Source organism: Silurus aristotelis (genome assembly GCF_946808225.1).
Source record: "Silurus aristotelis genome assembly, chromosome: 27".
Taxonomy (NCBI): domain Eukaryota; kingdom Metazoa; phylum Chordata; class Actinopteri; order Siluriformes; family Siluridae; genus Silurus; species Silurus aristotelis.
In genome coordinates this window covers 5,224,681-5,296,769 of record NC_139600.1, presented here as the reverse complement: position 1 = coordinate 5,296,769, position 72,089 = coordinate 5,224,681, and the positions used below count along the sequence as shown (strand labels likewise).

The 72,089-nt window shown below is 40.1% G+C and overlaps 1 protein-coding gene and 3 long non-coding RNA genes across 4 annotated transcripts; 3 read left to right on the top strand and 1 right to left on the bottom strand.

The window, feature by feature from the left end:
* The first annotated feature begins 40,313 nt into the window (after positions 1–40,313).
* Positions 40,314–41,287, top strand: LOC310721125. The gene is made up of 2 exons (XR_014531940.1): positions 40,314–40,368; positions 41,119–41,287. It is a non-coding gene; the product is annotated as an uncharacterized lncRNA (long non-coding RNA).
* A 3,267-nt stretch (positions 41,288–44,554) lies between these two features.
* Positions 44,555–49,784, bottom strand: LOC310721469 (uncharacterized protein). Its single transcript, XM_083533191.1, has 13 exons — positions 49,406–49,784; positions 48,866–48,946; positions 48,389–48,758; positions 48,036–48,132; positions 47,606–47,838; positions 47,310–47,483; positions 47,045–47,138; positions 46,591–46,935; positions 46,382–46,499; positions 46,214–46,305; positions 45,841–45,948; positions 45,462–45,731; positions 44,555–44,864 (listed from the first exon to the last, which is right to left on the bottom strand). Exons 10-13 carry the CDS (start codon positions 46,302–46,304, stop codon positions 44,653–44,655), a joined length of 681 nt encoding a protein of 226 aa, XP_083389317.1. The 5' UTR covers position 46,305; positions 46,382–46,499; positions 46,591–46,935; positions 47,045–47,138; positions 47,310–47,483; positions 47,606–47,838; positions 48,036–48,132; positions 48,389–48,758; positions 48,866–48,946; positions 49,406–49,784; the 3' UTR covers positions 44,555–44,652.
* Positions 49,785–63,340: 13,556 nt separating this feature from the next.
* LOC310721138 lies at positions 63,341–63,652 on the top strand. The gene is made up of 2 exons (XR_014531946.1): positions 63,341–63,394; positions 63,547–63,652. It is a non-coding gene; the product is annotated as an uncharacterized lncRNA (long non-coding RNA).
* A 1,665-nt stretch (positions 63,653–65,317) lies between these two features.
* LOC310721613 lies at positions 65,318–70,997 on the top strand. The gene is made up of 3 exons (XR_014532145.1): positions 65,318–65,418; positions 70,572–70,666; positions 70,964–70,997. It is a non-coding gene; the product is annotated as an uncharacterized lncRNA (long non-coding RNA).
* Positions 70,998–72,089: the final 1,092 nt, after the last annotated feature.

Sequence of the window (72,089 nt, the reverse complement as noted above, 5' to 3'; positions counted from 1 at the left end):
TGCTGCTTGTACAAAAATGCTTGGTTCGAAAAACCGCTTTCTCTTCGTCCTAGAAGCCTGAGACTTGCGGAATCGCGTTTTCAGCGGTTAAGAAACTCATTCTTGACAGCACGTAGGAGGCTTTGCCAAATATGTGCTGTTGTTTCGATTTTAATGAATTTTTTTTTTGTCTTGTCTTTTTCGTTTACTTATCGCAGATTTGATCGGTTTTTAATGAAAATTTGCTTATGACTATGAAAATTCTTATTTTCCCACTAATAATCATATTTTTATTTAAAAAAAGGATATTGTTTTTAAACCACCGTTTGTCATGTATCATTTTCGTTTAGTCTTGCACTTTTTAACGTTTTTTCATTCAATAATGCTTATAAATCAGAAAATTCCTATTTTCACAACTAATTTTTTATGATAAAGGTTAACGTATTTTTTATGAAATGTATTATTTAAAAAAAATAGTTATTAAAAAAAACTTTTTTTCAAACCATTATTTGTCATCACATTTTGCGTTGAATTTTTGCACTTTTTACATTTTTAGTTGATGATGCTTATGAATATAAAAAGTCAAAATTTTCTCAATAACTTGTAAAAACTTGGTCATATCACATTATTTATTAACAGTTTTTCATGATATTTTTAGTATGAATATGTAAATGTATATTTTACCAATTAATCTCATTTTTATTTGAAAAAAAGTTATATTTTTCTTAGACCAATGTTTTTTTTCGCTTACATATTGCACTATATTTTCTATTAAATGATGCTTATAATTATGGAAATGTATATTTTCATAATAACTATAAAAAATGTTTTATGAAAAAGTCATATTTTTGTCAAAACATGAATTGCAGTCACTTTTTTAAAGGTTTTCCAATGTTTTATATTTTTACAATTACTCATATATTTATGGTAAAGGCAATTGTGTTTTTTTAAGAAATTATGTTTATGAATAAGAAATTATATATTTTAATAAAAACATTACATCTTATATAAAAAAGAATATTTTCAAACCATTTGTTGTCATATCACGTTTTACATTGAATTTTAGAATTTTTTTTTACCAATATTTCCTAAATTATTCTAATAATTCTAATAAATTATTCTAATAAATATGAGAATTTATACTTTTGAAATTAATTTCATTTAAAAAAAAAATTTATTTCATATATATTCATATATATATATATATTTATATATATATTTATATATATATATATATATATATATATATATATATATATATATATATATATATATATATATATATAAATAAATATATATATATATATATATATATATATATATATATATATATATATATATATATATATATATATATATATATGAATATATATGAAATAAAATTTTTTTTCTCAATGTTTTTTAATGTAAGTTGTTTGCTTGCATATTGCTCTTCTTAACAGTTTTTCTTTCTATGATGCTTATAATTATAAAAATTCATATTTGCAGAATAACTACAAAAGTTTCAATAAAAATGACATTTTTGTCAAAATATGATTTGTATGGCCACTTTTTTATTTTTTGTTTCTTAATGTCAATTATTTAAAGGTTTTCCGTGAACATATGCTTCTGAACATGAAAATATCATATTACGGGTCGCAGGGGCAGCAGTCTAAGCAGAGACTGCGGAGAAAGCACATTTCGGCCACCTATATCCAGGATCTTGTCCTTTCGGTCATGACCCAGAGCTCATGACCATAGGTGAGAGTAGGAACGTAGATTGACCGGTAAATCGAGAGTTTCGCCTTGCGGCTCATCTCTTTCTTCAATCTCCCGTTCCACCCTTCCCTCACTTGTGAACAAAACCCCAAGATACTTAAACTGCTCCACTTGCGGCAGGAACTCTCCACCAACCTGAAGTGGGCAAGCCACCCATTTCCGACTGAGGAACATGGCCTCGGATTTGGAGGTGCTGATTCTCATCCCAGCTGCTTCACACTCGGCTGCAAACCGTCCCAGTGCATGCTGAAGGTCCTGGTCTGATGAAGCCAACACGACAACATCATCTGCAAAGAGCAGAGACGAAATCGTGTTGTCACCAAACCGGACACCCTCCGGCCCCTGGCTGCGCCTAGAAATTCTGTCCATAAAAATTGTGAACAGAACCGGTGACAAAGGGCAGCCCTGCCGGAGTCCAACATGCACCGGGAACAAGTCTGACTTACTGCCGGCAATGCAAACCAAGCTCCAGCTTCGGTCGTACAGGGACCGATCAGCCATTAGTAAAGGGCCCCGGACCCCGTACTCCCGGAGCACTCCCTACAGGCCGCCGCGAGGGACACAGTCGAATGCCTTTTCCAAATTCACAAAACACATGTGGACTGGTTGGGCAAACTCCCATGAACCCTCCAGCACCCTGTAGAGGGTATAGTATATATATATATATATATATATATATATATATATATATATATATATATATATATATATATATATATATATATATATATATATATATATATATATATATATATATATATATATATATATATATATATATATATATAGTATATATAGGGTCCAGTGTTTCACGGCCTGGATGAAAACCACACTGTTCTTCCTGAATCCGAGGTTCTACTATCGGCCGTATTCTCCTCTCCAGTACCGTGGCATAGACTTTTCAATGTAGGCTGAGAAGTGTGATCCCCCTAAAGTTGAAACACACCCTCCGGTGCCACTTCTTAAAAAGTGGGACCACCACCCCGGTCTGCCATTCCAGAGGCACTGTCCCCGACCGCCACGCGATGCTGCAGGGGCATGTCAGCCAAGACAGCCCCACAACATCCAGAGACTTGAGGTACTCAGGGCGGATCTCAGTCACCCCCGGTGCCTTGCCACCGAGGAGTTTCTTTACTACCTCGGTGACTTCAGCTTGGGTGATGGACGAGTCCACCTCTGAGCCCTCAGCCTTTGCTTCCTCAATGGAAGACGTGACGGCGGGATTGAGGAGATCCTCAAAGTATTCGTTCCACCGTCCAACGACATCCCCAGTTGAGGTCAACAGCTCCCCACCTCCACTGTAAACAGCATTGGTAGGGCACTGCTTCCCTCTCCTGAGGCACCGGACGGTTTGCCAGAATCTCATCGAGGCCAGCCGATAGTCCTTCTCCATGGCCTCACCAAACTCCTCCCAGGCCCAAGTTTTTGCCTCCACAAAAACCCGGGCTGCAGTTCGCTTGGCCTGCCGGTACCCGTCAGCTGCCTCAGGAGTCCCACAAGCCAACCAGGCCCGATTGGACTCCTTCTTCAGCATGACGGCATCCCTTACTTCCGGTTGCCCCCACCGGGTTCGGGGATTGCTGCCTCGACAGGCACTGGAGACCTTACGGCCACAGCTCCGAGCGGCCGCTTCGACAATGGAGGTGGAGAACATGGTCCACTCGGACTCAATATCTCCGGCCTCCCTCGGGATCCGGTCAAAGCTCCGCCGGAGGTGGGAGTTGGTCATATCATGGTATTTCATGAAATCTTTTACATTCACATTACACTTTTAATGATTTATTTGTGAAAATATGAACATTCATATTTTTACATTAACGTGTAAAAACTTGGTCATTTCACGTTTGGTCTAGTCCTGGACATCTTTAGAATGTCATACTGCCTTTTACAGTATTCATTAATCTGATCCATCATTCTCTATAATCTCCACTTTGTGCATATCTATTCCCAACACTTAGCTAAAGAAAAAAAATAAAAAAAACTTTCCCTAAAACTGAGAAAGAATCGATCCTGTCCTCTTTACTACTGCTGACTTCTGTGTCATAGACTCAATCAAACGCCTAACCCTTTTGACCACCCTACCTGCATGAGTCCTAAAACTCTGTGTGTCATCTGGTACATGTGCTGGCATGTCAGTAATATGATTAGTATTAGAGTCATTCACAGCCCTTACTTGCTGGTCTAAGTTACTCCGGTCGGAGTCTCCATCTACATCATACATTCAAACGGAACAATCTCCAGCACCCTCATTTGGATTACGGCATTCTGCGGGATTATCAGATTTCAAATCACTGTCAACAGACTCTTGACCCACAACTTCTCTCGGTTCATCAGACACCCACGCTCCCATCCTATCATCAGAACCATCCCCCTTAGTTGGATCGAACAGTTCCGACATGCAAGGTTTGGTCTCCGCATTCCCAGCACTTGATGGAACATCCTCATCTTGGGTTGGTTCAATAGGTAGAAAGCTGATGTCCAGAATTAGGTTGCAACTTTGGGATACGGCCAAACATTAACTGAAATGGGGCGTAACCAGTGGTTTCATTATACGCATTATACGCAAATGTCAGAGCCTGTATCTGCTCGGGCCATTTTTGTTTCTCCTTGAGAGGTTGCATACTGCCCAAAGTTTGATTGAACTGCTCTGTTACACCATTTCCCATCGTGTGGTATGCTGTAGTGAGTGACTTCTCAACACCAGCCAATTTAGGCAATTCTGCATTGAGTGCACTTTCGAAGTTAGCCCCTTGGTCGGTATGAATACGTGTCGGGAAGCCATAGACGCAAAAAAACATGTTCCCACAACTTTTGGCTATCTGTTTTGCTTTCTGGTTTGCGCACAGAAAAGCATGAGCCAAATTAGTAAAATGATCAGTAGCAACTAATACATCCACGGATTGTTGCTTGCTATCCTCAGCACACCAAAAATCCAAACACACCAACTCCATCAGTACTGAAGTCTTTATGCTCTCAAGAGGGGCTAGAGCAAATGGCTCTGGTGTTCTGGCCAATACACACCTCTGACAACACTTGACCTACTCCTTAATATCATACTCCATCCTAGGCAAGTAAAAATGTTGTTGAGCTAACTGGAGGGTTTTTGTCCCTGATGTCCAGCAAGATCATGTACACCGTTTAAAGCCAAAGAGTCAAAAAAGAAATTTTTTTCGAGATTGATAAATCAGGCTCTTGATCTTGCCTGATTTTCTCTAAAGGGATTGTTGTGACATGGTATTACACCCAGGCGCCACCATATTCTGAATGGATTGGGTTGTCTGCATGGCCCTCAGCTCGGTTACCCTTTCCCACTGATCATGAAGACCTAAAAGGGTTCTGACTGTATCATGATCGTAAGACACTGTATTAGCCAAGGGCGTTACATGGAGACTGTTCACTTGCAAACAAAAAGTGTCCTAAACCCCATCCTCATCAACACAGTCCGCTTCAGCAAGTATGTTGCCGTATCTCTCCGTGATAAGCCTACGACTCACTGTTGGAAAAGGATCACGGCTCAAGGCATCAGCTACAATGTTCTTGCTCCCAGCAACATGCTTACGATAAAAAGTGTAAGCAGCAAGGTTTGATACCCAGCGTTGTTCAAAGCATCGAGTTTAGCTTTAGTTAGTATATAAGTGAGTGGGTTATTGTCTGTCCATACCATGAACATGTGTCCTTTTAACCAATGGAAAAAATTTTTACATTCACTCCACTTCAAGGCTAGAAACTCAAGCTTATGTGCTGGATACCTCTTTTGAGAGTTACTTAGAGTCTTGCTTGCAAATGCAATGGGGCGTGCTTTCTCCTCCCCAGCCGATATCTGTGATAGCACAGCCCCAATGATGCATCAGTTGACAAAATTAACGGAAGAGAGAAATCAGGATGTGCTAGAACCACGCTCTTCAATAAGCTCTCTTTCAGTTTAGAAAGGCCACATCACATTCAGGAGTCCAGTCAGTTGATTTCAACTTCCTATAAGTGCCTGCCCTAATCCCAGTTTTGATCTTTGCCTTTCTTTTCTGTCCAGCTGTCAAAGAAAACAACTGTTTGGCTATTGAGGAACAACTTGGGATGAAATGCTGATAATAGAGAATCATGCCCAAAACAGACTTAATCCTTCGGACAGATGGAGTACACCCATCCTCTTCCATTAGGTCCTCTTTTGACAATTTGGCTATGGCTTCAACCTTCGAAGGATCGACAGATACACCATTTCCGTCAATTAAGTGACCTAAAAATTTTACAGATGTTTGCATGAAATGGCACTTTTTTGGACTTAACTTGAGGTTGTAATCCCTCAACCGTTGAAAGACTATCTCCAGCTTCTCCAACGCTGCCTTCTAATCAGGTGCAAACACCAATAAGTCATCCAAATAACACAACAGGCTACTGATATTCAAGTCCCCACTTGAAATTCAAGTCCAGCAAGACTACCCGAGTTCTCCTTTCTCCCCGTCGGTTATCACGGACAAGTGCGAATTCACGTAGCAAATCTTTCACTTTTTATCCCCCAAATTTACTTAAATTTACATATTATTCTCTAATTTCTCCTCCTTACTACTTTACATACACCAATAATTTTGCAAGTTTTTGCATATCCCACCTTTTGCTTACGTATTTTCTGGTAAGTTTATACCTTTTCTTGATAAAATGTCACCCCTTTCCAGTAGGCCTCATTCACTTTTATACATTTCTAATTTATATGTACCGTAAACATCTGATAGTGAACTTTCCTTCTTGTAAAAAATCCCCTGATCATGCATTTTCCTCCTACTTAAGATTCTACTTTGATTCTATGCATGTTTAAGGATGGTGATAATATAATGTATGCTGCGCTTTTGTGTATATCTTTAACTAATTTTGCCTCTTTAAGCATGATTATTTGATCTTTATGAACTCTCTTCATACACCGAGTTCTCTGCGGAGCTGAGTATTATACTATATTAATGCTGAGTAATGGGTAAATGTATTAAGCTTGGATTTAAACTAATATAAGCAATGTTATATGTTAGGAAGCTTTATTGATATTGTTTTTTATTATTTTTATTTTATTATGCTGTCCTTACCCTAAGCACTGTGAAACCTCATATACAAGATGCAAACCCAGCCATTAGGGAGGCACAAGCCAGTGCACCCTTAGTGCCGGCTCCCAACTTCGGATAAATGGGGAGGGTTGCATTAGAAAGGGCATCCAGCGTAAAACGTGGCAAATCGAATATGCGGATCACAAATAAGAATTTCATACCGGATCGGTCGAGGCCCGGGTTAACAACAACCGCCACAGGTATCGTTAGCCAACAGGGTACCGGTGGAAATTTGACTACTGTTAGCTGAAGAAAGAGAAGAAGAGGAGGAAGACGTCTACAGAGACAGCAGGAAAAGGAGAAGTGTAGAAGAGTAGAGGTTTGGGTTGGTACTATGACTGGTAAAGGGAGAGAGATAGCTGATATGATGGAGAGGAGAAAGGTAGATATGTTGTGTGTTCAGGAGACCAAGTGGAAAGGGAGTAAGGCCAGGAACATTGGAGGTGGGTTTAAACTGTTCTAACATGGTGTGGATGAAAAGAGAAATGGTGTAGGGGTGATTCTGAAGGAAGAGTACAGTAAGAGTGTAGTGGAGGTGAAGAGAGTTTCTGATAGGGTGATGAACGTGAAGCTGGAAGTTAAAGGGATGATGATAACTGTCATCAGTGCCTATGCTCCACAAGTTGGCTGTGAGATAGAGGAGAAGGAAAGATTCTGGAGTGAATTAGATGAAGTGGTAGATGGTGTACCTAGATAAGAAAGACTGGTGATTGGGGCAGAGGGGCAGACTTTAATGGGCATATGTAGGTGAAGGGAACAGAGGTGATGAGGAGGTGATGGGTAGGTATGGTTTTAAGGAGAGGAATGTAGAAGGGCAGACGGTGGTAGATTTTACTAAAAGGATGGAAATGGCAGTGGTGAATACGTATTTTAAGAAGAAGGATGATCATAGGGTGACCTATAAGAGTGGAGGAAGGTGCACACAGGTGGACTATGTTTTATGCCGGAGATGCAACCTGAAGGAGATTGGAGACTGTAAGGTGTTGTGGGGGACAGTGTAGTTAGAGAGCATCGGATGGTGGTCTGTAGGATGGTTTTGGAGGTGAAGAAGAAGAGGAGGCGAGTGAGGACTGAAAGAAGAATAAGATGGTGGAAACTGAAGGAGGAAGAGTGGTGAGGTTTAGGGAAGAGGTCAGACAGGGGCTCGGTGGTGGTGAAGAGGTGTTGGATAATTGGGTAACAACTGCAGGAGCTAGAATGGTACTTGGTGTGACATCTGGAAATGGAAAGGAAGACAAAGAGACGTGGTGGTGGAATGAGGAAGTGCAGGAGAGCATAAGGAGAAAGAGGTTGGCAAAACAGAAGTGGGATCGACAGAGTGACGAGAAAAGTAAGCAGGAGTACAAGAAGATGCGGCAGCAGGTAAAGAGGAATGTGGCGAAAGCCAAGGAAAAGGCGAGCTGTATCAGGAGCTGTATGAGAGGTTGGACACTAGGGGAGAAGAAAAGGATTTGAACCGATTGGCCAGGCAGAGGGACCGAGCTGGGAAGGATGTACTGCAAGTTAGAGCAATAAAGGATGAAGATGGAAATGTGTTGACAAATGAGGAGAGTGTGTTGAGAAGATGGAGGGAGTATTTTGAGCTGCTGATGAATGAGGAAAATCAGATAGAGAGAAGGTTGGATGATGTGGAGTTGGTGAAGCAGGATGTGGATAGGATTAGTAAGGAGGAAGTGAGAGCAGCGATTAAGAGGATGAAGAGTGAAAAGTCGTTTGGACCAGATGACATACCTGTAGAAGCATGGAGATGTTTAGGAGAGATGGAAGTGGAGTTTTTAACCAGATTGTTTAACAGGATTCTGGAAGGTAGGAGGATGCCTGAGGAATGGAGAAGGAGTGTGCTGGTACCGATCTTGAAGAATAAGGGAGATGTGCAGACCTGCAGTAACTACATGGGAATTAAGTTGATCAGTCACACCATGAAGTTATGGGAAAGAGTAGTGGAAGCCAGGCTGAGAAAAGAGGTGACCATCTGTGAGCAACAGTATGGTTTCATGCCTAAGAAGAGCACCACAGATGCCTTATTTGCTTTGAGGATGTTGATGAAGAAGTATAGAGAAGGACAGAAGGAATTGCAATGTGTATTTGTGGATTTAGAGAAAGCGTACGACAGAGTGCCAGGAGAGGAGTTGTGGTATTGTATGACGAACTCAGGTGTGTCAGAGAAGTATGTGAGGGTGGTGCAGGACATGTATGAGGACAGTGTGACAGCAGTGAAGTGTGCAGTAGAAACGACATACTGGTTCAGGGTGAAGGTTGGACTGCATCAAGGATCGGCCCTGAGCCCTTTCCTGTTTGCAGTGGTGATGGACTGGTTGACGGATGAGGTCAGACAGGAGTCTCCCTGGACTAGGATGTTTGCGGAAGTTATTGTGATTTGTAATGAGAGTAGTGAGCAGGTTGAGAAGAGCCTGGAGAGGTGGAGATATGCGCTGGAGAGAAGGGGAATGAAAGTCAGTAGGAGTAAGACAGAGTACATGTGCGTAAATGAGAGGGAGGGCAGTGGAGTGGTGTGGATACAGGGAGAAGAGGTGGAGAAGGTGGAGGAATTCAGGTACCTTCAGACAACTGCAATGCTCTTGTAAGTGCGACCAACTCTGCAGCTTGTGCAGATGTGTATGGTAATGGTTTAGCTTCAACTATTTCATCAGGTAAACTTACAACCGCGTATCCACATAAATACACATCAGAGGGTTTTGAACACAATCTATCTATTTCAGGGGTCACCAACGTAGTGTCACTTGGTAACATCCAAAGGATTCGACCATTTCTGTCCACACAGGCTGCCCAGGTGCTTGTTCAGTCTCTTGTCATTTCAAGACTTGACTACTGCAACTTTCTGCTGGCAGGTCTTCCCCAGAACGCTATTCGTCCACTGCAAATGATCCAAAACGCAGCTGCACGACTTGTGTTCAATCAGCCCAAGTTCTCCCACACCACCCCACTGCTGCGCTCCCTTCACTGGCTTCCAGTAGCTGCACGTATCAGATTCAAAACACTGATGCTTGCCTACAAGGCCAAAATTGGACCGACCTCAGTGACCTCATCACATCTTGCACTGCACCACGCTGTCTGAGATCCTCCAGTACTGCTCGACTGCTACCTTCTTCTCTCAGAATGAGAGGTAGGTACATTTCCCCTAGATGTCCGTACAGCAAAGTCCCTGACTATCTTCAAGCAACGACTGAAGACCTACCTCTTCCTGAAATACTTAAATTAGCACTTCCAAGCTTGTATATTTATATTAAGTTTGTAATCTTGCGTACCAGTGTAGATTTATTCATTACTAGAGACTCAAAGCACTTTTGTACGTCCATCCATCCATCCATCTTCTCCCGCTTATCCGAGGCCGGGTCGCGGGGGCAGCAGTCTAAGCAAAGATCCCCAGACTTCCCTCTCCCTAGCCACTTCTTCCAGCTCTTCCGGGGGGACACCAAGGCGTTCACAGGCCAGCCGGGAGACATAGTCCCAGGAAGGCGTCCAGGAGGCATCCGGAACAGATGCCCGAGCCACCTCAGCTGACCCCTCTCGTTGTGAGCTTCTCACCCTATCGCTAAGGGATCGCCCAGCCACCCTGCGGAGAAAGCTCATTTCGGCTGCCTATATCCGGGATCTTGTCCTTTCGGTCATGACCCAAAGCTCATGACAATAGGTGAGAGTAGAAACGTAGATTGACCGGTAAATCGAGAGTTTCGCCTTGCGGCTCAGCTCTTTCTTCACCACGACAGACCGGTACATCGACCGCATTACTGCAGAAGCTGCACCGATCCGTCTGTCAATCTCCCGTTCCACCCTTCCCTCACTCGTGAACAAAACCCCAAGATACTTAAACTCCTCCACTTGCTGCAGGAACTCCCCACCAACCTGAAGTGGGCAAGCCACCCTTTTCAGACTGAGGACCATGGCCTCGGATTTGGAGGTGCTGATTCTCATCCAAGCCGCTTCACACTCGGCTGCAAACCGTCCCAGTGCATGCTGAAGGTCCTGGTCTGATGAAGCCAACACGACAACATCATCTGCAAAGAGCAAAGACAAAATCGTGTCGTCACCAAACCGGACACCCTCCGACCCCTGGCTGCGCCTAGAAATTCTGTCCATAAAAATTATGAACAGAACCGGTGACAAAGGGCAGCCCTGCCGGAGTCCAACATGCACCGGGAACAAGTCTGACTTACGGCCGGCAATGCGAACCAAGCTCCTGCTTCGGTTGTACAGGGACCGGACAGCTCTTAGTAAAGGGCCCCCCGACCCCATACTCCCGGAGCACCCTCCACAGGCCGCCGCGAGGGACACAGTCGAATGCCTTTTCCAAATCCACAAAACACATGTGGACTGGTTGGGCAAACTCCCATGAACCCTCCAGCACCCTGTAGAGGGTATAGAGCTGGTCCAGTGTTCCACGGCCTGGACGAAAACCACACTGTTCCTCCTGAATGCGAGGTTCTACTATTGGCCGTATTCTCCTCTCCAGTACCGTGGCATAGACTTTCCCAGGTAGGCTGAGAAGTGTGATGCCCCTATAGTTGGAACACACCCTCCGTTCCCCCCTTCTTAAAAAGAGGGACCACCACCCCGGTCTGCCATTCCAGAGGCACTGTCCCCGACCGCCACGCGATGCTGCAGGGGCGTGTCAGCCAAGACAGCCCCACAACATCCAGAGACTTGAGGTACTCAGGGCGGATCTCATCCTCTTGCCACCGAGGAGTTTCTTTACTACCTCGGTGACTTCAGCTTGGGTGATGGACGAGTCCGCCTCTGAGCCCTCAGCCTCTGCTTCCTCAATGGAAGACGTGACGGCGGGATTGAGGAGATCCTCGAAGTATTCCTTCCACCGTCCAATGACACAGTTCGCTTGGCCTGCCGGTATCAGCTTGACGTCATCCCTTACTTCCGGTTTCCACCACCGGGTTCGGGGATTGCCGCCTCGACAGGCACCGGAGACCTTACTGCCACAGCTCCGAGCGGCCGCTTTGACAATGGAGGTGGAGAACATGGTCCACTCGAACTCAATATCTCCGGCCTCCCTCGGGATCTGGTCAAAGCTCCGCCGGAGTTGGGAGTTAAAGATCTCTCTGACAGTAGACTCGGCCAAACGTTCCCAGCAGACCCTCACAGTACGCTTGGGTCTGCCGAGTCTGTCCAGCTTCCTCCCCCGCCATCGGATCCAACTCACCACCAGGTGGTCATGAGTTGACAGCTCCGCCCCTCTCTTTACCCGAGTGTCCAAGACATACGGCCGCAGGTCAGATGAAACGACCACAAAGTCGATCATCGAACTACGGCCCAGGGTGACCTGGTGCCACGTGCACTGATGGACACCCTTATGCTTGAACATGGTGTTCGTTATGGACAAACTGTAACTAGCACAGAAGTCCAATAACTGAACACCGCTCAGGTTCAGATCAGGGGGGCCGTTCCTCCCAATCACGCCCCTCCAGGTGTCACTGTCGCTGCCTACGTGTGCATTGAAGTCTCCTAGTAGAACGACGGAGTCCCCAGTCGGAGCACTGTCCAGCACCCCTCCCAGAGACCCCAAGAAGGCCGGGTACTCTATACTGCCATTTGGCCCGTAGACACACACGACAGTGAGAGACCTATCCCCGACCCGTAGGCGCATGGAAACGACCCCCTTATTCACCGGGGTAAACTCCAACACATGGCGGCTGAGCTGGGGGGCTATAAGCAAACCCACACCAGCCCGACGCCTTTCACCATGGGCAACTCCAGAGTGGTGAAGAGTCCATCCTCTCTCGAGGAGTGTGGTTCCAGAGCCCAGGCCGTGCGTAGAGGTGATCCCGACTATCTCTAGTCGGAACTTCTCAACCTCACGCACAATCTCAGGCTCCTTCCCCGCCAGCGAGGTGACATACCACGTCCCTAGAGCTAGCTTCCGTGTCCAGGGTTCGGGTTGTCGAGGCCCCCGCCTTCGACTGCTGCCCGATCCTCTCAGCACCGGCCCCTTACGGTCCCTCCTGCAGGTGGTGAGCCCACTGGAAGGCGGCCCCACATCGCTACTTCGGGCTGAGCCCGGCCGGACCCTGTGGGGGAAGGCCCGGCCACCAGGCGCTCGCATACAAGCCCGAACCCCGGGCCTGGCTCCAGGGTGGGGGCCCCGGCTGCGCCATAACGGGCGACGTCACGGTCCTTGATACCTTTGTACGTTGCTCTGGATAAGAGCGTCTGCTAAATGCCGCAAATGTAAATGTAAATGTAAATGTAGCCCGGAAGGACCACATGAGTAGCCTGCGGGTCTTTTCTAAAAATAGCTGTTTCCTACTTTTTTAAATCATTGTTGATACTTATGAGAAATCATTACCATGATCAGTGTCTTCACATAGATAAATATCATTAATTATTAATAATAACATATAATTAAAGGTAAATTGAGCAAATTTGTTATTTCAGATCAAAATGAAAACTGTGTCTATCAAACTGGTAGCCCTTCACATTAATATTACCCAAGAAGTACCTTCCAGTTTCAGAAAGGCTGGTGACCCCTGCTCTATATATAGGCAATCCACCTCTTCCAGGGCCATATCTAAAAGATCGGGCTTACAAGAGGTCTCTTGTTCAATGTGTTTAAGGCAATCCTGTGCGTTGTCAAAACCATAAGTCTAGCAGAGTCTAGCAGAGTCTAGCAGATCACGCAGCGTTACTACAGCTGAATGCGGCTGAGAAGAAGGCTTAATAATTATGTTTTCTGTTGCCAAGAGCGTGATTTCATAACCAGATCTACGTCGTGCTGTCATATCTTTTGTGTTGAGGTTATGTAAAATAGCTGTTACCCGATGTGAGGTGTACAGAATCAAAGGATGTGACAGCACTGTTTTCTCAGCATCAGACCATCAGCAGCCACTGCACGCATGCATGAGGGCAACCATTGTGCTATGTTGTCTAAAGATTTGGAAAGAAATCTGGGCAAAATCTGTCACCATGTTCCTGGGCTAGAATCCCTGCAGCCGTACCACCAGGTTCATGCAAATAAAGGTGAAAATTATGAGTATAAAATGTAATATTTTAATAAAGATATTTAAAAAACTTTTTTATAAAAGAAAGTCAGATTTTTTTTCAAACCATTGTTTGTCATCACATTTTGCAGTGAATATTTGCACTTTCAATGGTTTTTAGTTAATAATTCTTATGAATATGAAAAGTCAAAATTTCACAATAACTTGTAAAAACGATTTGTCATATTATGTTTTTCATTTAATGTTTGCACTTTTTTTTTTTTTTACAGTTTTCATGAAATTATTCTAATGAATATAAAAAGTCACATTTTACCTATTAATTTCATATATATAATAGAAAAGTCATTTTTATGTCAAAACATGATATATCATGAAACCTTTTTCATTCATTGATTGCACTTTTTTTGGTTATGAGTGTAAAATTTAATATTTTAATAAAAACAATACAAAAGAAAGTTTTTTCAAACCATTGTTTGTCATTACGTTTTGTGTAAATTTTTTGCACTTTTTTTAGTTAAATTATGCTTATCAATATGAAAATGTATATTTTTACAATAATTCATATTTGTATGAAAAAGTTACTTTTTTAAATGAAATAATGGTTATAAAAATGAAATTTAATATTTTAATAAAAACAATTTGGTATTAAAATTTTTTTTTTTTAACTATTGTCATCACGTTTTGCGTAGATTTTTTGCACTTCTAATGATTTTTAGTTAATTGATGCTAATGAATATGAAAAGTCATATTTTTCACTATAAATTAAAAAAAATTGATTTGTCATTTGACGTTTCGCGTTTTTGCACTTTCAACGGTTCGTAATTAAATGATGCTTATGAATATGAACTCATATTTTTCACAAAACAATTTAAAAACTCGATATATATGTTCATGTAAAATTATCATGGGTAAAATTATCATGGGCATGCTGCTTGTACAAAAACGAAAAACCTCTTTCTCTTCGTCCTAGAAGCCTGAGACTTGCGGAATCGCGTTTTCAGCGGTTAAGAAACTCATTCTTGACAGCACGTAGGAGGCGTTACCAAAATATGTGCTGTTGTTTCGATTTTAATCAATTATGACTTTCTAACCCATTTTCATTCACTTTTTGCAGTTAAAATTTTTTTTTATAAATTATGAATATTAAAATTCATTTTTTTAAAATAACTAATATTTTTGTGAGAGTAATTATATTTTGGTCATGAAATGTTTTGTTATATTATATCTTATCATAAACATGTAAAATTATCATAGGCGAGTGCATGCTGCTTGTACAAAAACGCTTGGTTCGAAAAACAGCTTTCTCTTCGTCCTAGAAGCCTGAGACTTGCGGAATCGCGTTTTCAGCGGTTAAGGAACTCATTCTTGACAGCACGTAGGAGGCTTTGCCAAATATGTGCTGTTGTTTCGATTTTAATGAATTATGACTTTATAACCCATTTTCATTCACTTTTTGCAGTTTAATACAATTTTTATAAATTATGAATATTAAAATTCATTTTTTTAAATAACTATAATATTTTTGTGAGAAATATATTTTGGTCATGAAATGTTTTGTTATATTATATCTTATCATAAACATGTAAAATTATCATAGGCGAGTGCATGCTGCTTGTACAAAAACGCTTGGTTCGAAAAACCGCTTTCTCTTCGTCCTAGAAGCCAGAGACTTGCTGAATCACGTTGTCAGCGGTTAAGAAACTCATTTTTGACAGCACGTAGGAGGCTTTGCCAAATATGTGCTGTTGTTTCGATTTTAATGAATTCTTTTTTTTTTTTGTCTTGTCTTTTTCGTTTACTTATCGCAGATTTGATCGGTTTTTAATGAAAATTTGCTTATGACTATGAAAATTCTTATTTTCCCAATAATAATCATATTTTTATTTTAAAAAAAGGATATTGTTTTTAAACCACCGTTTGTCATGTATCATTTTCGTTTAATCTTGCACTTTTTAACGTTTTTACATTCAATAATGCTTATAAATCAGAAAATTCCTTTTTTCACAACTAATTTTTTATGATAAAGGTTACATATTTTTTATGAAATGTATTATTTAAAAAAATAGTTATTATAAAAACCTTTTTTTCAAACCATTATTTGTCATCACATTTTCCGTTGAATTTTTGCACTTTTTTTACATTTTTAGTTGATGATGCTTATGAATATAAAAAGTCAAAATTTTGTTAAATTTCAGTCATATCACATTATTTATTAACAGTTTTTCATGATATTTTTAGAATGAATATGTAAATGTATATTTTACCAATGAATCTCATTTTTATTTGAAAAAAGTTATATTTTTCTTAGACCAATGTTTTTTTTCCGCTTACATATTGCACTATATTTTCTAATAAATGATGCTTATAATTCTGGAAATGTATATTTTCATAATAACTATAAAAAATGTTTTATGAAAAAGTCATATTTTTGTCAAAACATGAATTGCAGTCACTTTTTTAAAGGTTTTCCAATGTTTTATATTTTCACAATTACTCATATATTTATGGTAAAGGTTATTGTGTTTTTTTAAGAAATTATGTTTATGAATAAGAAATTATATATTTTAATATCACGTTTTACATTGAATTTTAGAATTTTTTTTACCAATATTTCCTAAAATTATTCTAATAAATATGAGAATTTATACTTTAAAAATTAATTTAATTAATATATATATATATATATATATATATATATATATATATATATATATATATATATATATATATATATATATATATATATATATATATATATGAATATATATGAAATACAATTTTTTTTTTCTTTCCCAATGTTTTTTAATGTAAATTGTTTGCTTGCATATTTGCATCATATTTGCAGAATAACTACAAAATTTTCAATAAAAATGACATTTTTGTCAAAATATGATTTGTATGGCCACTTTTTTATTTTTTGTTTCTTAATGGCAATTATTTAAAGGTTTTTAGTGAACATATGCTTCTGAACATGAAAATATCATATTACGGGTCGCAGGGGCAGCAGTCTAAGCAGAGACTGCGGAGAAAGCACATTTCGGCCACCTGTATCCGGGATCTTGTCCTTTCGGTCATGACCCAGAGCTCATGACCATAGGTGAGAGTAGGAACGTAGATTGACCGGTAAATCGAGAGTTTCGCCTTGTGGCTCATCTCTTTCTTCAATCTCCCGTTCCACCCTTCCCTCACTCGTGAACAAAACCCCAAGATACTCCTCCACTTGCGACAGGAACTCTCCACCAACCTGAAGTGGGCAAGCCACCCTTTTCCGACTGAGGAACATGGCCTCGGATTTGGAGGTGCTGATTCTTATCCCATCCGCTTCACACTCGGCTGCAAACCGTCCCAGTGCGTGCTGAAGGTCCTGGTCTGATGAAGCCAATATGACAACATCATCTGCAAAAAGCAGAGATGAAATCGTGTTGTCACCAAACCGGACACCCTCCGGCCCCTGGCTGCGCCTAGAAATTCTGTCCATAAAAATTGTAAACAGAACCGGTGACAAAGGGCAGCCCTGCCGGAGTCCAACATGCACCGGGAACAAGTCTGACTTACTGCCGGCAATGCGAATCACGCTCCTGCTTCGGTCGTACAGGGACCGAACAGCCCTTAGTAAAGGGCCCCGGACCCCGTACTCCCGGAGCACCCCCTACAGGCCGCCGCAAGGGACACAGTCGAATGCCTTTTCCAAATTCACAAAACACATGTGGACTGGTTGGGCAAACTCCCATGAACCCTCCAGCACCCTGTAGAGGGTATAGAGCTGGTACAGTGTTCCACGGCCTGGACGAAAACCACACTGTTCCTCCTGAATCCGAGGTTCTACTATCGGCCGTATTCTCCTCTCCAGTACCGTGGTATAGACTTTCCAATGTAGGCTGAGAAGTGTGATCCCCCTAAAGTTGGAACACACCCTCCGGTCCCCCTTCTTAAAAAGAGGGACCACCACCCCGGTCTGCCATTCCAAAGGCACTGTCCCCGACCGCCACGCAATGCTGCAGGGGCATGTCAGCCAAGACAGCCCCACAACATCCAGAGACTTGAGGTACTCAGGGCGGATCTCATCCACCCCCGGTGCCTTGCCACCGAGGAGTTTCTTTACTACCTCGGTGACTTCAGCTTGGGTGATGGACGAGTCCACCTCTGAGCCCTCAGCCTCTGCTTCCTCAATGGAAGACGTGACGGCGGGATTGAGGAGATCCTCGAAGTATTCCTTCCACCGTCCAACGACATCCCCAGTTGAGGTCAACAGCTTCCCACCTCCACTGTAAACAGCCAATGCTGTTTACAGTGGAGGTGGGAAGCTGTTGACCTCAACTGGGGCACTGGGGGCACTGCTTCCCTCTCCTGAGGCGCCGGACGGTTTGCCAGAATCTCTTTGAGGCCAGCCGATAGTCCTTCTCCATGGCCTCACCGAACTCCTCCCAGGCCCGAGTTTTTGCCTCCACAACCACCCTGGCTGCAGTTCGCTTGGCCTGCCAGTACCCATCAGCTGCCTCAGGAGTCCCACAAGCCAACCAGGCCCGATAGGACTCCTTTTTCAGCATGACGGCATCCCTTACTTCCGGTTGCCACCACCGGGTTCGGGGATTGCTGCCTCGACAGGCACCGGAGACCTTACGGCCACAGCTCCGAGCGGCCTCTTCGACAATGGAGGTGGAGAACATGGTCCACTCGGACTCAATATCTCCGGCCTCCCTCGGGATCCGGTCAAAGCTCCGCCGGAGGTGGGAGTTGGTCATATCATGGTATTTCATGAAATCTTTCACATTCACATTACACTTTTAATGATTTATTTGGGAAAATATGAACATTCATATTTTTACATTAACGTGTGAAAACTTGGTCATTTCACGTTTGGTCTAGTCCTGGACATCTTTAGAATGTCATACTGCCTTTTACAGTATTCATTAATCTGATCCATCATTCTCTATAATCTCCACATTGTGCATATCTATTCCCAACACTTAGCTAAAAAAAAAACAAAAAAAAACTTTCCTTAAAACTGAGAAAGAATCAATCCTGTCCTCAACACTACTGGTGACTTCTGTGTCATAGACTCAATCAAACGCCTAACCCTTTTAACCACCCTACCTGCATGAGTCCTAAAACTCTGTGTGTCATCTGGTACATGTGCTGGCATGTCAGTAATATGATTAGTATTAGAGTCATTCACAGCCCTTACTTGCTGGTCTAAGTTACTAGGGTCGGAGTCTCCATCTACATCATACATTCAAACGGAACAATCTCCAGCAACCTCATTTGGATTACGGCATTCTGCGGAATTATCAGATTTCAAATCACTGTCAACAGACTCTTGACCCACAACTTCTCTCGGTTCATCAGACACCCACGCTCCCATCCTATCATCAGAACCATCCCCCTTAGTTGGATCGAACAGTTCCGACATGCAAGGTTTGGTCTCCGCATTCCCAGCACTTGACGGAACATCCTCATCTTGGGTTGGTTCAATAGGTAGAAAGCTGATGTCCAGAATTAGGTTGCAACTTTGGAATACGGCCAAACATTAACTGAAATGGGGCGTAACCAGTGGTTTCATTATACGCATTATACGCAAATGTCAGAGCCTGTATCTGCTCGGGCCATTTTAGTTTCTCCTTGAGAGGTTGCATACTGCCCAAAGTTTGATTGAACTGCTCTGTTACACCATTTCCTATCGGGTGGTATGCTGTAGTGAGTGACTTCTCAACACCAGCCAATTTAGGCAATTCTGCATTGAGTGCACTTTCGAAGTTAGCCCCTTGGTCGGTATGAATACGTGTCAGGAAGCCATAGACGCAAAAAAACATGTTCCCACAACTTTTGGCTATCTGTTTTGCTTTCTGGTTTGCGCACAGAAAAGCATGAGCCAACTTAGTAAAATGATCAGTGGCAACTAATACATCCACAGATCGTTGCTTGCTATCCTCAGCACACCAAAAATCCAAACACACCAACTCCATCAGTACTGAAGTCTTTATGCTCTCAAGAGGGGCTAGAGCAGATGGCTCTGGTGTTCTGGCCAATACACACCTCTGACAACACTTGACATACTCCCTAATATCATACTCCATCCTAGGCAAGTAAAAATGTTGTTGAGCTAACTGGAGGGTTTTTGAGTGTCCCTGATGTCCAGCAAGATCATGTACACTGTTTAAAGCCTTAGCCCTATGGCTTGATGGAATTACAAGTTGGAACCTTTTGTGATTGCTTAACGGATCTTTCGAGATGCGCTAAACTACTCAGTTTTGCAATTTCAACCTGTCCCATTGCTTAAGAAGAGATAAAGTTCCAGCGTCCATTCCAATCAGCTCTCTCCTTAATGGTCGTTTTTTCTGAGTCAAAAAAGAAAATTTTTTCGAGATTGATAAATCTGGCTCTTGATCTTGCCTGATTTTCTCTAAAGGGATTGTTGTGACATGGTATTACACCCAGGCGCCACCATATTCTGAATGGATTGGATTGTCTGCATGGCCCTCAGCTCGGTTACCCTTTCCCACTGATCATGAAGACCTAAAAGGGTTCTGACTGTATCATGATTGTAAGACACTGTATTAGCCAAGGGCGTTACATGGAGACTGTTCACTTGCAAACGAAAAGTGTCCTAAACCCCATCCTCATCAACACAGTCCGCTTCAGCAAGTATGTTGCCGTATCTCTCCGTGATAAGCCTACGACTCACTGTTGGAAAAGGATCACGGCTCAAGGCATCAGCTACAATGTTCTTGCTCCCAGCAACATGCTTAAGATAAAAAGTGTAAGCAGCAAGGTTTGATACCCAGCGTTGTTCACAAGCATCGAGTTTAGCTTAAGTTAGTATATAAGTAAGTGGGTTATTGTCTGTCCATACCATGAACATGTGTCCTTTTAACCAATGGCAAATTTTTTTACATTCACTCCACTTTAAGGCTAGAAACTCAAGCTTATGTGCTGGATACCTCTTTTGAGAGTTACTTAGAGTCTTGCTTGCAAATGCAATGGGGCGTGCTTTCTCCTCCCCAGCCGATATCTGTGATAGCACAGCCCCAAGTCTATCCAATGATGCATCAGTTGACAAAATTAACGGAAGAGAGAAATCAGGATGTGCTAGAACCACGCTCTCCAATAAGCTCTCTTTCAGTTAAGAAAGGCCACATCACACTCAGGAGTCCAGTCAGTTGATTTCAACTTCCTATAAGTGCCTGCCCTAATCCCAGTTTTTATCTTTGCCTTTCTTTTCTGTCCATCTGTCAAAGAAAACAACTGTTTGTCTATTGAGGAACAACTTGGGATGAAATGCTGATAATAGAGAATCATGCCCAAAACAGACCTAATCCTTCGGACGGATGGAGTACACCCATCCTCTTCCATGAGGTCCTTTTTTGACAATTTGGCTATGGCTTCAACCTTCGAAGGATCGACAGATACACCATTTCCGTCAATTACGTGACCTAAACATTTTACAGATGTTTGCATGAAATGGCACTTTTTTGGACTTAACTTGAGGTTGTAATCCCTCAACCGTTGAAAGACTATCTCCAGCTTCTCCAACGCTGCCCTCTCATCAGGTGCAAACACCAATAAGTCATCCAAATAACACAACAGGCTACTGAAATTCAAGTCCCCAAAGATACTCAGCATCATGCGCATAAAAGATGCTGGACTGTTACACAGTCCCTGTGGCATCCTTTTATACTCATGAAGGCCCACTGGAGCTGCAAATGCAGAGTATTTTTTATCTTTTACAGACATGGGGATGTTATAGAAATCTGATGTCAGATCCATAGTGCTGAAGAGAGTGTTTCCTCCTAAGGCAGCAAGGCAGTCTGATTGATGAGGAAGTGGGTGTGCATCCTTGATGGTTCTAGCATTCAGCCATCTAAAATCCGTACAAATTCTTAGATTACCGTCTTTCTTCACACTAAAACAAGAGGCAAAGCATATTCACTCACTGACTTACGGATTATTCCCTGCTCTTCCATTTCTGAGAGAACTTGCCGTAATTTTTGATAGTGAGCGGGTGGTATCCGACAGTACGGAAGTCGGAATGGACGCTCATCAGTTAGGCGAATGCGGTGAACAAAACCTTTGACCTCTCCACAATTTAGAGCATGTTTAGAGAATACATCATTCAATCACCAATGGCACCAGGCTGATATATACTCTCCGGTGCAGCCACCTGAGCCTGACTATAACCTTGTAACAGTTAAAAATCTTCCACAGCATGACATGGGAATACATCTGCCAACTTACAGTTCTTTTTTAAAGTGATCGGTTTGTCTGAAAGGTTGATAACTTTCAAAGGAACCCAACGATCTCCCCATAAAGGTGTTCCGACGCGGCCAATGATAATGTTCCGAGGCATAGTTCGGGAAGAAGTGGCCTCTACAATTACAGTGCTTCCTGGTGACATGGCAGTATTACTTGGCAACTTGCCCCAAAGAAGGTGTTCTTTATTTTGCCACTAATGTGACTGCTTGAAAAAGCTTTACAGTCCCAATCTTATCGAGTGGGTCACTACCCCTCCAACAGCAAGTATTTGCCATAACCTCTAAAAAACGTTTGCATGATGAAGATGGCTCTGAAGCACTGTTAGAGAGAGTTCTCCAATGATCACTACTGGCTTTCATTTGACTCATTAGAAACTTCACCACATTGGTTCCAATGAATAAATCATCCTTTTGCCCTGGCACGACCAAGATTGGTACCAAGCATCTCACGCCATATACTTTAAGCTCGACTTCGTATATGCATATCCGATTTGTTGCTTTACCTCCACATCCCACTAACATTATTTCTTGTGTCAATGGTGTGGGCTTCGGGAACAAATTATCTCTGAGCATTCTGCTCTCTACTGCTTCATTAAAAGTACAAGCCATGGATCCAGAGTCCAACATTTGGAATTTATCGTTCGCATAGACAGGTGCATAAATTAACTCATCAAATACTGCTAAATATTTTTAGTGAAATGCATATATTTACATTGTAAATATACATACATGAAAATTAACATCAGTCACATGGACACATTAATTAAGTGGCTCTACGTTCGAATCAGTTTCAAGCAATTACTAATTAGTTACCAATAAATCTAAAAATACCAAAGTTTTAACAGACAGACCAAATGAAGAATCTTCCAGAACCCGGAAGGTTGTCTTGCCTACTCTTAACAGCAAGACTACCTGAGTTCTCCTTACTCCCCGTCGGTTATCACGGACAAGTGCGAATTCACGTAGCAAATCTTTCACTTTTTATCCCCCAAATTTACTTAAATTTACATATTATTCTCTAATTTCTCCTCCTTACTACTTTACATACACCAATAATTTTGCAAGTTTTTGCATATCCCACCTTTTGCTTACGTATTTTCTGGTAAGTTTATACCGTTTCTTGATAAAATGTCACCCCTTTCCAGTAGGCCTCATTCACTTCCATACATTTCTAATTTATATGTACCGTAAACATCTGATGGTGAACTTTCCTTCTTGTGAAAAATCCCCTGATCATGCATTTTACCACAAAACAACTAATCCTTCCCTGCAATTTTCACACTTTTTTTTTTTTTTTTTTTCTTCATTGCAAAAATTCCTTTGTCTTTTCATATACTGCCTAATCCCTTAATTTTCCCTTAGTACAATAGATTTAATTTTCTGTATCCTTAGCTTTGTATTAATTTAATTGATTTTTCCAGTATTCATCTTAGTTTGTGCTATTTCTACAATATTTTATTTGTGCAAAATATTCCTATTTTCTCTGATTGCATCTTTACGAACGAGTTTTCTTTCCTGAACTTTTTCTAAATCAAATCGTGCCTATATCTTAACCACAAGCTTCCTTAGTGCTTCCTGTATTTTCGTGTGTCTTGGTTATTGAACATCTTATGCCACTTGTTTTACATCAACTGACTAATTCTTCCTTGCGCTTCTCTTTTTTAAACATTTTGTACATATAGATTTATAGATAGATAGATAGATAGATAGATAGATAGATAGATAGATAGATAGATAGATAGATAGATAGATAGATAGATAGATAGATAGATAGATAGATAGATAGATAGATAGATTTATTTTCCTCCTACTTAAGATTCTACTTTGATTCTATGCACATTTAAGGATGGTGATAATATAATGTATGCTGCGGTTTTGTGTATATCTTTAACAAATTTTGCCTCTTTAAGCATGATTATTTGATCTTTATGAACTCTCTTCATACAACGAGTTCTCTGCGGAGCTGAGTATTATACTATATTAATGCTGAGTAATGTTTAAATGTATTAAGCTTGGATTTAAACTAATATAAGCAATGTTATATGTTAAGAAGCTTTATTGATATTGTTTTTAATTATTTTTATTTTATTATGCTGTCCTTACAGATATATGAGATATGATGGAGAGGAGAAAGGTAGATATGTTGTGTGTTCAGGAGACCAAGTGGAAAGGTACATTGGAGGTGGGTTTAAACTGTTCTATCATGGTGAAATGGTGTAGGGGTGATTCTGAAGGAAGAGTACAGTAAGAGTGTAGTGGAGGTGAAGAGAGTTTCTGATAGGGTGATGAACGTGAAGCTGGAAGTTGAAGGGATGATGATAAATGTCATCAGTGCCTATGCTCCACAAATTGGCTGTGAGATAGAGGAGAAGGAAAGATTTTGGAGTGAATTAGATGAAGTGGTAGATGGTGTACCTAGGAAAGAAAGACTGGTGATTGGGGCAGACTTAAATGGGCATATGTAGGTGAAGGGAACAGAGGTGATGAGGAGGTGATGGGTAGGTATGGTTTTAAGGAGAGGAATGTAGAAGGGCAGATGGTGGTAGATTTTACTAATAGGATGGAAATGGCAGTGGTGAATACGTATTTTAAGAAGAAGGATGATCATAGGGTGACCTATAAGAGTGGAGGAAGGTGCACACAGGTGGACTATGTTCTATGCAGGAGATGCAACCTGAAGGAGATTGGAGACTGTAAGGTGTTGGTGGGGGACATTGTAGTTAGACAGCATCGGATGGTGGTCTGTAGGATGGTTTTGGAGGCGAAGAAGAAGAGGAGGAGAGTGAGGACTGAAAGAAGAATAAGATGGTGGAAACTGAAGGAGGAAGAGTGGTGAGGTTTAGGGAAGAGGTCAGACAGGGGCTCGTTGGTGGTGAAGAGGTGTTGGATGATTGGGTAACAACTGCAGGAGTGATGAGGATGGCAGCTAGAATGGTACTTGGTGTGACATCTGGAAATGGAAAGGAACACAAAGAGGCGTGGTGGTGGAATGAGGAAGTGCAGGAGAGCATAAGGAGAAAGAGTTTGACAAAACAGAAGTGGGATCGATAGAGTGATGAGAAAAGTAGGCAGGAGTACAAGGAGATGCGGCAGCAGGTAAAGAGGAATGTGGCGAAAGCCAAGGAAAAGGGATATGAGGAGCTGTATGAGCGGTTGGACACTAGGGGAGGAGAAAAGGATTTGAACCGATTGGCCAGGCAGAGGGACCGAGCTGGGAAGGATGTACTGTAAGTTAGAGCACTAAAGGATGAAGATGGAAATGTGTTGACTAGTGAGGAGAGTGTGTTGAGAAGGTGGCAGGAGTATTTTGAGCAGCTGATGAATGAGGAAAATCAGAGAGAGAGAAGGTTGGATGATGTGGAGTTGGTGAAGCAGGATGTGGATTGGATTAGTAAGGAGAAAGTGAGAGCAGCGATTAAGAAGATGAAGAGTGAAAAGTCGTTTGGACCAGATGACATACCTGTAGAAGCATGGAGATGTTTAGGAGAGATGGAAGTGGAGTTTTTAACCAGATTGTTTAACAAGATTCTGGAAGGTGGGAGGATGCCTGAGGAATGGAGATGGAGTGTGCTGGTACCGACCTTGAAGAATAAGGGAGATGTGCAGACCTGCAGTAACTACAGGGGAATTAAGTTGATCGACTGAAGTTATGGGAAAGAGTAGTGAAAGCCAGGCTGAGAAAAGAGGTGACCATCTGTGAGCAACAGTATGGTTTCATGCCGAGGAAGAGCACCACAGATGCCTTATTTGCTTTGAGGATGTTGATGAAGAAGTATAGAGAAGGACAGAAGGAATTGCAATGTGTATTTGTGGACTTAGAGAAAGCGTACGAATGTGTGCCAGGAGAGGAGTTGTGGTATTGTATGACGAACTCAGGTGTGTCAGAGAAGTATGTGAGGGTGGTGCAGGACATGTATGAGGACAGTGTGACAGCAGTGAAGTGTGCAGTAGGAACGACATACTGGTTCAGGGTGAAGGTTGGACTGCATCAAGAATCGGCCCTGAGCCCTTTCCTGTTTGCAGTGGTGATGGACAGGTTGACGGATGAGGTCAGACAGGAGTCTCCCGGGACTATGATGTTTGCGGATGTTATTGTGATTTGTGGTGAGAGTAGTGAGCAGGTTGAGAAGAGCCTGGAGAGGTGGAGATATGCGCTGGAGAGAAGGATAATGAAAGTCAGTAGGAGTAAGACTGAGTACATGTGCGTAAATGAGAGGGAGGGCATTGGAGTGGTGCGGTTACAGGGAGAAGAGGTGGAGAAGGTGGAGGAATTCAGGTACCTGGGGTCAACAGTGTAAAGAAAAGAGCGCAGGCAGGGTGGAGTGGGTGAAGAAGAGTGACAAGAGTGATTTGTGATAGTAGAGTATTTGCAAAAATGAAAGGGAAATTTTATAGGACTATGGTGAGATGTTGTATGGATTAGAGACAGTGGCATTGAGTAAAAGACAGGAGGCGGAGCTGGAGGTAGCGGAACTAAAGTTGTTAAGGTTTTCGTTGGGAGTGACGAGGGTGGACAAGATTAGAAATGAGTTCATTAGAGGGACAACCCATGTAGGATGTTTTGGTGACAAGATGAGGGAGGCGAGATTGAGATGGTTTGGACATGTGCAGAGGGGGGACATGAATTATATTGGTAGAAGAATGCTGAGGATGGAGCCACCAGGTAGGAGGAAAAGTGGACAGCCAAGGAGGAGGTTTATGGATGTGGTGAGGGAAGACATGCAGGTAGTTGTTGTGAAAGAGGCAGATGTAGAGGACAGGGTGGTACGGAGACGGATGAGCCGCTGTGGCAAACCCTTATGGGAGCAGCCGAAAGAAGAAGAAGAAGAAGAAGATATACAAGATGCACATGCTATGCTGTTCTTCGCTTAGGTAACGTTTATACACCAGACAAAAATACCCTGCTGTTTCTAGCCTAGCTAATCCGCTCGTTGTTGTTAAAATTTTGCACACTCTGCAAAACTGCACCGGTTTATTCTGCAATACTATTCTCCAATAAACCTATCATACTCTTATCACAACTACCATTATTTTGTTTTTATTATTTTGGTATTCTACTCTATTTTTATAACTAAAACTAGCTAGAAATGCCAGTGACCCATGGGGTCGGGAAAGGCCGGCCCATTAGAATTTTAAAAGGTGACAGTTTAGTAGTTGAAGACAGAGTCATTCTCGTTTCATTGAGTACTGCCGGGAGAACAACAGTCCAATTTCGGCCTGTTTCAATGCAGGCTTTAGTAACACGTTCCTTAATGGTTCTGTTTGTTCTCTCTACCACTCCAGCTGACTGTGGGTGATAGGGAATATTAAAATGGCAATCAATTGGTAAACTTTTAGCCAAAAGTTGTGTTACTTTAGAATCAAAAGCCGTTATCACTTTTAATCACACTAGGAATACCAAACTTATAGATGATCTCTTTCTTCAATATTTTTACAACTGTTTTAGCGTTCTCTGTCATGCATGCAAATGCTTCTGGCCACTTACTGAATCTGTCAACTATACCCAACAGGTTTCTCAAATTTCCTACTGGTGGCATATGTGTGAAATCGATCTGTAGGTGTTGGAAAGGTTGCTCAGGAAAAGTAAGCGCATCATGTCATACAGGTCAATGTATGTTTTGGCACAAGTCAAACATGAATCTAACACTAGCTTGGTTGTTTTAGCTACATCAGCAATACAGTATGATGAGTTTATAGCCTGTGTGACTTTAGCTGTGCTAATGTGTGACATCCCATGGTAATGCTACACCAACACTATTAAAGCTAGTTTGGGCAGAGCAACTTTTCCATCTACATCTCTAATGATACCAGCAGAATATGATTTAAATTGTTTAGAAGCCCAATACTTTATGTCCTCCTCCACTTCTGACTCTGAATTCTGTATTTTTCAGGTCAATATCTGGTATATTGGAGATATGTGTCATCATCTGGATCTCAGGATTTGTCTGTACTGTGTCCAAATCTACTGGTTGTTTTGCTGCTTCCTTAGCTACTTTATCCGCTAACGTGTTTCCCCTGAATTTCCTCTAAATCACCTGCGGCATGTCCTTTAACCTTACCTATGGCCACTTTGGCAGGAAGATGAACAGCATTTAAGAGGTCCCCTATGATATTAAAACGTGCTATGGGCTTTCCAACAGCTGTTTAAAAGTGTCTTTGCTTCCATGTTTCGGCAAAATCATTCACAACTGCACTTTTGTGCAGATGTGTATGGTAATGGTTTAGCTTCAACTATTTCATCAGGTAATCTTACAACCACATATCCACATAAATACACATCAGAGGGTTTTGAACACAATCTATCTAGATCAGGGGTCACCAACGTGGTGTCACTTGGTAACATCCGAAGGATTCAACCATTTGTGTCCACACAGGCTGCCCAGGTGCTTGTTCAGTCTCTTGTCATTTCAAGACTTGACTACTGCAACTCTCTGCTGGCAGGTCTTCCCCAGAACGCTATTCGTCCACTGCAAATGATCCAAAATGCAGCTGCACGACTTGTGTTCAATCAGCCCAAGTTCTCCCACACCACCCCACTGCTGCGCTCCCTTCACTGGCTTCCAGTAGCTGCACGTATCAGATTCAAAACACTGATGCTTGCCTACAAGGCCAAAATTGGACCAGTCTCAGTGACCTCATCACATCTCGCACTGCACCACGCTGTCTGAGATCCTCCAGTACTGCTCGACTGCTACCTCCTTTCTTTCAGAATGGGAGGTAGGTACACTTCAAGGCTCTTCTCTGTTCTGGCACCAAGGTGGTGGAATGAACTTTCCCTAGATGTCCGTACAGCAGAGTCCCTGACTATCTTCAAGCAATGACTGAAGACCTACCTCTTCCTGAAATACTTAAATTAGCACTTCCAAGCTTGTATATTTATATTAAGTTTGTTATCTTGCGTACCAGTGTAGATTTATTCATTACTAGAGACTCAAAGCACTTTTGTACGTCGCTCTGGATAAGAGCGTCTGCTAAATGCCGCAAATGTAAATGTAAATGTAGCCCGCAAGGACCACATGAGTAGCCTGCGGGTCTTTTCTAAAAATAGCCGTTTCCTACTTTGTTAAATCATTGTTGATACTTATGAGAAATCATTACCATGATCAGTGTCTTCACATAGATAAATATCATTAATTATTAATAATAACATATAATTAAAGGTAAATTGAGCAAATTTGTTATTTCAGATCAAAATGAAAACTGTGTCTATCAAACTGGTAGCCCTTCACATTAATGGTACCCAAGAAGTAGCTTTTAGTTTCAGAAAGGCTGGTGACCCCTGCTCTATATATAGGCAATCCGCCTCTTCCAGGGCTATATCTAAAAGATCGGGCTTACAAGAGGTCTCTTGTTCAATGTGTTTAAGGCAATCCTGTGCATCGTCAAAACCATAAGTCTAGCAGAGTCTAGCAAGTCTAGCAGATCACGCAGCGTTACTACAGCTGAATGCGGCTGAGAAGAAAGCTTAATAATTACGTTTTCTGTTGCCAAGAGCGTGATTTCATAACCAGATCTACGTCGTGCTGTCATATCTTTTGTGTTGAGGTTATGTAAAATAGCTGTTACCCGATGTGAGGTGTACAGTATCAAAGGATGTGACAGCACTGTTTTCTCAGCATCAGACCATCAGCAGCCACTGCACGCATGCATGAGGGCAACCATTGTGCTATGTTGTCTAAAGATTTGGAAAGAAATCTGGGCAAAATCTGTCACCATGTTCCTGGGCTAGAATCCCTGCAGCCGTACCACCAGGTTCATGCAAATAAAGGTGAAAATTATGAGTATAAAATGTAATATTTTAATAAAGACATTTAAAAAACTTTTTTATAAAAGAAAGTCAGATTTTTTTTCAAACCATTGTTTGTCATCACATTTTGCAGTGAATATTTGCACTTTCAATGGTTTTTAGTTAATAATTCTTATGAATATGAAAAGTCAAAATTTCACAATAACTTGTAAAAACGATTTGTCATATCATGGTTTTCATTTAATTTTTGCACTTCTTTTTTTTTTACAGTTTTCATGAAATTATTATTATTATAATATAAAAAGTCACATTTTACCTATTAATTTCATATATATATATATATATATATATATATATATATATATATATATATATATATATATATATATATATATATATAAGAGAAAAGTCATTTTTATGTCAAAACATGATATATCATGAAACCTTTTTCGTTCATTAATTGCACTTTTTTTGGTTATGAGTGTAAAATTTAATATTTTGATAAAAACAATACAAAAGAAAGTTTTTTCAAACCATTGTTTGTCATTACGTTTTGCGTACATTTTTTGCACTTTTAAAGTTTTTTAGTTAAATTATGCTTATCAATATGAAAATGTAAATGTTTAAGTTAATTTTTTAAATGAAATAATGGTTATGAAAATGAAATGTAATATTTTAATAAAAACAATTTGGTATTAAAAAAAACTTTTTAAACCATTGTCATCACGTTTTGCGTAGAGTTTGTGCACGTCTATTGATTTTTAGTTAATTGATGCTAATGAATATGAAAAGTCATATTTTTCACTATAAATTTTAACGCTTGGTTCGAAAAACCGCTTTCTCTTCAACTCGTCACATATGGACGCTTGGGCAGGATCCCCTGGAGTCACATTTTGACGCACTGGGTATCTCTTTAGCGTCGTTTTTCAACGTGCAGGGATTTCCATAGACTTCTGTAGATCTCTGAACCGAAACCTGCGGTGTTGAAATTTGACGTGTTGGGGAATCAGACTGCAGTCCGTTTTGTGTTATGAACTGGATCGGGACTACGATAAATAAAAATAAAAAACAATAGCTTGCTATAAATTAATTATAGCAGGGCTATTCAATCCAGGTCATGGTTTCTTTTTTCCACATTTTCTATCTTTAAAACTGCCTCTTTCTCACCAACTACCTGCGTGTCCTCCTCACCACGTTTATTTATTTATTTATTTATTTATTTATTTATTTATTTATTTATTTATTTATTTATAAATTCATCAGTGGCGCTAACGTCATTGTATGGAGATCCCATGCTCCATTGCGATTTTCCACTCGGTAAGTAGAACAGTTCATTAATATAATTGGGAATAATCCCTACAATTTACTGAACAAAAACTGTTCAATCAGGTGAAGAAGTTGCGTTTAGAAGTTGTAGAAGTGAATGGAAGCAGTTTTGTGATGCAGTAAATCACAGCAGACATTATAAAAATATAACTTGCTGCACCAAATGTGTAGTAGCAGGCTAAGATAGCTAATTACATTAAAGTTTGTTTATTTGTTTTTCCACATTTAATCATGCAAATAGAAATAGAGGAGATTGTATGATATTTGGAAATTGTGTGTTTTAAGTTACCAAAATGACAGTAGCACTTTAATACTTTAGCCATTTATAAATGTATAGATGAGGAACAGGGTTGCCAGATAGGTGTGTTTTCCAGTAAATGTTCACAAATCCACACAAAAAACTCTAGTAAATACACCATTCTTAGCAATAACAATACCAATTATTGTCGACAATTAATTAATTATAAAAAACCAAAAACACTGTGGAGCATCACATATTTACAATATAATAAAGCAAATTAAGTGTTCTTGTCTAAAGAAGGTTAGGTTAGTCATCTAGGGTTAGGGTTAGGGTGTTCAGGGGTCACCAACATGGTGCCACATGAGTCGCCCGCTTTTCTAAAAAGATTTTCTAAAATGTTTCCTACTTTGTTAAATCATTGTTGATAATTATTGTGAGAAATCATTAACATGATCAGTGTCTTCACATAGATGAATATCATTAATTATTAATAATAACATAATATATGGTAAATTGAGCAAATTTGTTATTTCAGATCAAACTGAAAACTGTGTGTATCAAACTGGTAGCCCTTCACATTAATCGGTACCCAAGAAGCAGCTCTCAGTTTCAAAAAGGTTGGTGGCCCCTGGTGTAGGTCATCTAGCGTTAGGGTGTAGGTCATCTGCCAACACTGGTGAAGAAAAAATTGGTAAAAATGTAAAGTGTTCAATTCTGAATTCTAAATCTTTTTTTTTTTTTTTTTTTTATCAGGTCCTTCAGATTTGCCAGCTTCGAACATTCCTCTTTTATTTTAATCCCCTTACCACACACACACTAGCAAAAGGCACTTTTAAGAGCCACGTCTGTCTTGTTAACCTGCTCTCTCTCTCTCTCTCTCTCTCTCTCTCTCTCTCTCTCTCTCTCTCTCTCTCTCTCTCTCTCACTTTTTACATCTGTAGATGTTATATCTGTCTATCTTTTTGTATATTTCTGTGTATATTTCTGTATATTTCTTGTCAAATTATGACTAGGCCAAAATTCAGGCCCTGTCCATCTTGCCAGACTCCCAATCAGGCAAGCAGGAAAACGTGTCATGTCTGCTTTGAAAGTCTGTCCACTAAACAAAAAATAAAAGACAAAGTGGTGTCACTGGATAGGCAGTGGGGACAGTCTGTCATGAAAAGCAGAAATGCTGGGCGTATAATTGATTCTGCCCGTATTGCGGTAAGTAAAAATGCTAGTTTTTCACTTGTTATTTAAAGTGCCTATGTTTGTCATATAGTGATTATTATAGTCTAGTACCAGTATGATGTGGCCTTCATAAACCTATTTAACTTAGTCTTCTTTGTATGAAATAAAACTTATCTTTATGTTTAAGTTGTGTTAAAGAGAAACAATAAGTTGTGTTCTCTGTCAAATAATGAATCAGTCATGTTGGCAATTAAAATTTAGACTTTTAAAAAAAGTTAAATGTTCTCTTTTCTCAAATAATAAACTTTTTGAAACTGATTAAGGCCCTTTTTTTTTGCATTGCACTCCATTGAATGACCTTAAAATAAAATTGCTTTATACAGAATGAATGCACTTGATAATGCAGTGGGTTTAACTAATGTGTATGTGTAATGCTTAACTGCTTTTGTTCATTTCAGGTGCGGAAACTTGAGGCAGTGGGTTACAAGCCTATTTTATTTATTGGCAAACAAGATAAAAATAATTCAAACACATTGAGGAAAATAAGTATTTGAACACCCTGCTATTTTGCAAGTTCTCCCACTTAGAAATCATAGAGGGGTCTGAAATTGTCATCGTAGGTGCATGTCCACTGTGAGAGACATAATAATAAAAAAAAAAATCCAGAAATCACAATGTATGATTTTTTAACTATTTATTTGTATGATACAGCTGCAAATAAGTATTTGAACACCTGAGAAAGTCAATGTTAATATTTGGAACAGGAGCCTTTGTTTGCAATTACAGAGGTCAAACGTTTCCTGTAGTTTTTTACCAGGATTGCACACAGTGCAGGAGGGATTTCGGCCCACTCCTCCACACAGATCTTCTCTAGATCAGTCAGGTTTCTGGCCTGTCGCTGAGAAACACGGAGTTTGAGCTCCCTCCAAAGATTCTCTATTGGGTTTAGGTCTGGAGACTGGCTAGGCCATGCCAGAACCTTGATATGCTTCTTACAGAGCCACTCCTTGGTTATCCTGGCTGTGTGCTTCGGGTCATTGTCATGTTCTAAATGAGGGAAGGAGGTTGCTCCCCAAAATCTCGCAATACATGGCCCCGGTCATTCTCTCCTTAATACAGTGCAGTCGCCCTGTCCCATGTGCAGGAAAACACCCCCAAAGCATGATGCTACCACCCCCATGCTTCACAGTAGGGATGGTGTTCTTGGGATGGTGCTCATCATTCTTCTTCCTCCAAACACGTTTAGTGGAATTATGACCCAAAAGTTCTATTTTGGTCTCATCTGACCACATGACTTTCTCCCATGACTCCTCTGGATCATCCAAATGGTCATTGGCAAACTTATGACGTGCCTGGACATGTGCTGGTTTAAGCAGGGGAACCTTCCGTGCCATGCATGATTTCAAACCATGACGTCTTAGTGTATTACCAACAGTAACCTTGGAAACGGTGGTCCCAGCTCTTTTCAGGTCATTGACCAGCTCCTCCCGTGTAGTTCTGGGCTGATTTCTCACCTTCCTTAGGATCATTGAGACCCCACGAGGTGAGATCTTGCATGGAGCCCCAGTCCGAGGGAGATTGACAGTCATGTTTAGCTTCTTCCATTTTCTAATGATTGCTCCAACAGTGGTCCTTTTTTCACCAAGCTGCTTGGCAATTTCCCAGTAGCCCTTTCCAGCCTTGTGGAGGTGTACAATTTTGTCTCTAGTGTCTTTGGACAGCTCTTTGGTCTTGGCCATGTTAGTAGTTGGATTCTTACTGATTGCATGGGGTGGACAGGTGTCTTTATGCACCTAACGACCTCAAACAGGTGCATCTAATTTAGGATAATAAATGTAGTGGAGGTGGACATTTTAAAGGCAGACTAACAGGCCTTTGAGGGTCAGAATTCTAGTTGATAGACAGGTGTTCAAATACTTATTTGCAGCTGTATCATACAAATAAATAGTTTAAAAATCATATATTGTGATTTTATGAATTTTTTTTTTTAGATTATGTCTCTCACAGTGGACATGCACCTACGATGACAATTTCAGACCCCTCCATGATTTCTAAGTGGGAGAACTTGCAAAATAGCACGGTGTTCAAATACTTATTTTCCTCATGGTAGGTGAGTTGCAGACATAATCACCCATCTGCTCCCCACTCCTGTCACAAGAAATTTTTTAAATAAGATGAGGACAGCATATGAATTTATCTTGACTAAGGGTAGAAGCAAGTTTTTTGTCCAGAAAAAATAATTAGTATTTAAAATGCATGTTTTTTTGTTTGTTAATATGTACAGATATAAAAATTAATGTAAACTTGTATTAAAGCAACCTCTACAGCACAGCAGCTGGACAATGACATCCGATAACAAAGCAGCACAGAAGCTTCAGTCAGGAGCAGTGCAACAGTTCCATTTTGGAGTCAGAGAGCCTCACGGTGGAGCAGTCGGACAGCCTCATGGTGGAGCAGTCGGAGAGTCTCACGGTGGAGCAGTCGGAGAGCCTCACGGTGGAGCAGTCGGAGAGCCTCACGGTGGAGCAATCGGAGAGCCTCACGGTGAAGCAGTCGGAGAGCCTCATGGTGGAGCAGTCGGAGAGCATCACGGTGGAGCAGTCGGAGAGCCTCACGGTGGAGTAGCCGGTGAGCCTCACCGCGGAGCAGTCGGAGAGCCTCACCGTGGAGCCGCCGGAGAGCCTCACCGTGGCGCAGCCTTACAAAGAAGACCGAGACTCTATATACACCCAACCTTGTTTCTCTCTCTTCCCCATGTTCTCCAAATTCACTTTCTCCTTGCTCCTCTACTACTTCCTCAGCTGTTCTAACTTCACACTCTTTTTCTCCTTCACCTTCACTTCCATGTTCTAGGTCTTTGCAACAGAGGAGGAAAAGGACAAAAACCTTAATCGGTTCACTGCCACCTTCTGCCACCACTGTCTCTCCTCCATCGTTTATCACCACAGATCTCTCCCTTCCACAGTCTTGTGCTCCAACTGCTCCATCTTCCACCTCCCAGTCATTGAGTCAGGAGGGGCCATATGTGAAGAAGGGAAGAAAAGGTATGTTTTTTGGCAGTGGTGTACTTTAATCCACACTATTAATAAATTTGCTCTCAGACAAAGCTGACTTCATGCAAATTAGATTTATTCGGGTCATCAGGTTATTGGTAGCCAATAAAAAGTATTTTGTTCTTTTTAGTTATTCAGCTGTGTTTACGTGTCCAATGTCCAAGGCCTGTGGTTATTGTCAATCACTGACTTAAGCTAAGAGGGCTTTGGAAAACCCGGCCCAGTACGTTTTGCTCCATTAAAAAAGCAAGGGCATAGTCATATGGGGTGGGGGCAGGAGGGGACCAAAAAGGGTCGCCTCCCTGTTTCTTTTGCACAGAAAATGTCATTTTGCAAACAAACATGGCAGTCATCCAACCTAAAATTATTTTTTAAAGTATTTGCGATGTGTAAAGATGTGTTTTTGTGCTTAAACACTTTTTTTGCACTGAGGCTGCTATTTATTTTTTATGAATGCTGGCTATTTTTGGAAGCTCTCGTGGTCCAAACATTTTAACATATTCATGACTGACCTTCTCCTTAATCAATATTTTATAAATTATGATTTTTGAATGCATTTATGAGCGGTGCGGTCAGGTGGCCGTACCAGGCCGTACCAGGTTAAATACCAGGTGGCCAGGTATTTAAAATACATTTTAAATACCTGGATTAATAAATGAAAAATCCCCGACCCCCACCCCACCCCGCTTCCGTGGAGTTGACCGCACGCACGCACGCACACGGAGAGATCATCATTATGAAGACGCTGAAGGTAAGACTGATAAAAAAATTCAATTAATTGTTTTAGCCAAGTTTTATTTTATGTCACATTCGTAATAAAAGTAGGCTAGCATTGGTCACATGTTTGCTTTTAGTTAGAGTTTCTGCACAAATCATAAGGATTGAAAAATGTATAATTGAATATATTTTTTTTGTCTTTATTTAATAGCAACAATTCATGGTTTACCTAATAATCAGTCAATTAAATATAAGCTATAACTAAGCAGATTGTATTATGTATGTATGGGTGGAAAAGTTGATCAAATAACTCATGTTAATCTTTCAAATGTACAGTTGTAGGTCACCTAGAGAAACAAACTTTGTAATTTTTATGGAGTAGTGGTAAAGTTTAAGTTGTTTAATTATTCAGTAAAACTTTCCTCTTGTGTGTTGGTCAATGTTATGCCTTAGAGTTAGCATTGTTGCTGTTATAGGGTTGATGCTGCCAGAGAAGATGGCTCTTTAGGGAGACTGGTCAATGATGATGATGTGAACCCCAACAGCAAAATGAAATCAATCAGAGTGGATGGAAAGCCCCATCTCTGCTTATTTGCACTAAAGGATATAAGTCCTGGGGAAGAGATTACTTATAACTACAGAGACTCTGACTGGCCATGGAGAAGCAAGGTATTTAAAGATTGAACTCAACTGCTGAGCTGGAACAACCATCAAAAGCTGTAGTCAGCTGTGCAGCAGGAGATGAAACCGAGAAGGTAAGTGTCTGTGAACTTTGTGTTTGTAATACTCAAGGGGATGTTTAATTTCTATAACTTTTTAAACTAGATAGTCATATTGGAAGCTCAAATCATAATTATACTGCCTGTCCATAATTAATGGTAGTCATTAATTGTTCAGTAAGAGGGTAAAATTAAAAACGAGTATTTTGTGTTTTTCATCATTAAACCCAGATCTCCTCATGACAGGCTGGAAAACCAAATCAAAATTTGCACAACATGACACTAGTAGTAAGTATGAGGACGTACTACACAAACTATAGTCCAGGTTGATGAGACACAGTGAACATCTGCCCATCCCAAACAATACACAACATGACACTAGTAGTAAGTATGAGGATGTACTACACAAACTATAGTCCAATTTGATGAGACACAGTGAACATCTGCCCATCCCCCACAATACACAACATGACACTAGTAGTAAGTATGAGGACATTTAACACAAACTATAGTCCAGTTTGATGAGACACATTGAACATCTGCCCATCCCCCACAATACACAACATGACACTAGTAGTAAGTATGAGGACGTCTAACACAAACTATAGTCCAGTTTGATGAGACACAGTGAACATCTGCCCATTCCCCACAATACACAACATGACACTAGTAGTAAGTATGAGGACATCTAACACAAACTATAGTCCAGTTTGATGAGACACAGTGAACATCTGCCCATCCCCCACAATACACAACATGACACTAGTAGTAAGTATGAGGACGTCTAACACAAACAATAGTCCAGTTAAGTTGAGCCAGTTACTGAATGACATGTGACCTTATACATTGCAGTATAGATGACCATCATCAATGTGTGTTTGCAAATATCTTTTGTATTTCACAGGTGTGTTCTTCAGAACAACCATCAAAAGCTGTAGTCAGCTGTGCAGCAGGAGATGAAACTGAGAAGGTAAGTGTCTGTGAACTTTGTGTTTGTAATACTCAAGGGGATGTTTAATTTCTATTAACTTTTTAAACTAGATAGTCATATTGGAAGCTCAAATCATCATTATACTGCCTGTCCATAATTAATGGTAGTCATTAATTATTCAGTAAGAGGGTAAAATTAAAAACGAGTATTTTGTGTTTTTCATCATCAAACCCAGATCTCCTCATGACAAGTTGGAAAACCACATTAAAATTTGCACAACATGACACTAGTAGTAAGTATGAGGACGTACTACACAAACTATAGTCCAGGTTGATGAGACACAGTGAACATCTGCCCATCCCAAACAATACACAACATGACACTAGTAGTAAGTATGAGGATGTACTACACAAACTATAGTCCAATTTGATGAGACACAGTGAACATCTGCCCATCCCCCACAATACACAACATGACACTAGTAGTAAGTATGAGGATGTACTACACAAACTATAGTCCAGTTTGATGAGACACAGTGAACATCTACTCACCCCCCACAATACACAACATGACACTAGTAGTAAGTATGAGGACGTCTTACACAAACTATAGTCCAGTTTGATGAGACACATTGAACATCTGCCCATCCCCCACAATACACAACATGACACTAGTAGTAAGTATGAGGACGTCTAACACAAACTATAGTCCAGTTTGATGAGACACAGTAAACATCTACTCATCCCCCACAATACACAACATGGCACTAGTAGTAAGTATGAGGACGTCTAACACAAACTATAGTCCAGTTTGATGAGACACAGTGAACATCTGCCCATCCCCCACAATACACAACATGACACTAGTGGTAAGTATGAGGACGTCTAACACAAACCATAGTCCAGTTTTATGAGACACAGTGAACATCTGCCCATCCCCCACAATACACAACATGACACTAGTAGTAAGTATGAGGACGTCTAACACAAACCATAGTCCAGTGTGATGAGACACAGTAAACTACAATTTGTAAAATGGTTTCTGTCATGTTGGTTATTCAGGCTGTCAGGAGTATGACTGGGTTTTGATACTGAAAAACATAAACACCGGACTCCAAGATTTGACCTTAAGTTGAGCCAGTTACTGAATGACATGTGACCATCATCAGAGTATTCTATCTAACGTTTATCCCATTGAGTAATCGGATAACACAAATCTTTTCTTTATTAAAAAACAATACTAATTAAAAAAGATAAAATAAGAACTGTCTTTTACAATCAACAGTTATTCTGTTTTCCTTTTTGGAAAAAAATTATATTTTCATTGCTGATATTAAATCCAAGAATATATATATATTTTTTTTTAAGTTTTTTTGTAGTGATTCTCGAAAACTCTGCGGAGAGGGTGGATGCAAGAAGGCAACAGAAACAAGTTCTAAGCATCCTGCATTGTTTAGTCACTTTGTCCAAAACATATGAGATTTTGTGAGGAATCAAGGCTTAATACTTAAAAAGAAACAGTCACAAAATAATGCATGTTTTGTTATTTTTTATAGTTTTACTTTTGGTAAAACTACATGTCTGAGATACGTTCCTATGCTATTTAGTATTTTTTTATAGGATTTATTATGCATCTGCTTTCCAAAAATAGTATGTTGTCACATAAGAGCATTTTCTGTAATGTTGCTTTAAATGTTGCTTCTTGTTAAGAGACAAACAGTTACAAAACTATAATGGATATTTCTTAATATACAGTGCTGTGTACAATTTGCTGAGTCTGGTCTCTTGTCTTCACATGGGTGTGTCCCTTTAATACACTATCTTCCCTATTGTGTTTGTGTAAATCTTTTGTCCTCATATATCAGGTATGTCCCTTTAATACACAATATATTCACTATTGTGTTTGTGTTTAGCCATGTTCCATTAATTCACATTTGTCCCTTTAATACACCCACATGACACTTTTGTGTAGTGTATAGCCAATGTCCTTATAAATCACGGTAGTCCTCATAATTCTGTGTTTTGTCATAGGCGGGGCTTTTGTGTCTAATTATTCAATGTCCTCATAACGTTGCATATTTTCTGATTGTTGCATTGTAGGTTGTGTTGTGTGTAAAAACAAACTTTGAAGTGAGATCTGTGTTGTATGATTCAAAATAGATTTTTTGACATCCTCCACATCTCTGTACAACAAGTGGAAAGGGGTGTCCATCTAATACACCAAAAAACTGGTTTGGGCTGAAGTGTCCTTGTAATACACATAAACCCGCATGTGTGTGTGTGTGTGTGTGTGTGTGTGTGTGTGTGTGTGTGTGTGTGTGTGTGTGTGTGTTTGTGTGTGTGTGTGTGTGTGTGTGTGTGTGTGTGTGTGTGTGTGTGGGGAAAAGCAGAATTGAAAGTCCACTGGTTGCCTTGCACTGTGTGGTAAGTCGTGTTTCATTAAAAATGTAACTCCATTGCAATGCTAAGTCTATTTCATGACCAATAAGATGTTGGCAAAGTTAAAATGGTGTCTTACAAGCAGCATGGAGGTTCCTATTATTTATGTCTGTGGCAAGAGAAAGCTCCCTGGTCGTGTAGTTGATCATGGCAGGAATAAAAGCTTCAATAAAAGCATCTTGACTTGACTTCTAATTATCCTCTGACGTAGATAAAAAACTGATGCAAGTTTTTGCTAGGACATGGGCGATGGTCAGTAGTCTGTACTAAAACTCGAAGACTGAGACTGAAAATTCTTAAAATATTATTCAATTATTTTGGATACAAATGGGAGAATGATCTACCTCCTGGTGTGGATTAATATATGTAGTTATTAGCAAGAGCCCAAAATGTTTTGATTGAAGTGGACACAATGGATTATAAACAATTATTAAATATGACGAACAGGAGACCAATGATGAGACCAATGATGATTAGAAATGGGAGCAAGATGCAGTCACTATCCTTATCCCTGTGTCTGTACAACTTATAGATCTGCATGGAATGCAACATGAAAACATGCTGAAATCTACATTTCTACATTTATTCAGTATTCTGCAAGTCATAGCCCCTTTTCAGCTAATCCAAGAGTGTTACTTTAACAAATATAAAAAAAATATATAATTGAACTCGAGCTTGATGATCATGATTTTTGTTCTGTGGTACAATAACATGTGCACTTATGATACTTTGCAGTGGCAAAACTTGGGATGACACCTGGGAGCCTGCCAGCGAATTCCAGCATTTTTTGCCCGAGTCTCCAAATACCAACCAGCTTTCAGAATGTCAATTTTGAGGGTTTTGTCGTTGTTGTTCTTGTTGTTTTTTGTTATTGCTGTAATCATTAAAGTTTTTGTACAGTGCATACACTCTTTCAGTATTTTTTTTGTTGTCATTTTATACACCTTTTGCATGTTTTCTGAACTGCATAACAGCCAGGTGGTGTAACATGGAGAGGACATGCTACAAACATGCAGTTATAATGGTTTTCCCAACATGTTTTTAATGATTTTTGCAGAGCAGTTTTATTATGGGTAAGTTTACATGAACTGTCTCTTATGCCATGCATGAATAAATACCAAAATATAAATATAAAAATATATTTAGTGTTACATATTTCCCATTTACATATTTTTTTTCATTTAGCCTAAAATAGAATATGTTTATTAATAAGAATGGTTATTAAAATTTACATATTTTACCAAAACTGATTGCCTTATTTGCATACAATTTTATTATGAATGTATTTAAGTATCTACTTGAGAGAGGATACTTTAAGACATTTGTTGTAATAAAAAAAATAATAATAAAAAAAAAATATATATACACACTATATATATATATATATATATATATATATATATATATATATATATATATATATATATATATATATATATATATATATATATATATATATATATTCCTCATACTGTATACAGCTGTCACCGTATACAGCTGTTCATACCATGGAAATCAATAGGCCATTGTTTTAAAAAAAAAGATTTACTAATCAAAAATCTAATCTACATAAGGTTAGCTCCAGATAGAAATATATAACTGTTAAATTGTATTTTTAATGAGAAGAAATACATATATAACTGACCTGTTATAACCCACCTGAAGCTGGTAGATCCTGTAATTACTATATTTGGACAATAAAGTGGGACGTTTATTTTGACGGGGTGTGGCTGGATTAACATTTAAGCAAAAATAAAAGGTGCTTCATGTTGCAAACTGTTTTACTGTCATTATGACTTCACTAATACTGTCACTGAACAATGAGGTATCGCTACGGTACAAAAAATTCACGATTTACCGAGATCCTAACCGTAACACTACAGCACAAGTATACACTTCAATAAACTACAAAATACAGCACCATGTTTTCCCGTCCCATTGATAGAGTGACAAAGGCTTTTGGGTAATGTAGTTGTAAAAATCTAGTAATTAAATGAAGTAAACACTAAGTTTAATGAACAAATGAATATCTAAATATGTTTATTGTGCAAACCTTTGATATATTTGAGATCCAGGTTAAAATGCGGCATTTTACTTAAAACACTTTTTAAAACACTGTTTATTTTTACAAACTGTTTATATACGCTATATTCAAAAGCATTCACTCGTCTGCCTTCACATGCAAATGAACTTGCCGATTCTTAATCTATAGGATTTAATTTGATGTTGGCCCAAACTTTGCAGCTACAACAGCTTCAACTCTTCTGGGAAGGCTTTTCACAAGGTTTAAGAGTGTGTTCTTAAGAATTTTTTACCATTTCTCCAGAAGCGCATTGGTGAGGTCAGACACTGATGTTGGACAAGAAGGCCTGGATTACAGTCTCTGATCTAATTAATCTCAAATGTGTTCTATCAGGTTGAAGTCAGGACTCTTGTGCAGGACAGTCGAGTTCTTCCACACTAACTCACTCATCCATGTCTTTATGGATCTTGCTTTCTGCACTTGTGCTCAGTCATGTTGGAACAGGAACGGGCCATCCCCAATCTGTTCCAAGAAAGTAGGTAGCATTAAACTGTCCAAAATGTCCTGAAGCATTAAGTGTTTCTTTCACTGGAGCTAAGGGGCCGAGCCCAAATACTTAAAAACAACCCCACATAATAATCCCCCTCCACAAAATGGTACACTTGGCACAATGCAGTCAGACAAGTACCGTTCCCCTGGCAACCCCCAAACAGTGAAGTGTAATTAGTAACTCCAGAGAACAAGTCTTCACTGCTCTAGAGTCCAGTGGTGGCATGCTTTACACCACTGCATCCCTTCACTGCTCTAGAGTCCAGTGGTGGCATGCTTTACACCACTGCATCCCATGCTTTGCATTGCACTTGCTGATGTAAGGCTTGGATGCAGCTGCTCTACCATGAAGCTCTCTGTGCACTGTTCTTGAGCTAATCTGAAGGGCACATGATGTTTGGAGGACTGTAGCTACTGACCCTGCAGAAAGTTGATGACTTCTGTGCACTATGTGTCTCAGCATCCTTTGACCCGCTCTGTGGTTTTACATGTTCTATCACTTCGTGGCTGAGTTGCTATCATTCCCAATTGCTTCCACTTTGTTATAACACCTTTAACAGTTTACTGTGGAATATTTAGTAGTGAGGAAATTTCACGACTGAACTTATTGCACAGGTGGCATCCTGTCACGGTACCATGCTGGAATTCACTGAGCTCCTGAGAGCAACCCATTCTTTCACAAATGTTTGTAAAAGCAGTTTGCATAATTGGACCACCTGAATAGCAAAACAGCAATAAATGAACTTGCATTTAGTGTTGGGAAATAAGGATTCCTCCTTATCATAATAGATTTCTTTGTCTTGCTTGTCTATGTCCTTATTATAATCTGCCTATTCCATGTCTATAAACAGGTTTCAACTGTTATACAGTGCCCTAATCTAGAACACAGGCATGTGGCCAGTTGTTTTTCCTCAGCCCAGGGATGAAGACCTAAAATTTCATTTGAAGTTTTTAGATGCAAAAGCCTGTAAGTGGTGTTAAAATTTTTCTTCTGAAATGGCCATTTTCTCAGGCTCCTAGGTTATTTTTACTGCCATTCAAGTGAATAAACTGAAAATAAACATTGGCACCTAAGAAAAATGCTCATTTTATTAAAAACAATTCTAAATGGATTAGAGGCTTTTGCACCTGAACTCTTCATATTTCCAATATGAATAAAATTTCTCATTAAACTTATGATTATTTAGTGTTGTAGTTGGTGGAGGTCATTTTCAACTATTTTGTATAGACAACTGTATCTAAATTTTTTTTTTTTTAAAGTTACAAATCTAACGAGTTATAAATCTTTGTTGGCAAATATTTTTTTCTTTGCATATTAACTAATTCTTTTGGCTGGCTGTATTTATTCTATATGTGTAAACTACTGAGTAGTTTTATTCATACCAAAATGTCGTATTTTATAAGCTCAGTAAAAAGTATTTTGCAGCCTAATACTTTACAACTACAAAGAGCCATGAGAAGTAACAAATCATCTAGAGTACAAGTACCTGAAATCTATACTTTAGTACAGTACAGTACTTAGCCTTACAATAAAACACTTCATTTCCATCACTGACTGGTTATATTTCTATGTATGTGAAAAAAGAGACTACACTTTGGTTGTATTTATAAAATTACAAAAAAGAAGATTTTATTACACACTTTAGATTCAGGGTTAAGGTCACTGGTTCAGTGTCAAGAAAAAAAAGGTTTTTACATTACAGTTCATCATCAGAATTTTTAAAGTCACTTCCATTGTCATAGTCATCAGCTGACGATTTGTTTAAAAAGTTGATGTTCTCTGCTCCAGACAAAACATGCAGGTAACAGTCTCTTGCTTGTACCCTCATTTCTCTGATTTTACATTGCTTTCTGTGGATGATGCTCTGCAGAACTTTCAAACCTTCTTCACTTAGGCCACATTGCGAATCTTAAAAAGAAGAACAAAATAACATTAAGCCTCCATTAGAAACCTTATAAACAATCATCATTGTTGTGTATGTGTGTTAGGGCTTTTTACTTTAATGATTAGACAGGACATGTCCTATGTAGTTATAGGAATATGCACTAGTCAAAAAGACTCTTACTAATAGTAAAATAAACATACTCTGACAGTTGTGATGGCTGAAATAACTTAACTTATAACATTCTTTCTCAGCTATGGAACTGGAACTGTGTTTTGAGTTCATTTTCCAGAAAAAAAATGGGGCAGCCCTTTGTTTATGCTTATGTTTGTGCCATATGTTACAAATTCTTACTTTTCAGACTCTCGCTGGCAAACAAGCAGGACAGTTCTCGGAGGGTCTCAGCACGAGTTGAAAGATATTTCCAATGTTGATTCATCTTTGCAACAAGATCGCCTTAGTGACATAATGATGTCGAATGCCTTTCTTTTTGTCCTTAAATCAACAGTGTCTGGAATGCATGAGGAAAAACTTACGTGATATGGGGTTGCAGATTGACATTTGTGGCATTGTGGCTGATGTGTCATTATATAAAAGAATTGTCAAAAGACTAGTGTACATACCACTGTGTGGTAGCTGCCATGGCCAAGCTGTCTCACCAGACAAAATGGTTTCCAAGCACAGAGTTTCTGTTTTTGGAACCATTATGTTGTATTTCTCCACAACTGATGTCAGGATCCCCTTCTCTTCCCTGATCTTGCGGCGGATCCTGGCACGACCTTTGTTGCCATCTGTATCTTTATAGAGACGCTGGGAACGCCTCTTGATACTCGCCACCAGCACCTCAATTCTGCTGGCCAAAGCATCAACATCATTTGTGGTGGTTGTTGTTGCTGAGAAGAAATTACAACAAGAGTAACAATTAAAATTAATTACAACTAAATGTATTACCAGTAACATATATATATACACACAGTACACACACACTAGTCATTTTCTCACCGTCTGCCCACTCCTTTATACCCAGTCTTCCAATTGGCTCTCTGTCACTGTCAGTTCGACTTTCATGGACTCTAGGTTTTGCAACTGGCTTTGCAGAGCTTTCATAGTCTGAAATGACAAGAAATCACAGATAGTATAAAAACAAACAAATCTTCAATATACAGAGTTATTTAAAAATAATTAACCAATTTCATTACACAATATTTTATTAAAGAAAACTCACGGTCACGGACTCATTCCATGACGATGCTTGAGAACTGAAGCAATGAGTGATGATATCGGTTCATTCGTTTTGAATAACCCTGTACAGCTTCAAAAATGAATGAAATTTATTACTGAGCATCTAGAACTAATTCTACTGATTCTATCTTACCTTCTGATATCGGCGGCTCAGTGCGGTGGCCAAATTGTTGAACTTTTGTTGATTCCAGCGCATGGCCATGAGAGTCAGCATGTCTGTGCATCCTGCAAACACAGAAAATATCATGTTACCATATTCCCACTGTAATGATGTAACAAGTGCAGTAGAAGGTCATTTTACCTGCTTTAGACATGTGTTTTGTGGTCACTGCAATCCTGGAGAGGAAAGCATTGCACTGTTCCACCTCCTCTCCTAGTGTCAAACCAGCCCCATCCTGATATGCTCCACTCAATTTTACCTGATTAGGAATGAAAAATAATAATATAATGCTGATAAAGTTTTGATATTCATTTGAAGATTTTAATAATCTCATAGCAAAGTTCACCTACTTTGCACTTAAAATTATGGGCTTTGGCATGGAATACTGAAAGAAAGGGCTTCATGTTAAGAAGGTGCTGGAGCTCTGGGCAGCTTTTTGCAATTCTTTGGAGGTAAGGCCAATATTTGCAGGTCACATCCATACAAAAAAAAGTGATTTGCCTACTAGCCAGCCGTTTTTGCAAGTACAGGGGATAAGCAAAAATTTCCCCCCTGTACATATTTAACGCACAGAGTAGCACTCCATGCCGACACACCGCACGCTCCAGTCCCTCCTCATCTACCTTGCTTGCAGATCTTTGGGAGGTCTCTCTGGCTGCTGACCACTCCCCTCCACAAACACCTCTTCCACTGACCTATAATATAGAAAATAGTTGATGAAAATAAGACTCTCGTAAACAAAATTTGTAGTTGGAGGCAATTGTACTCCTGTATAAAGTCTAATCATCTGCGATTTTACAGTACATGTTTGGATGCCTTGTGAATGTAGTCCACAAATCTTGTCACATCTTCATCCTTAGCTATAAAGATGTCTTCAAAGATGACCTGTTCTTCAGATCTATAAAAAAGAAAAAAAACAAAAAAAAAAAAAAAAAAAAAAAACATACAGAATACACAAAATTGAATGATACATTCTAATTTAATTTAACTTTACTATACACATTAAATGGATATTTCTTCTTATTAATATTGTTTCAACAGTGTGACATTATACACAATTCTGGTATACCTAGCTGCATTCTTGAAACTGTAAAGCTTGCGGTTTCCATCTACTGAAACTGCCAGAATATCTGGGGTGCATGCAGAACAGATGAAAGGCTCTTCCTTGCAGATTTTGTCCACCTCAAAACGGCCTCCCACTCAAAAAGCTTTTCTGAAAACTGTCTGTGGAGATCTTGCCAGTCTATTAAAAGGAGGGAAACCAACAGCAAATAATGTAAAACAAATGCATTAGCATCAAACACCTTTCAACCCAGAATACAGAAAGATTACCAATACTGTAGGATAAATAAATGTAATACTCACACGACCAAAGCGGACAGTTCGCTGATCAAGCATTCTTGAAAAAGCTTGGCAGGACAGTCCTGGTGCTGCTATCTTCATTTCTTCAAATGAAAAAAAGACATCTGTGGCATAAATTGTGGCAAAGTTAAGGGTCGCAGGCCAGTAGTCTCTTCGATTTAGCTCGACCACTCCAGCAGCCCAACTGGCTTGGCGTGCCTCACAACTCAACTCAGGCATGCTTAGATCATATCGTCCTGAAAAAATCAAAAACATTTCCACTTTAATGTAAACCTTAAGTGAATAATCAGGTTTTGGATTATTTCAACCTTTTTTACATGACTTTGTATACGTGTTAAACATTACTCAAAAGTCATGTGTAGATCTTACATACAGACCTGTGCCAAACTTATGGAGGTAGAGCATGTATAGATTTTTATCTTCACACACTTACCATTCATTGTGATCACAGCAACAGTCTTCCCTGGGCTGACCCTCAATGTCGCAACAACCGCAAATTTTGTCAGGAACCTCCACAGGCACATGGCGCACTGAACAAGATCACACATAAATTAAGATCATTTGGATTGACTGAGTAATATAACATTGGAACGATTCTATGGTATTGAAGTACATTGCTGAAAAAGTATACAGAGATGCTCAAAAAGCTAACTGACACGAAGTATCCACATAAATTTAATAATCAAACAACAAAAGACAAAAAGGCATATTTAAATAGTAAAGCTTATGAGGACTAACAATTCCTAGAATAATATTTATGTTGTCCAGACACAAACAAGTACTTACCACAATGGGAAAGAGCCTTATCTACAACACAAGTTGTTGGAGGCAATGGCTGGTAGAATCCAGGAGTCATGGCATCTCGGTTATGGAGAAAATGTCTGGTGTGCATGATGACATCACATTCAGCACAAAAAAAGGGGCGTGGTCGACAGTCACAACACCGGACAGCAGCTGGATTGCTTCCACACAGTTGGCAGATGTGTGTTACCACATTTTCTCGTGCCACCGCCCTGTTCACCAGGTGGGGTCTCTCTGCCCTCCACTTCTCTGAAATAAGACTTTGTCTTGTACTCCAGTTTGAGGAAACTATGAGAGGATCTCTTGAGGTTCCAAGAGCTGATGCATCATCATCTAAAGTATCGCTCATTGAGTGCTGGAGACCTTGCATGAAACACTCTGTTAAAATAGTATGGAATATTAAACACACACATACACACATTATATATATATATTATGTAATTTACAGAATGAAGTACACACCAACAGTCTCTGGAGAAAAGGTCACCTCACAGTTAGTGTCAGGAGCATTGATGTGAGGATCAGTTTTCTGAATGTGATCAGCTATACCACATAAAAACAATAAAGAACAACATTCAGAACATTTACAACTTGTCCCACAATTTGATCTCCCTTATTACCAGTGTAAAATGGTCCAAGCTAACTGTTTAACATTTAGTCAAGAGGACTAGCAGACTTTTTATTTCCTAAAGCCAAATGTAGACAGTTCAATTGCTTGCAGTTATCTGTCTATAAGGTGTCAAATAGACGAGGAAAGCAAATAAACATGCTTGCTGTAGAAGCAGATCATAAAAAAACAAGCTGGTTGGCCACTGACAAAACCAATCATTTAGTGAATCTTATACTTCTTTACACAAATACTGTATTTTATTCAATTTATTTTCATGTTAAAAATCAGTGCTTCTGGTTTGATTGTTTACATCATATTCCTTGTTTGATACATTCATTAGTGCCTAAACAATCCAGATATTCAATATATCTTGAATGAAAAATTATACTGACCCTCGTTTGACTGATTCCTGCTTGATCTTGGTCTTGCATAGACAATGTTTCCATCACTGTCTCTTTTTCTCCAATGTACCCTTGGTTCAGGTGTTTTTACTGGTGCTGCTTCCTCCTCTCCCTGCAGCTCTTGAAGTAAGTCATCAAGACTTTGGAGCTCATCATTGATTTCTTGATGCTCAACCAGGTTATCCAGCAGCATAAACTGTTCTTGTAGTTCTGAATCACTCATGGTGAGGGGCGGAAACAGAAACAAACGGACAGATACAACAACAACAACAACAACAACAACAGATGTAAACAGTGAGAGAGAGAGAGGGAGAGGGAGAGTGAGCAAGAGAGAGAGAGGGAGAGGGAGAGTGAGTGAGAGAGAGAGAGAGAGAGAGAGAGAGGGGGGGGGGAGGGAGAGAGAGAGAGAGAGAGCAGGTTAACAAGACAGACATGGCTCTTAAAAGTGCCTTTTGTTATTTTGTGTGTGTGTGTGTGTGTGTTTGTGTGTGTGTGTGTGTGTGTGGTAAGGGGATTAAAATAAAAGAATAATGTTGGAAGCTGGCAAATCTGAAAGACCTGACGAGAGAAAAAAGAAAGATTTAGAATTCAGAATTGAACACCTTACATTTTTACCAATTTTTTCTTCATCAGTGTTGGCAGATTGGGCAGTTTGTGATGGTTTTAAATTGTACTATGTGGGATGAAATGGGATTAGACAGGTGGGATTTTGATATTTCTAATGTGCCAAATGACAGACAGAAAATGGTTTACAACGTAGTTACAACCTAACCTTCTTTAGACAAGAACACTTAATTTGCTTTATTATATTGTAAATATGTGATGCTCCACAGTATTGTTTTTTTTTTATTATTAATTAATTGTCGACATTAATTTGTATTGTTATTGCTAAGAATGGTGTATTTACTAGAGTTTTTTGTGTGGATTTGTGAACAATTACTGGAAAACACACCTATCTGACAACCCTGTTCCTCATCTATACATTTATTAATGGCTTAAGTATTAAAGTGCTACTGTCATTTTGGTAACTTAAAACACACAATTTCCAAATATCATACAATCTCCTCTATTTCTATTTGCATGATTAAATGTGGAAAAACAAATAAACAAACTTTAATGTAATTAGCTATCTTAGCCTGCCTACTACACATTTGGTGCAGCAAGTTATATTTTTATAATGTCTGCTGTGATTTACTGCATCACAAAACTGCTTCCATTCACTTCTACAACTTCTAAACACAACTTCTTCACCTGATTGAACAGTTTTTGTTCAGTTAATTGTAGGGATTGTTTCCAATTATATTAATGAACTGTTCTACTTACCAAGTGGAACATCGCAATGGAGCATGGGATCTCCTTACAATGACGTCAGCACCACTGATGAATTTATAAATAAATAAATAAATAAATAAATAAATAAATAAATAAATAAATAAATAAATAAATAAACGTGGTGAGGGAAGACACGCAGGTAGTTGGTGAGAAAGAGGCAGTTTTAGAGATAGAAAATGTGGTAAAAAGAAACCATGACCTGGATTGAGTAGCCCTGCTATAATTAATTTATAGCAAGCTATTGTTTTTTATTCTTATTTATCGTAGTCCCGATCCCGTTCATAACACAAAACGGACTGCAGTCTGATTCCCCAACACGTCAAATTTCAACGACGCAGGTTTCGGTTCAGAGATCTACAGAAGTCTATGGAAATCCCTGCACGTTGAAAAACGACGCTAAAGGGATACCCAGTGCGTCAAAATGTGACTCCAGGGGATCCTGCCCAAGCGTCCATATGTGACGAGTTGGGAGTGAAAACGTGTTGGACTACAGTGGAACCCCGTTGTAAGAGCATAATTCGTTCTTGAAAATTGCTCGTGTGTCCATTTGCTCGTATGTTCGAACTAATTTTCCCTATAGGAATTAATGTAAAAGTGATTTAATCCGTTTCGAGATCTCATACGATCGCTTATTTCTGCACTTAAAAAGTATTTGTAGCCTATTTTTAAAAACAAATACACAGCAAATGACCGTAATATAAATATAATTTAACACTTACTCATGTGGTAGTGGTTGATTGCGAGTGTGAGATGCACAAAACGCTCATTCCATGGTAATTCTATTTACTTTCGTTTTCACAGCACCATCACTGATTTTCTTGGGAGACATTTTTCAAGATTTCTAGTGAAATAAAAATATAAAACTAAAAAAAGTTACTGTGGGAGAGCGTATAAATACGAGAATAAGGAACGCCACAACAGGTCAGGTGCAAAGGCTTCACATCTACTTTTATTAGTTTTTTTTTGTGTCGGTCTGCATAGTGCCCCACGCAGCACATCTCTGGGGCACACACACACACCCGCGCACACGGTCTCCTCCTTAAATGCACCCTCCGATCACTTTAAAAGAGAGAACAATCATTAGGTCCCATTAACTTCAGGTGAGGCAATCCCCTGCCTATCTGCTCCCGGACCCGCTCTCCAATCACAAACCGCCGCTCGGCCACGCCCCCGCTGCCACAGTTACGTTTTTGCTGCACTGAACAACGAGAGCGACCGAGTGATACGTCATCAACTAAGCGACTGATGCGACCCTCCGCCGAAAACGGGGAACCGGCAGCGTGAGTTTGCTCGTGCCTTCGAAATTTGCTCGTGAAACAGGGTAACATTTTTCGAGCGAGGTTGCTCGTATCTCCGTTTGCTCGTACAATAGGTTGCTCGTACAACAAGGTTCCACTGTATAAGTAATGTTCTTTCTACAGTCTTTATAGTTATAAAACTAGGAGCTACTGAGCTCAACATTTGTGATCATAACAGATCCAGCACCAGATATAATATAAGATATATATTTAAAAAATATAAAAAAATATAAGACAGACAGACTAATATTTGAAAGGCATCAGACTTAAGGTTCAATACCTTCCAGGTTCTGGTCTCCACATGGAGACGTGGGTTGAAATCCCACTTCTGACAGTAACTTTATTTTAATTAGAATTCAAAACAAAAATATAAAATTATAATTTTTTTGTCTTTTAAACACAGAAATACAGAATAAACAAGTAGATGGTTACCTAATTGTGGGAAAGACAGACAGACAGAAAAAAACTGTTATTACAGACAAGCAGGCAGATGGTTATATAAATTAGATAAAAGAATAGATCGATAGGAAAAATGAGCAGGCATATATATATATATATATATATATATATATATATATATATATATATATATATATATATATATATATATATATATATATATTGTAGATTAAAATTTGCTTTCTAGTCCTATCTATTCAGAAAAGAGACAGAGAGTCGACATGAGAATAAAAATAGACAATTTTATTTGCCTTCTGCAGAAGCAAATAGGCGTTTATCATAGGTCTTCGGTTTAAGATTTTCCCTATTTCTTTCATTCCATAAGTTCCGTTTTACGCATAATCATCCTCCTCGCTATCATCTTCTATGATAACCTGAGTGTCGTCACTTGGTTCAAGTTAGAGTAAGGGCTAATAAGCGGGTACTTACAGATGATTATATGCACGCCCGTACCGCCGTAGTAATGCAAGGCATTATACATGGAAAAATGAAAACCAACAACAATAAAATAATAACAACTGGAGCCACAGTTGTTATGGCCCAATAAGCTCACCCCGATAATCCTTGTAACCTGGCGTCCCAAGAGGAGGACGTCATGTGGTGTTGCTATTGCGGATTTCATATGTTGTAATAAATCTGATACATTTGCTGAAACATCCGGCAAGCTGAAACAACAGGATGTTCCCAACATTTTGCATACTCCACCTTTCTCCGCAGTTAACATATCTAAAACCAACCTAATTTGAATAACTGCTTCTCTGATTGTATGTAGTTCTGCTGATATCTCAAATAGCGCTTCCTCTGTTTCGTTGGCCAACCTTAACACTTGCCAGGCAAGTCCAATCATCTTTAATAGGGCTGCCGCAGTGCCCCCTCCCAAGACTAATGACCACCCTGTCATCGCCCCACGGCTAGTCCAGGGGTCCCATAGTTTAGTACCTTGGTAAAATTTAGGCATAGTTGACAAGTCACGCTTTGCCCGTTTTTCTTCAGTTGACAGGTCTTGTGCTGCATATACAGTTGTGCCTACACTTAACAACTCCTGGTAACAGCTCCCTGCAAAATTTTCAGGGAGGGAATGATAGGCGTTTTGACCGCACACCCACACTGAGGCTGCAGTGGAGTCCATCATATCGTTCTTGTCGAATGGGCAGGTGTAGTTCTGACCGTTGGGACCTATACAAGAAATGTTATTCATTTGAATGGTTGTATGACAGGTAGACCAACCTACTTCGATAGTATCTTCGCTTATCTGCCTATAGTTCTGCCTATCAGGGGAGTGTTTTCGACAAATACATGTTTCAGCCACTTCTGGTCTCACGTGCCATTTTCGCTCTACCTTATGGGTACTATAATTGGCCATTGGGTGTGAGCTATGGGTAGTAGATGGGCACGTGTTGTTCTTCTCTAAGGTGACATTCTTTGCTATAGCATTTGCTAGTCGTAACAATTCGTGCATGGCACATATCCTGCTAATTCGTTTTCCTGAGATCGTTTCAAAGGGGCAGCCTTCATTAATCGACTAAGTTCTTAACACCACCAACATTCTTGATCTGCACAAATCCCTCATTCTCACTCTCCGATTCAGTGTCTGTGTCAGGGTTATGTTCTTTGTCGGAGTGTGGGAGTCCCAGTCCCAATCTCTATCTGGGTCTCTCCTTGGTTTCCGTCGTCTGATATTTGTTCGGTCTTTTACCAAACGGTGTTCAGATGTTGATTCTTGGCGTCTTCTGGTCAAAGATCTGGTTTCCGGCAGCGACCCTAACCCTAACCCTAACCCCTTGAGTGAAATCCACTCCTGAGTCTCTGTCTCTGTCTGTTTACTGTTGACCGTTCCCCATTTCTCCCCTTCCTGTAAATCTATTAATTCTCCACGTGGTCACCACGTATCATCGACTGATCGTCATCAGCCTATTTTTCCCTTTACTTAATCCCCTGTTGGATTAAGTCCTGACCCTTTTGAGAATATGTCCCTGATCTACTTTTACCTTTAAGGAGAGAAAAAGGAACACTCACATAGAATTTTAGTAGTATGTGCACCGTGTGCAAGTTCGTTGGATCGGGTCGCCAGGGATCCCGGATGAGCGCAACCCTCCACCCGATTTTGGGGTTCAGGAGCCAGAAGACGATTTTGTCTTGGGATGATCAGTCTGTTGCTTCCACCAGGAATCCCCAGCTAGCCGATCCCATCCTCGTCACCAGATTGTAGTTTCAAATTTGCTTTCTAGTCCTATCTATTCAGAAAAGAGACAGAGAGTCGACATGAGAATAAAAATAGACAATTTTATTTGCCTTCTGCAGAAGCAAATAGGCGTTCAGTCAGACAATGCTGCACCGAGAAGCGCGCCGATAAACGCTTCTCACCATGCTTTTAAACTTTCCCTCGACCTTCAAGACAATATTATTAATTATCTTATTACGACATTGCATACTTATAATCAATTGTTTTCTCGCGCTGTTTTAGTTCACTTCGCCCTAGTGACGCACTTTGCACACAGATGTTTTCCCATTCTGTACAAAGATAATCTTTTATCTTTCTCTGTTTTGCTTAGCTGGGAGCACAGTGCCCGGTCCAGAGCATTGTGTTCAGACATGCTGCCTTGATCACGCTCTACATTGCAAGCTTTATGGATTATTTATGGCAAGCTTTATGGCAAGCTTTATGGATTATTGCAGTTCAGCTTTGAAAAAACTTCATACATACACTGATTATAACAAAATACATATTCTTAAACAGAATTATAATATTAATGTCAAAATTTCATCTTACAATATATATATATATATATATATATATATATATATATATATATATATATATATATATATATATATATATATATATATATATATATATATATATATATATATATATATATATATATATATATATATATATATATATATATATATATATATATATATGCATTCAGACAGAAAAACAGATACGACTGATATGGATAGATAAGGAACACACAAATAAAAGGATAATTAAAATAAACAAGTAGACAGAAATTTGTAAAAATAGTTTTATCAGCCACTAAGGGGATAAAAAGACAGGCTTGTATGTCAGGATGGCCGAGCGGTCTAAGGCGCCAGACTCAAGGTTCTATACCTTCCAGAAAACTGAGTGTTCTGGTCTCCACATGGAGGCATGGGTTCAAATCCCACTTCTGACAGTGACTTTATTTTTATTAGAAATCAAAACAATAATAAAATAATTATTTCCCTTTGTATTTCAAACACAGACATAAAGAAACAAGTACATGGTTACCTATTAGTGGGAACGACAGGCAGAAAAACATGGCAGCATCAGTCGAGGATCTGTGTGTAAGTGTAACTGAGTTTCGGGAGACAAAAAGGTATCACTAAAGGATCAAATAAACAAGTCAATCTTTATCAATCTTTATCTTTATCAGATAACAGACAAGTATATATACACACTGGATAAAACCCGAGCTTAAACTGTTCCTGGTTGGGTAAGAAAACATAGTAACCAGGGATGTGTGAACCCAGACAAACTCTTTCTGTGTACCTTACATACTCACATCATAAAGATTCTATAGACACTGAACAGACAACATAGGAATGTGTTTAGAGAACCAGTGTGAGGCCCATCTTAACACTAAGAGATATGAAAAAATATACAAAAAATTTAGGAGGTTGGCCTAACACTCGAGCGCCTTGCAACCCTTGTCAGACTGTCCAAAGAACTTCAGCTCAACTAGCTCAAGAATGGGACCCCCATATTCTTCATTTGTTGCAGTTCTCAAATGCAATCGAGGGTAGCATGTCTGTTTATAAAAAACCTTTTTACCCAGAAGAAAAAGCAGCACCAGCAACTCCCCATAACTGTGTTCATCACTCGGAAGAAGACACCAGACACTACGCCTTTAGCGACAACAGAAGTTATGGACGAGGGCGAAGATACTGCAACACCTGATGAAGAGCTGTAATGCTCTTCTTGGGTATGCAGTACATTCATTTCATCACCTAATTCATCATCATCTTCATCATTCAAGTTGTACCTTCACTGGTGAGTACCCATATAGAATCTTTCTGTTAAAATGGTAAATTACGTAGGTTTAAGAATATTAAATGTTTAAAAGCAGAGAAAAGGTTCATAAGAGTGTTGATGTGGTTTATAAATTATGTATACAGTACTGTATACAGATTAGGTTGCCACTTCACGTTCTTTCGCCTTTTGGGGGGTCTGGAACGTAACCCCCAGGATAGGTGAGGGAGTACTTCATTTTCAAATCTTTTATTTACTAGAGAGGACCTTTGGCTAATCCTGAACACTTGGCTGTTGCAAGCAAGAACAGAGCAAACAGTGTACTAAGACGTCTCTGTAGCAGCAGTTTTCAGGCTACTTGGTATGTTTACTGTAAATCTTGATTTTGAGCATCTTCTTACATTATTTGTGGATTGTTCAGTTTTTTACTCATGTTCTTTGTCCATCTGAAACAGGACGACTTGGCTAACAAGGGCTTAAGGAGAAACTCCCAATGTCAGTCCAAAATCTGACAAAAAAGCATAGTTGTGTTTGGAACAGAAAAACTCAGGAAAGATATCATTAAATCTTTATTCTCTGATGTTAAGTTCTTTATCAACAGGAAAGTGCTTCAGCAAGTCCTAATTTTATAATGGCTTTTGTGTGCAGATTTGCCGTGGGAGCTGCAGCGTGCAGTGGTTTATACCACTCATGATCTGGCAGCCAGCAACCCCAAAGTCGCTGTAAAGATTTTGAAATCATGGTTGCAAAACGTCACAAAGCTTATTCCTCCAGCCGTCGCCAAGCCTCAGACTCTCTTTATGAATAATTTAATAGATTACTTTTATAGTGATTTACATCTAAATCTTTTGTTCATAAAGAAATAAAATACATTTTAGATCTGTACAGTGTTATCTGCTGTCTATTATAGTTTATGTTTATGTGGAAATAGCCTGTATGCTATAGACTCCATGATGGAGACATCAGACAGTTTGGATCAGGACCAGCAAAACCCATCACAGTGAGCACTGAGACCTCAGGGCCGTATCCTCATTCACCAGATGTTCACACTGTGATTTATGACTGTGCTGCAATGCACAGCTCAAATCATCAAGTTTACCCGTCACATGACTATGGTGTGTCTCATCATCAAGAACAAAGAGACAGCTTACAGACAGAAAATGCAGTGGATAATGGATTGGTGCAGATTTAACAATCTTGTGTTCACCTGTGGAGAAACTCACCTGGTCTCTTAAATCCTCCAGCATTGTGGATGATCAAACACACACCCTTCATACACACTTTTACCCTCTGTGGTGCCTGAGAGTCAGGAAATGATACACCAGTGGAAGTTTGAAAAGTCACACCGTAACAAGAAACATGTTGATGTGCTGAAAAAGAAGAAAAAATATTGATCATGTCAAAAAAATAGAATTAAACTGGTCTGAAAATATAAAAAGTAGGAAGTACAGATATTTATGTACAAATTTAATGAGTGAAAGAAAAAAAGGTGTCTGAAAAATAAATAGTGAAGTAAAATACTGATACCAGAAAAATCGACTTAAGTACAGTATTGAAGTATTTGTACTTCATTACTTCACACCTCTGCATTTTACAACAGTCCCAACTGTTTCGGAATTGGGGTTGTATTTCAGAGATATTGTAGAGAAACAGGAGCAAAAAGAAATAAAGAAGCCAAACTGAAATCCAGTCAGAGTTTCTTACAAACTGTTCCTGCAGGAGGCAGACCAGGCAGCCATCTCACATCTTAGCTGTTTTTCAGAACTTTCTATTGAAATATTTAAAGTTTCTCAAAGTCTGTTACACCAAACCATAAACAATCAGACAGTGCCATGTTAAGCCTTCAGGCTGGATGCTGGTTTGTGATGGTTGGATGCTGGTTTGTGATGGATGGACGCTGGTTTGTGATGGTTGGAAGCTGGTTTGTGAATATAGGAAGGAACCAAAAAAAGCATTAGATGAAAAAAATGCATAAGTGCACATGGAAATTCAGGGATATTTTATGAGGTTAATATTGAAGCTTCTGCTAGAGATGATGAATGTGTCGGTGCAGCTGTGGCTGCAGTGAAAAGAGACTTGTTGAATTGTGTTCACTGGGTTTCCTGCTTTAGTTAACGGCATTCATTCACGCTGTATGAAATGTCTGTGATGCAGCTCTCTGTTATACTGCATATCTGTATAATTTTATAGCTGTGGCATCATAATGATGTTATTAAGAGGGGGATTGGGACTGAAGACCTGCCAATGTATAAACTAATAAAATCAAATCAAATCAAATTTTATTGACATTTACATTTACATTTGGGGCATTTAGCAGACGCCCTTATCCAGAGCGACGTACAAAAGTGCTTTGAGTCTCTAGTAATGAATAAATCTACACTGGTACACAAGATTACAAACTTAATATAAATTTAACTCTTTAATTCAACAAACTTGGAAAGTGCTAATTTAAGTATTTCAGGAAGAGGTAGGTCTTCATTCGTCGCTTGAAGATAGTCAGGGACTCTGCTGTACGGACATCTAGGGGAAGTTCATTCCACCACCTCGGTGCCAGAACAGAGAAGAGCCTTGATGTGTACTTACTTATTTGTCACATACATATACATACAGAGTACAACATGCAGTGAAATGCGGTAACTAAGTAAATAAAAATATAAAATAAACAAAAAAATAGAAAACGTTACCGGAGCAGTCGTGACCGGCACCGTCTTGATGACAACGAGTAACGCTGTGCAGATCTACTGTGTATTTTATTTATTTATGTACAAAAATATACAATGTTATAAATATAATCTATAAAAAAAATGTATAAAGAGATCACATTTTTAGGCTTTATGTGATGATGGAGGAAGCTAATCTAAGGCACTTGGTGACGGCTGAGGGAACGCGCTTGAATGTGATCTTGTTCTGCTTCAGGATCAGTTGCAAAACAAAGCCCAGGTGCTCGTAAGCTCTTAGTAAATGCTTCACAGAGAAAACATGAAAATTAAAAGCACTTAAAAACATACAAAGGTTATTAAATACAACATGCTCTAAAATTTACATTTTAGTCACTTACTTTACAAAAAAGTTATATAGTTCTAAATTCTATATTGTTAATCTGGACCTTTTAACTGAAAAGCAAAGCTTGGAATAGAAGAAACTAATACTACTACTACTACTACTACTACTACTACTACTACTACTACTTCTACTACTAATAATAATAATAATAATAAAAAGAAGAAGAAAAAGTAGTGCATTAGTTAGAAACAGTGGCACTGTCTAAGTTCTCATTCGGGCGCGGATGCGAAAAAAAAAAAAAAAAAACCCACTGACGTCATTACCGGACCTTGTTGAGCGCAGGAAGTGACCACGTGACCACTGGGCAATTCATCGGCTCACTCTGGACGTTTTTTTGTTTGTGTGTATCCTAGCAACTGTAGTAAACAAACCAGCGGCTAATAATCGCGAGGTGAAAAGTTGTTATTTTGCTGCAGCGCGTCGAAAGGTACATTTCTCTCTTTTCTTCACTCTCATACTGTACATGTAATATAGTACATTTCATACTGGACATTTTAGTGTGTATCCCCTTTTCCGGATAATTTCTCTTGCCAAATTTTACAACATTGTCTGTTGTTCTTCTGTTTGTGAGAGAACGAGTGGAAGGGGGCCTGGCATTCTAAATCGTGGCAATAACACGCGGGGGAAGCCCCAAGGTGTTTAAATTCGTATCTCACGGGCCAAGCCCAGAGAGCCACCCTGTCTGGGTGAGGATGATAGATTTCTCCGTTTGCTTGGGCCAGGAGAATCGTGCGCAACGGGAGGGGCCAAGGCTCCGCATGTAGAAGAGGAATTATCTCTGCTAGCCAAGGTGCCTTGGGCCACCTGGGAGCTATGAGGATCAGAGACAACCCCTGCACTGCAACCCTGGCCAGAGTCAGGCGGGGCAAAAAATGCTTTAGAGCTTTCAACACAGTGAGGAGCTCCAGATAATTTATATGAGCTGAATGAAGTGAGTTCGGCGATACACCGTTCACTGACCTGCCCTCCTGTGTGGCTCCCTACCCGTTAAGGAGGCATCTGTCGTCACCACTTTCCGCAGCATGATCGCCCCGAGAGGGGTCCCATGCGAGTAAAATTCCGCAGCTCTCCAGTGGCGCAGCGCGGCCATGCACGCGCACGTCACCGTGACATAGCGGCAAAGATCGCACATCGGGCTGAGATGAAGGGACAAAATCCACTTCATATAAGCTCTCATTCTCAGAAGACCTAGAGGCAAAACATGGGTAGCCGAAGCCATCAGACCCTGTAATCTGAGACATGTGCGATACTGTATGCGCGCTCCTTCCCTGAACCGTGCGAGACAGTTCATGAATGAAGAAATGCGCTTCTGTGACAGGCGCATGCGCATTGTAACGGAATTCAGCTCCAAACCCAAGAAAATTACCTCCTGAGCGGGAGTGAAATTGCTCTTGTTCACATTGACTCTATAACAAAGCGCAGCGATGTGTAAGAGCACACAGGCAGTGTTTTGAATCACTTTCTCTCTCGAATCGGCTATAATAAGCCAATCGTCTATGTAAGTCAGGATCCTGAATCCTGCTGATCTCAGTGGCGCAAGCCCCGCCGAACATCCTCGGACTCAGAGCGAGACTGAATGGAAGAACTGTGAATTCGTAACACACGCCTAGGTAGGCGAAACGAAGGAATTTCATGTGAGGAGGATAGATGCTTATGTGGAAAAAAGGATCTGGGGAAAAATTCTTTCCCAGAAACAAATTCATTCGATTTGTTAGAAGTTTTTTGTGTTTCTTTGTGAAAATCAGGGGCCGTAGCCTTTATTAAGTTTGTGAGAGGAGTGTGAAGGGGGGTGTTTGGTGACACTGCTTCTGCACCTAATCTCATATCTATCCCCACTGGAACGGGGAAACGCACTTCGGACAACACGGGGAACAGTAAGGCCTGTGCGGCACAGAGAATGACCCTCGCCGGCGAGGGGGGGCTGACCTCGCTGAAAGAGAACCTGCGTCTTTTGGACGGGCGAACTTGGGGGGAAGAACAGGAATCCAGAGGGCTGGCCACCCATGCACGCGGATCGAAAGCCCCCTGTGGTCGAGCATCAAGTCGGCCGCTTTTGCATAGGACCAGAAGGAGCGGGGTTGGGGGGTTTCTTAGCCGTGGACGTGGTGAAGGACATCTTACCCCAGGGCCTAGCAGGGTTTGTAATTTTTGCCAGTGTAGTGGGGATGACGTCCCGCAGCAGAAGCGTTAGATGGCCGCACAGATGGCGTCTGGTGCTGCGCCAGCTTCCTGGGAAGACACAGTTTGAACGTCTCGTCCTCCTTCTTTTTATCATTGCATCGTTGCTGCATCAGCGTGACAGCCGGGCCAAAAAGAGCTTGACCAGGTTCAACCGGTGCTCCTGCGATGCGACGTTTCTCACTATCAGGAAGACTGGATAGATTGAGCCACAGCGCACGTTCTCCGACCACCGATAAAGCCATAGAACGTCCGCTCGCTTGTACAGCTTGATGGGCTGGGAGGACGGGAAGAAGCTGCTTCCTCGGGCCAGAAAGAGGTCGCAAAAGCTTACAGCGTGTTCACAAAGCTCCAGCAAAAACGATTTAGGTGGGGCGGAGGGAGCCTGAGGGACTGCGGAAGACGGGAAGGCTTCCTCGTCATCCGAGCCGTCGAGCAGATCCACCTCGATCTCATTCCCGGAACCTGTCGGTCCTTCGGGCAAACGGTTGTCGACCGGTAGCAAATCCTCGAACAGGGAAGGACACAGGACGGCCCAGTCAGAGGAAGTCGCACCGCGGCATCGCCTTTTTCCCCCTCCGAATCGGAGAGCTCAAATTCGACACACTGCGAAGCGGGCGTCTTGAGTCTGCGACGCAGGAGCTTTTTTGGGAGCACCAGGCAATGGCTACAGTTCTCCGGGAGGTCAAAAGCTTCTTGCGCATGCTTGAGACCCATACAGACAACGCAGAAGAGATGGGCATCCCTGGCGGCGATGAGAGCACCGCACGCGGCCGGGCAGGCTCGCGATAGGTTGTCCACCGGTGTAGCCGAAGCCGCATTAGAAAGTGCCATGAAAGAAGGTGAAAAGGCAGGCGGGCAGCCTATAAAAAAAAAGGGGGTAGCAAGCGTGGGCGGCTCGCAAAGCTAACCTGGCTGAGGACGTGCACGTCCAGCGGAGGCTGATTTCTTACAGATATTGGCTTTAATTTGAAACAAAACCTGGGTTGATTGGACAGACAGACAGACAGACAGACAGACAGACAGACAGACAGACAGATAGATAGATAGATGTTTAGTGTTAGATTTCAGTAACTGTATTTAAAAGTTTTCATGTTTTTGTATTTTTGCAGTAATAAACAGACAAATGGAATCTGTTCTTCCGTGTGGTGATGGCCCCTGGAACACTCCAGTGGAAAGGTGTGTGTGTGTGCATATGTTGAGTACGTGGGTATTATCGTAGCTAAACCAAAGTTCTCTCTCTCTATCTCTCTCTCTCTCTCTCTCTTTTAGGATACAAACAAGGACTAACAATGAAATGGGTAATGGTCCCAGAATAAACCGAGTGTATGTTGATGCAGTCATACCCAACAATATAATTGGAACGTCAACAGAATTCAGACCGAAGTAAGTTTCTATTTAAAGCAGATGCTGTTAGAGAACCACTGTGAACAAGTGTGTGAACGAGTGTGTGAACGAGTGTGTGTGAGTGAGTGTGTAAATGAACGTTTTAGAGATCACACATTAAATAAACTTGTAATCATGTTTCATTTAATCATGTTGGATTTTTCTCATGTTAAATGTGTTTTTTTTTCTTTGCAGTTAATGTTATTCGTGTCAAGGTCATTCAAAACAGACGTTAGAGTCCAGACACGTGTAAGTATCTCCTCAAAAGAAATGCTGTTACAGAACCACTCTGTGAACGAGTGTGTGAACGAGTGTGTTAAATCTCATTCAGCTACTATACATGCAATCGTGTGCTTCTTGTTCCTGCTGTTAAAGTGTGTGATCTTTTTGTTGTTTTTCAGATTCTGTGAATGATCACCTCCAAACCTTCACCACCACCTAAAGATAAAATATCACAAAAATATAATTGCTTTAATATATTTTATCATATTTAAAAACAATAACAAATGTAAATAAACCCTGAGTCTCTGATTGTATTACTCCCTATTCCACTGGATCCACAGCAGGGAGTTTACTTGGTGGCACCTGAAACTTCAGATCCCAGGTGATGCACAGGTTAAGACTCAGACACACACAGACAGGATGAAGCCTCTTCTACAGCTGGCTCACAAAAAAACCCTGCAAACAGTTCACTGAATCACTGTGGTCTGTTGAAACGAAGAGAAACTTGTCTGGCTCAGATGATGTCCAGCATGTGTGGGGACGCCCTGGTGAGAAGAATCAAGAAAATTGTGTCTTGCCTACAATCAAGCATGGTGGTGGTAGCATCATGGTCTGGTGTTGCATGAGTGCTGCTGGTACTGGGGGGCTGTTCTTCATTGAGGGAAACATGGATTCCAACATGTACTGTGACACTTTGAAGGAGAACATGATGCCCTCCTTCAGAAACTGGGCCGCAGTTTTCCAACATAATAACAACCCAAAACACACCGCCAGGATAACAACTGCCTTGCGTGATGAAGTGATGAAGTGATGAAGTGGACAAGTATGTTTTCAGACCTGAACCCCAGTTTTGATACGTTCAGTTAGGGTGTACTCACTTTTGATAACAGATATTTTGACAGATTGAAGATTGAAGTATTTTATACTGTTGAAGACGTTTGCGGAAGTATTTCTTCCCGTGATGCATTTGGGATGCATAAATTAACAAGTTCAAATAAATATAAAAAATTAAAAGAAGTAAACATGAAAAATTACAGTATTGTGATCAAAATGATGCTTTAACACTACAATGTACAATACATATATATATGTGTGTGTGTGTATATATATATATATATATATATATATATATATATATATATATATATATATATATATATATATATATATATATATATATGTGTGTGTGTGTGTGTATATATATATATATATATATATATATATATATATATATATATATATATATATATATATATATAATATAATCAAATTAAGTGAGTGAACTTTTTCATCTACCATGATAGTGTCAATTGTAAAGATCTCTTGGTATAAATACAGTGTATGAAATATTAGAGTTTGGTCTAGACAAAAATTAATTCCAGTATTTTAGCACTGTATGTTGGTGATCTGCACCATGAAGTGACAGAAAAGAAGGTAGAGCCAAATAAAGAAAATGCCCCAGCAGTAGACAAAGTTCCTGCTCTAGAAGAGCTTACAACTGTGGATGAGAAACCAGCTCCACCTCATGTTTCAGCTGTAGAACAGAGTCCAGATCCACCTCATGTTCCAGCTGTGCAGGATGTATCCATGGCTGCAGCACCTCAGAAGCGATTAACCATTTCCATGTTGGAGTCTGCAGATTTTGAAATGCAGATTCAAATCGCACGTGTTACACTCGCACACACACACAAGCAGTTTTTTAACACTCTCTCTCTCTCTCGCGTTGCATGACGGGAGTGTAGGGTGTGTGAGTGATTCACGGGTGAGAAGAGCGACTTCAATCTCAAGTTTATTTACTTAATTATTTACTCTTTTTTTTCTTTCTTTTCTCCTGTTCCTACTATTTTTCCCTCTTTAATCTGCGTGTTCTGCGTGGAGTGTTTATAGTGTTTATAGTATAAATAGTGTGTTGTGAGTGTTGTGAGCTTGGTGGCGGAGGCCATTGATGGCGTCTCACCCGAGCGGGTGTGGCGCCTTTCTCTCACTCCGCCATGGGGTCAGGTGTGTTCCCCATACTGGCGCTACGGTGGAGGACGTGTTGGTGGCAGTAGGTGAGCAGGTTGAATATATTAATAGTGTATCTGCTTCGAGAATGAATAAGGCGGTGGTGATTTTTCTGAATGGGCAGGTGATCGGGAGTGGAGTGTGGGTGAATGGAGCTTACACTACCGTCTCACCGCTCGCGTCTCAGTCCGTGAGGGTTACGGTTTCAAATGTTTCTCTGTTTATTTTCGAATTCCGACATCGAGAGGGAACTCGAGAGGTTCGGGAAAATCGCGAGCGGGATGAGAATGGTTCCCCTCAGGTGTAAAAAGGAGGCACTCAAACACGTCATGTCCTTTAGACGGCAGGTGTATATGTTTCTGTGTTCCCTGACCCTCGATATCTCCTTCCGCGTTTACCATGAGAAAAAATCCTACATGATCTACGCCAGTACCGGCAGTTTAAAATGCTTCGAGTGTGGAGAGTTAGGGCACAAAAAAAAACGCGTGTCCACATAAAATCAATGAAACCGTGAATGAAACTGAAAATGAAACTGAAAATTTGATTTCAAATGAAACTGAAAATGTGACTGCAAATGAAACTGTAAATGAAATTTCCCATGAAACTGAAAATGAGATTTCACATGAGACTGTAGATGAAACTGAAATTGAAATTGAAACTGGAAATAAAGCAGGTGGTCCAAGTGGGTCAAGTACAGGGGAGAACTGACACACACTGTGATGAATCTGCAGTTGGAGTCTGTGACAGTGGGCATGATAATGTGGAGGTGTGTGTGGACCGTGGAGCTGATGGTGGTGATGTTCAGTGTGAGGTTGAGGTCGACAGCAGTGAAGGTGTGGGAGTAACACACTCCTCTCTACACCGGGGAGAACTGGCTGATTTAAGTGATGGGATGGATGAGATGTGTGATAATGACAGTCTCACCTCAATTCAGGGAGATGAACAGCTTTACACTGCTAAGGAGATCAACGTTTTTCTAGACGAGACTTTTGGTAAAACTGTTGAGGTTCGGAATTTTTTCCTGGATGTTAATAGGTTTCTGAAGTCAGTAATTAAAATCCAAAAGTCAGTAGGGTTTGACGAACTGAGCAAAAGAAAAAGGTACAGATTAAAAATGTTTGTGACGAAATTAGGAAGAGGAAAAACAGCAGTGAAAAAAGTTCTCTGAAATGGTGCACAGGGCGAAACTCCTTTCCTGCACGTATCTGTTCTGTCTGTTAGCCGTCTTTCTTTCCTTTCTCTCTTTCCTTATGGACAACATCAAAAAATAGGGACAATAAACATCAATGGAGGAAGAGATCATAGGAAAAGGGCAGCATTACACACCCACATCCTAAATAAACACATCAACATTGTTTTTCTACAAGAAACTCACAGCAGTCAGGAGAATGAAATTGAGTGAAGAATGTGGATGGAGGGGAAAAATGTGTTTTAGTCACGGATCAAACCTCAGTGGTGGTGTCTCCATCTTTTTTTCAAATAGCCTGGGTATGAAGCACATATCTACACACGAGATAGAGAAAGGCAGGATTTTAGCCATTAAAGTGGAGTTAATGGGTTTCCCTTTTCTTCTTGTTAATGTTTATGCACCTAACAATGGGGCTGAAAGAGTGAGATCCTTTTTAAAACTGCGAGATGCACTAGATAATTTTAGTGACGTGTGCATGGTGCTTGGGGGCGACTGGAACTGTACTTTGGATCACACACTGGACAGGAATGGAGAGGAACCTTATCCCTCTTCTGCTACTTCACTCAACAATATTGTCAAGAGGTACAGCTTGTGTGACATTTGGAGAGCAGAACATCCAGGAGTGAGGCAGTACACATGGGTCAAGGCATCTCACCACCACATTAGTGCAGTCCGATTGGATCGTTTTTACATCAGCAGTAATAACAGAAACAGAGTTTTAAAAACTATCATCCTTCTCAACAGTTTTACTGACTATCACACATGCACGATAGATATAGGTCTAAAAAGTCACAGCGCACCAGCTATTACTGGCATTTTAATCTTAAACTTTTACACAATGCATCTTTCTGTGAAAAATTCGATATGTTCTGGTCGAAGTGGAAGGAGAAGGAGAGTATGATGACGTTCGATGGTGGGAAGTAGGGAAGGCACAGATTTTAGTGTTCTGTCAGGACTACACTGCTTTCTCTAACAGCCTCAACAAATCAACCATCAAAGCTCTCGAGAAGGAAATCACAGAGACTGAAGATGAACTCATCAACAAAGACTCTGGTAAAGTGGTAGAGCTTAGAGAAAAGAAAAAGGACCTGGAATCACTGTTCCATGAACAAGCAAAGGGAGCTCTAATCAGGGCTTGTTTCGCCTCACTAAGAGACATGGATGCCCCAAGTACCTTTTTCTTTAACTTGGAACACAAAGATGGAGAAAGGAAAGTCATGCTGCACCTGAAACTGCCAGATGGGACTTTAACATCCGACCCCAAAAAATAAGGAATATCGCAAATGACTTCTATACAGATCTGATCAATGCTGGTGAATGTGATCTCAACTGCATGAAGGAACTGCTGAAGGATTTACCAAGGTTAACAGGTGCACAGAGACACAGAGATTCAACTGGAGGAAATGTCTAAGGCAGTGAGTCAGCTCTCCACTGGATGGTCTCTGGGAATAGACGGAATTCCTCCTGAATTATTTTTACATTTTTGGGTTTTATTAAAAGATGACTTGCTTTTAGTTTACAGGACGTCCCACACAAAGAACGAGCTGCCAATCAGTTGCAGAAGAGCCGTTTTATCCCTATTACACAAAATGGGGGATCTCGGACTACTGAAGAACTGGAGACCTGTGTCGCGGCTGTGCACGGACTACAAGATTCTTGCGAAGTGTCTTTCAAACAGACTAAAACTGGCTTTGGAACATGTTCTTAATGACTACCAAACGTACTGTGTACCGAACAGAACAATAATTGACAACCTCTTCCTTATGCGTGACATAATTACGTTGGCCAACGACAATAATACAGATGTGGGACTGTTCTCTATTGATCAGGAAAAAGCCTTTGATAGAGTCTATCACAAATATTTATTTAAAAACCTTAAGACCTTTGGTTTGGGTGAGAATTTCATTTCATGGGTGAAACATTTATATACGGGAGCTGCTGCATTGTTAAAGGTGGGGGGGTGGGATTGAGGATCAGGCAAGGATGCCTCTGTCAGGCCAGTTGTACTCAATGGCAATTGAGCCGCTACTTCGACAACTAAAAGAGAATTTACAAGCTACCTAATAGGTGACTGGCAGGAAAAGACGTCTCCAGTACTTCCAGGTAGAGTCCAGTGGGGAAGGGACGGTCTGAAGATTCTGGGTGTACATCTCGGGAAAGAAGAATATATGCAGAAAAACTGGGTGGGTATAGTGGAGAAAATGTGTGACCGGTTGTCTCGATGGTCCTGGGTGCTACCGCAGCTTTCATACAGGGGTCGAGTATTGGTTGCAAAAAACCCGGCTGCTTCAGCACTGTGGCACAAGATAAACATTCTGGATCCTCCCAGCAGCATTGTGCAGGCATTACAGAAGATGCTTACTGACTTTTTTTGGGCCGGACAGCACTGGATACAAGCTGCAAGTCTTGTAGCTTGAAGGTCGAAGGTAGAGCTGCACTCTACCTTCCTGTCCTGGAGGGGGGTCAGGGTCTAATGGACATCAGGAATAGAATCAGGACCTTTAGACTTCAAGCTGCACAAAGACTCCTGTACTCGACACCATGCTGGGCGGACACAGCTCGCACCCTGCTGCGAACATTTTTAAATACGAAGTGGAACTGTTTTCAACCCGACTGTGCAACACGGATTTAAGAGAGTTCTCTCCTTTTTACGGTTCTGTTCTAACAGCTTGGACACACATTTTTAAAGTCCAGAGGGACCTTTCAAATCATGGACACTGGAGAGAGAATAAACCTCTCTTCAACAATCCACTAATCTAAGCACAGATACTGGAACAAAGGAGGTTTCAACTCACCATGGCAAAAGCCGGATGCACGAAGATTGCGGACCTGAGGAATGGTGCCAGCTAGAGAAGCCCAGAAGAGATGTGCAGCTTGGAAGGGATCAAGTCCAAGAGGTTAATGAAGCTCACGACGGGGAGCATCCTCTCAGCACTACCCTCTGCCTTCAAACAGGGCCTTGAGGAACATGGAGAAGACGAGCGAGAGGCAGGAAACCACAGCTACTTCCCTAAGGTGCAGGTTTCAGCCGCGGTGGAGGCGGAGCCTGAGAAAGGCTCTATCCTGAGCTTCAGGACCCCTCAACTGGAGGACTTTAAGAACACCTCGAAGAGGGCACTGTACATCAGCTGCATAAAGGTGTCACACTACAGCATGCTCAAAGACTGTAGAGAATCAAAGTGGTCAGAAGTGTTTGGGCCATTCTCGTCTCCCAAAGGCTGCTGGAGATCCCTGTACAAACATCGATAGAGAAACGCACTGCGGATCTCCATTGGAGCATTGTTCACTGGGCGGTAGCTACGAACAGACACGTGGCACACATCGACCCCACCATAGGGAGGGAAAGTGTCTTCTGTAACGTGGATGAGTCAGTAGACAACCTGTTTCTGCACTGCTGCAGGCTGAGAGGACTGTTCAGGGTGTTAGAGGGATGGGTTAGAGACCTGGGCAGTATCTTCAGTGAGGAGCTTTTTACGCCTAAATACGTGAGCACAGACAGAAAACGTGTCCGCCTAATAAACTTCCTATTAGGAGAATCAAAGCTGGCAATTTGGTTAACTAGGAAAAGGAAACTCAGAAGTGAAGGCAGAGTAGATCCTGAAGCGATGGTTAGAGCTCTAATATCTGCTAGGCTCAGGGCAGAGTTCGCCTATTTTAAACTGACAAATAATCTGAATGGTTTATTTTTTCTTTATGCGCACACCAGTATTTATTCATTAATTTTAATTTCCCCCTTTTACCTTTTTATCCATCTATTAATTTATGAAAGTGTCTATCCATCTGTGCATTTATTTTTTTTTTTTTTTTAATTAAAAAATTTTCTTTTCAAGCATGTTATCGATAGTATGGGTACTAAGGTGGAATGTTCACGAAGTAAAAAAAAAAGGAAAAATAAAGGTGTGTTAAGAGTCAAAGTCTCTCTCTCTCTCTCTCTCTCTCTCTCTCTCTCTCTCTCTCTCTCTCTCTCTTCTCTCTGCAGATGATCACCTCTGGTAGAGAAAATCCACCCAGCTGAAGCGAATAATATTTCATGGATGCTGATTGGGAGTCGAAACAAGTTTGAAATCATTAACATGATTTCAGATCCTGATCCTCTGCGAGCCAAAGTGAGCAAACAAACCTACACACACACACAAACCCACACACACAGTAATATAATATTTAGAAATTATTTGTAATTAGTGGTTGTAGTTACGAGTGTATATTCTGATAATATTTTGTGTTTTTTTGATGAACTGTTGATATTAAAATTATGATTTGGCTTTGGTCATGTGGAAACAAAACCCCACCCACCAATTCCTCATTTACATCTATTCATAATCACACACATCACTCCTCTATTCACTCTTTTATGCATGTGACACATGTGTGATAGAAGTGTATATGTGTCTGTTTGTGTGCAGGTGGATGAAATGAACATGATCCCAAAAGCAGGAGTCAAGTCAGTGAGTATCCACACACACACACACACACACACACACACACACACACACACACACACACACACACACACACACACTTACACACTTACACACTTTCAGGAAACAGTAAAGATGCCCTTTGGCACAAAGAAAAAGAGAAAGAACAAGAAGAAGGAAAGAAATGTGTATTAATAATATTAATAATGTTATTATAATTTCTTATTATTGTTTCATTAAAAATAATAATAAAATAATACTAATAATTAATATTTATATTGCATATTTTAGAATTTTTTTATGTGTTTATATATATATATGTATATATATATATATATATATATATATATATATATATATATATATATATATATATATATATTTATTTATTTTATTAATTATATAAAATATTAATAGAGACGATCTACAATGTAAATGCTTTCGAGTGTTTTAAATCTTTATTATACATTTTATAAGAACTTTAAGAGAAACTTATCAAGTGATTGTGATACACGTGCATAAAAGAAGTTATATGAATTTTAATGAATATTTTTCCTAAAACCAGCAAAAATTTACATCACAGTATTAAAACTTCATTCATAAATATTTATAAATATCAAAGCTTTTATTTGTATATTAGAAATTAAAAACTAAATACAAACCAAAAGTCTGAAACTCTTTCTGAAACTGAAATAAAACATCAAAATATATCAAAACGAAATAAAAATAAAATTTATCAATATTTTTTAAACTACCATATCTCTTTTTTAGCCAGTGAAATACAGTGCAGTATTAAAGCCTGATTATTTTCATTTATTTCATAGAGATTTTATACAAATAGTTTGTAATTCTTATTTCTAATTTTATTCTGCATGTGTGGTTGTTTTCTCTATTTGTGCACCAGCTCTCATAACAGTTCCTACTGCTGCAACTGTATAATAAAGACATTTAAAACACTATAAATTTATAAACCATTAAATAAAAACGTCCAGCAGGATCAGCATCTCCATCATGAATTCCACAAAGCAGATGTTTCATCTGCTTTAGAGCCACGTGAGCTCCACCAACACCACACTGATGTGCAGCTCACTGCCAAGTACTGTTTCATTCC

Bases quoted from the DNA above. Each gene is read 5' to 3' on its own strand.
- LOC310721469 (XM_083533191.1), bottom strand. From the start codon at position 46,304: ATGCACAGACATGCTGACTCTCATGGCCATGCGCTGGAATCAACAAAA. The intron at 45,732-45,840 runs GTGAGAAAATGA...ATTTCTTCTCAG, and splicing joins TATAAAGGAGTGGGCAGACG to CAACAACAACCACCACAAAT. The intron at 44,865-45,461 runs GTATGTACACTA...CTTCTTTTTAAG, and splicing joins ATGGCAGCTACCACACAGTG to ATTCGCAATGTGGCCTAAGT.